General features: G+C 43.3%; 1 pseudogene; it reads left to right on the forward strand.

The window, feature by feature from the left end:
- The first annotated feature begins 37008 nt into the window (after positions 1 to 37008).
- LOC124799862 lies at positions 37009 to 37126 on the forward strand (annotated as a pseudogene).
- The last annotated feature ends 34963 nt before the right edge of the window (positions 37127 to 72089 follow it).

The raw sequence follows: 72089 nt of genomic DNA on the forward strand, positions 1-72089 counted from the left end.
AAGTTGTGCCACAAACTCCTCCCCAAATTCAATTCAATACTTCCTCATTAGTTATGTGATCTACCCATCTAATATTCAGCATTCTTCTGTAGCACCACATTTCGAAAGCTTCTGTTCTCTTCTTGTCTAAACTATTTACCGTCCACGTTTCACTTCCATACATGGCAACACTCCATACAAATACTTTGAGAAACGACTTCCTGACACTTAAATCAATTCTCGATGTTAACAAATTTCTCTTCTTCAGAAACGCTTTCCTTGGCATTGACAGCCTACATTTTATATCCTCTCTACTTCGACCATCATCAGTTATTTTGCTCCCCAAATAGCAAAACTCCAATACTACTTTAAGTGCCTCTCCCCCTAATCTAATTCCCTCAGCATCACCCGACTTAATTCGACTACATTACATTATCCTTGTTTTGCTTTTGTTGATGTTCATCTTATACCCTACTTTCAAGACACTGTCCATTCCGTTCAACTGCTCTTCCAAGTCCTTTGCTGTTTCTGACAGAATTACAATGTCGTCGGCGAACCCCAAAGTTTTTATTTCTTCTCCATGGATTTTAATACCTACTCCGAACTTTTCTTTTGTTTCCTTTACAGCTTGCTCATTATACAGATCGAATAGCATCGGGGAGAGGCTACAACCCTGTCTCACTCCCTTCCCAACTACTGCTTCCCTTTCGTGCCCCTCGACTCTTATAATTGCCATCTGGTTTCTGTACAAATTGTAAATAACCTTTCGCTCCCTGTCTTTTACCCCTGCCACCTTCAGAATTTGAAAGAGAGTATTCCAGTCAACATTGTCAAAAGCTTTCTCTAAGTCTACAAATGCTAGAAACGTAGGTTTGCCTTTCCTTAATCTTTCTTCTAAGATAAGTCGTAGGGTCAGTATTGCCTCACGTGTTCCAACATTTCTACGGAATCCAAACTGATCTTCCCCGAGGTCGGCTTCTACTAGTTTTTCCATTCGTCTGTAAAGAATTTGCATTAGTATTTTGCAGCTATGACTTCTTAAACTGATAGTTCGGTAATTATGAGATCTGTTCACACCTGCTTTCTTTGGGATTGGAATTATTATATTCTTCTTAAAGTCTGAGGGAATTTCGCCCGTCTCATACATCTTGCTCACCAGATGGTAGAGTTTGGTTCTCCCAAGGGTGTCAGTAGTTCGAATGGAATGTTGTCTATTCCCGGGGCCTTGTTTCGACTTAGGTCTTTCAGTGCTCTGTCAACCTCTTCACGCAGTATCATATCTCCCATTTCATATTCATCTACACCCTCTTCCATTTCCATGATATTGTCATCAAGAACATAGCCCCTGTATAGACCCTCTATATGGTCCTTCCACTTTTCTGCTTTCCCTTCTTTGCTTAGAACTGGGTTTCCATCTGAGCTCTTGATATTCATGCAAGTGGTTCTCTTTAATCCAAAGGTCGCTTTAATTTTCCTGTAGGCAATATCTATCTTACCCCTCGTGAGATAAGCCTCTACATCCTTACATTTGTCCTCTAGCCATCCCTGCTTAGCCATTTTGCACTTCCTGTCAATCTCATTTTTGAGACGTTTGTATTCCTTTTTGCCTGCTTCACTTACTGCATTTTTATATTTTCTCCATTCATCAATTAAATTCATTATCTCTTCTGTTACTCAAGGATTTCTACTAGCCCTCGTCTTTTTACCTACTTGATCCTCTGCTGCCTTCACTATTTCATTCCTCAAAGCTACCCATTCTTCTTCTACTGTATTTCTTTCTCCCCATTCCTGAAGAAATTGATTAAATGTATGATGAGTTAAAAGAAATTATTCAGGTAGTGAAGGGAGACGAAAATTTAATAGTCATGGGTGACTGGAATTCGACAGTAGGAAAAGGAAGAGAAGGAAACGTAGTAGGTGAATATGGATTGGGGCTAAGAAATGAAAGAGAAAGGCGCCTGGTAGAATTTTGCACAGAGCATAACTTAATCATAGCTAAAACTTGGTTCAAGAATCATGAAAGAAGGTTGTATACATGGAATAACCCTGGAGATACTAAAAGATTTCAGATCGATTATGTAATTGTAAGACAGAGATTTAGGAACCAGGTTTTCAATTTTAAGACATTTACAGGGGCAGATGTGGTCTCTGACCACGATATATTGGTTATGAACTGTAGATTAAAACTGAAGAGACTGTAAAAAGGTGGGTATTTAAAGAGATGGGACCTTGATAAACTGACTAACCATAGCGCTTAGAGCCATTTTAAAGCCTTATTCAGAAACTATATGCTCTGTATTTTACTAATTTTTATAATGTTATTAACCTGTCTCAAAAGCGTGTAAACAAAAAGTAGATAGTAACTCCAGCCTGAACCTTGAGATTTTGCTAGGTCTTCGATTCATCGTACCATATGCTCCACTTGGTTGTCAGGTATGCAAGGAAGCGGATGTGTGTTAAGGATCCCTGTCTAAACATCTATCATCACTAATATATGTGAACATCCTTATAAACTGTGAAAGAGCATCCAAATCTGAAACTAAATTATCTGGTAAAACATGAGATCATGGCCAAGAGCATTTAAAGAAAAGGGCAAACACAAACCCGTTACCAGAACCCATTTTCGCAATTTTGTACAAAAAGAAGTAAACTCAGAAGTTATCATCAAGCTTCATCAAGCTAAGTACAATGAATTCAGCTACTCGTTCTTCACTGTGTTCTTAATAGATACTTCAGAGTAGAAAACAAGTCCGACAATTTTGCTATGACCAAAAAGTATTACTAGGACAGGTGAATGAAGCGACGTTAGAAATTCATACAAACACCTGGGTGCAACGCTTTGTGAGAATTCGAAATGGAACGATCACATTGGTTGGCTCAGTTGTATGCAAGGCAGGTGGCATACTTCGGCTTGTTTGTAGAGTAGTGGCACTAGGGAAATGCAACCAGTCCACGATAGAAATTGCTTGAATATCACTTGTTTGATCCAGCTTAGAATACTGCACAAGTGTGTCGGGCCTAGACCAAATAAGACAAACAATTGATATTGAACGCATACAGAGAGCGGCAGTACGATTGTTTGATTGACTCGTGGGAGCGCGTCACAGAAAAGCTGAAGAAACTGAACTGGCAGCCGCTTACAAAGATACAAAACCCATCTTTAAATGATGAATCTGTTAGTATACTACAACCCCATACGTAACGCAGAGAGACGCCCTAATGTAGGCAGCTACTCACAGTGGTCCAGTGTGGACTGTACTTATCGTATGGCAACGAAACTAGATCGATACGCTACTGCATTAATGCGGAACAGGTTTACGCTAGAAAAAAAATAGTTCCAATTTTGGCCACCAGGTGAAAATCTGGCTTCATGAATGCAGGGAAGATGTATAGAAATGTTTCCATATGTAATGGATAGGAATGAGATGTCGGTAGAAAATGCCAAACAAGTGAGAAAGGCATAATGCTGATTTTATTCGCCACTCCACAGAATATTGCCTGGCCACACTTCAAACTTCGATCCATGCCAGAAACTGACGATCAAATTCCGAACGTTGCTACGGAAGCTTACAATAAAATTAATACACTGTTGAAAAATGAATTAACACTATACCCAAGTTCGGGCGTACACGTGTTATGAGTGTTCACTGAAACACGGCATCACGTTCGCTTTAGAATGAGTGCATGTTTAGACATTGTGACTGACTGGCTCTTAGGGTTGTCTAACTGTACTGAACACACGGAATTGTGATGTTAATCAATTTTTAGGCAACAAATTACACCTTTCTCTGATAACGTTACCCTTGTAGAAGGACGATGAAGGTGGTGTAGACACAAATGGAATACTATCCAATTGTCTATACTTCGTACTACACCATCTATAAAACCAAAAGTTTAACGATTGACGGAATTGTTTAAGACATAGCCTCATCGTTCACCTATCCTCATTCCTTTGGATTTATAGTTGTCAGGAGATTTAAAAGCATTAACGTGTGCCACATCCAACAACAACTTATACACGTTGCAGAAGCGTTTTAACATGCATGTGGCCAACTATGAGAGCAGCTAGTAGGCCGGCCGCTGTGGCCGAGCGGTTCTAGGCGCTTCAGTCCAGAACCAAGCGGCCACTACGGTCGCAGGTTCGAATCCTGCCTTTGGCCTGGATGTTTGTGATCTCCTTAGGTTAGTTAGGTTAAAGTAGGTCTAAGTCTAGGGGCCTGATCACCTCAGATGTTAAGTCCCGTAGTGCTCAGATCAATTTGAAATATTTTTGATCAGGACTGTTTTTCTCTAGTTCGTGATGCTTTAAGAAGGAAGGAAGAAGGATGTGTAAGGATGAACGGTAAACACAGTGAAACGTTCCTGTAATGGGGCTGTCAGAGGGGAGGATGAACTAGTTTTCGGTTCTATAAATATTTTAATGTATTTTTATTGCATTTTTGATAACACTTCTTCTGTAGGAGAAGGTAAAAAAAATGGCTCTGAGCACTATGGGACTTAACTTCTAAGGTCATCAGTTCACTAGAACTTAGGACTACTTAAACCTAACTAACCTAAAGACACCACACACATCCATGCCTGACGCAGGATTTGAACCTGCGACCGTAGCGGTCACACGGTTCCAGACTGTAGCGCCTAGAACCGCTCGGCCACCCCGGCCGGTGGAGAAGGTAAGATGTTTCATATTTACTAATGCGTTGGTGTTACTTGAGACAGTGTGAAAAGTAAAATATATGATTCTTTTACTCTTCGCTGGAATACTCTAGATATGCATGCTAAAGAAGGAAGCTGTATAAATACAAACAGGTGAAATTTATCATTTCTAGACTGACTGTTGTGTTTCTATAATAACTTCTTAAAGCTTTTAGTAAATGCAATGGAATAGATATTCTAGTGGCAACTTATAAATACGATATCCACTTTCCAGTCACTTTTAGGCTCCCGTACCTCAATCAGTAAAAACGGAATTGTTATAAGATCACCTTATTGTCCATCTGTAAGTCTGTCTGTTTGTCTGTCTGTCTGTCTGACTGCTAAAAATCATCTTTTCGAGGAACGGGCTCACGTATCAAGTTGAAATTTATGTCACTTACTGTAGTCCCTTGGGGGCGTAAAAAATTTAACTTTCTACTTCAAAGCAATCAAAAGATAGACCACTTATGTCACATATTTTGGTAACTTGTCAGTACCGATATCGTTAATAGGCAAAAATCATGGAAATTCTCGATTGTCGGTACGGATAAACTATATACATACATAATTCAGTTTGTACGGAACTTTCGGTGGGCGAGTCGTCCTCGCATTTATCAGCATTTTCATAATATGATAACACTTAAATACACGTAAAATAATGAACTGAAACAATTTAAATGCAAAAAACAACATATGCAAGACTGTTACTTCTAGTCTTTGGTGGAGCCATACAACGTGTAACGTAATCTAGCAGTGTACAGCAACAGCCAACAGAAGTAAACTTTTTGTGACCCTCAATAGATACGTCGTACAGGTCTTCAAACCAAGTGTTTACTGATCTGATACTTATTTGCAATTTAAATTTTCCTTTGTATTAACTTGTCGATTTTTTTTTCTGTCAACAATGATTTCGCTGAAATAACTACCTTCCTGCCTGTCTTCTAGGATTTAATATGTTAATTCACCGTTTGTTAAGGACACTAGCACATTCATTTGCATATTAAAGCTATTATTCTAAGCCTCTGTTCAGAACAAGGCTGCGAAGCTTCAGAAAGCTGTTAAAACAAGCTTCTGCATTCATAGCCAATGTTCGCCACAATAAATTCAATAGCTTTTTTTTAAACCTGTTTGCTGGTATTCTTAAATTGTTCTATTGAACAATGCTCGTTAACTCCGTACCTCGTGTTTACTGTGTTAATCAAGATTCTGATACAAGGTGTTAATAAGCAGCAAGGAAAGAACATATGTTATGTCATATTCGTTACGCTTTAATAGGCCAGACTGCACACGTACACCTTATTGTGGAAAAACCCCGCTACATTATAGTGAAACGCTAATGTAAACTAACGCTCTCCTGATTTCTTTCTGAATTATTCAGAAATTACTGGAGTAATATCCTGGCAGAAGTTGCGAAACGGGTCGCGAATCGAGCCTGGAGCACTGTCCGCGAAAGTCAGACGTCTCGGATTCGAGTCCCAGTCAAACAAGCAGTTTTAATCTACTATGAAGTTTCTATACAGACCACATTTTATTGCAGAATGAAAAATTCATTCTGATTATTGCACTACATTTTCCAGATGTGACTAAAGATTTCTCAATCTCTTGAAGTACAATTGGAAGATATAAATACTGCAACACCCATGAAATAAATATCTCACTCACAGACAACTAGGTGCCAGCAATGGTTGTCGTCGAGTTTGTGTAAGCTAGTAGTCCGTTCTTATCCATTTGTTAGGACCTTTAGCGTGATTTCGATTTTCGTCAATGGGGTAAGCTGATAGCATTAATAACTGTAAGCAGGTGAAGGCATTACAAAATCTTACGTATACTAGCACTTATGACTGGATTATGGAAGCTCTCACAGGAAACCTCGGCATGTTGCCACACAAGTAAACCGATAACATTCAGCAATTACTGATGCACAGCGACGCAGTGGAGTAGAAACGACTCGAGGTCTGGCGTGTCTTTCCCTTCCACTAGAGTTTGTCCTGTGTCTTCTGTTGATCACCTCCATATATCGACTGAACGACTCTAATCTATAAAGAAGCCAGAGCGACCGCTTCGTGTTTCTATTGTTCTCGCCGTGCTCGAAGTGACGGGCCCGTCAATAATTCCCAAACGTTATTTGATATTGTCAGCGATACTAGAATCAGTGACTTACACGATACTAGTCTGGCGCCGACATGCATATTTTCTGGAAGACAAAAAAACAGACCGAAGTAGACTCGCTATTAAATTTAGATAACACTGTCGTTTGTGCAGTGTTGTGAAATTCCATCGGCAAGTAAAAAGCAAAATATATGATTCTTTTACTCTTCGTTGGAATACTCTAGACAGGCACGCTAAAGAAGGAAGCTGTATGAATACAAACAGGTGAGATATCATTCAGAAACGCAGAATTTACTTGGTCCTACAAAAACTGTGAGATATCATTCAGAAACGCAGAATTTACTTGGTCCTACAAAAACTGACGGTGAAAGTTCACGGTTTGCTTGAGTTTACCTTGAGAAATAAGAAAAATCGTGAATCATGCTCCACGGAAGGAGAAGTTGGCATGATATTCTTTAGTTCCCTTTTTCAGTTTAGTGTAGCACTTCTCTCTTTTTAGTTAAATGTACGTAGTGGGGTGGTAGCGGAAGAGTTGTGTTTTCAAGTAATGCTTTTGGGGATCTGTAAATTTTGTGTATTTCTGACCCAGCTAAGAAGCCTGAGAGTGATGTAGGCACTGAAGACTGGCGTTATTTAGCAAGATACCTTACGGGAAATAGCAAAGTAAAGTGTGACTCCACGAAATTTTTTGTAGAGAAACCGGGTAGGAACATTACCTACAAAACACACACATTTTCTGAAAGACAAAACCACTTTGTCCGCAGATAACTTTAATTTATTCAGACAAGGTGAGCCTGTTGTTCATTTATTTTGCGTTACTAGCCATCTTCCATCCTTGGCCAATTTCGAATACATACTGTATTTACATCAACGTCACCTTTCTTGGTGGTGGTGGTGGTGGTTAGTGTTTAACGTCCCGTCGACAACGAGGTCATTAGAGACGGAGCGCAAGCTCGGGTTAGGGAAGGATTGGGAAGGAAATCGGCCGTGCCCTTTCAAAGGAACCATCTCGGCATTCGCCTGAAACGATTTAGGGAAATCACGGAAAACCTAAACCAGGATGGCCGGAGACGGGATTGAACCGTCGTCTTCCCGAATGCGTCACCTTTCGTCAGATGTGTTACATGGAAAAGGAATTTTTTACCGAACAAAAATATTCTTCTTTATTTTTAAGGTGGGAGAGGGACAAGGTGTGCGTCAGATGGGCACAAGGGGTGGAGCGGCTTGGGGGGAGGGGAAGTGGGGGGGGGGGGGTGGACTGCCAAGCCGCAACACTTGTATTCGCTCTTCAGTGAGCAGGAAATAAAATGCACAAGCGTGTTTTTAAAAACATTCAGAAGTTTAAAAATATATAAGGTTTAAAGGGTGAACTATTTAGGAGTTCCTTAGAGTTTTTATTAATAGATGAACGAGTGCACATAAACAAAACTGACCTCACCACCTGGTGTTTGTTGGCATAATGGTGACTTGTGACTATTAGGCAGTAGGTACGGGTAGAAAATTTGTTGATTTCAAAAAGAACTAGTTGATAGTTGTTGAAGTTCACAGTGGGAGAGTCTTTTGGGAAGAAAGTGGACTAGCAAAGATGGGAAGAAGAAACCGAACGGAATGGAAAGGTAGAGAGAAGTTGGGCCCTGGCATGAAGAGTGACGATACAGGTTACGGCGATACAGAGAATGGCATGATAGAGTTTGAATATTTTATTTGATTATTATATTCGTAAGTCGTGACCCCATATCGTTCTGCATAGATAAAATGGTACAGAAAGAAGGTTGTTAAAACTATTTTGTGTTTCCCTGGGCTCATGGACATGCAGCATTTCGTTTAAAATTGTAAATAAATGAATTTAATAACAGTTCGAGTGGAAAAGCTTTTCATTTGTATATTTATTGTAGCCGTGGGCGGCAGTGTCGGAAAACATGAAACATAATGGCGCTGAACGAAAACAAAAACCCGTTTTAGTAGTGATTTTGTGAAAATAACTGTTAAATTTTTCTTTCTTATTTACATATGTGTGAAGTTTAAGTGGCAAGTTGACAACATATTTAGAATTTTGAATGACACGTCCAGTCTTGCTGTGTAAATGAAGCCATTTAGACAATGTAATTCTATAGAATTCTGAACAATCAGTCATTAATTATAAAAAAAATTAATAGCTTTAATAGATTATTTTAACGCAATTAATATTAAAAACTAATTTTTATACAGATCTGTCTAAAGTAATTTCAGTGTACGACACATTCATCTACATCTACATCTACATTGATACTCCGCAAGCCACCCAACGGTGTGTGGCGGAGGGCACTTTACGTGCCACTGTCATTACCTCCCTTTCCTGTTCCAGTCGCGTATGGTTCGCGGGAAGAACGACTGTTTGAAAGCCTCCGTGCGCGCTCTAATCTCTCTAATTTTACATTCGTGATCTCCTCGGGAAGTATAAGTAGGGGGAAGCAATATATTCGATACCTCATCCAGAAACGCACCCTCTCGAAACCTGGCGAGCAAGCTACACCGCGATGCAGAGCGCCTCTCTTGCAGAGTCTGCCACTTGAGTTTATTAAACATCTCCGTAACGCTATCACGGTTACCAAATAACCCAGTGACGAAACGCGCCGCTCTTCTTTGGATCTTCTCTATCTCCTCCGTCAACCCGATCTGGTACGGATCCCACACTGATGAGCAATACTCAAGTATAGGTCGAACGAGTGTTTTGTAAGCCACCTCCTTTGTTGATGGACTACATTTTCTAAGCACTCTCCCAATGAATCTCAACCTGGTACCCGCCTTACCAACAATTAGTTTTATATGATCATTCCACTTCAAATCGTTCCGCACGCATACTCCCAGATATTTTACAGAAGTAACTGCTACCAGTGTTTGTTCCGCTATCATATAATCATACAATAAAGGATCCTTCTTTCTATGTATTCGCAATACATTACATTTGTCTATGTTAAGGGTCAGTTGCCACTCCCTGCACCAAGTGCCTATCCGCTGCAGATCTTCCTGTATTTCGCTACAATTTTCTAATGCAGCAACTTCTCTGTATACTACAGCATCATCCGCGAAAAGCCGCATGGAACTTCCGACACTATCTACTAAGTCATTTATATATATTGTGAAAAGCAATGGTCCCATAACACTCCCCTGTGGCACGCCAGAGGTTACTTTAACGTCTGTAGACGTCTCTCCATTGATAACAACATGCTGTGTTCTGTTTGCTAAAAACTCTTCAATCCAGCCACACAGCTGGTCTGATATTCCGTAGGCTCTTACTTTGTTTATCAGGCGACAGTGCGGAACTGTATCGAACGCCTTCCGGAAGTCAAGAAAAATAGCATCTACCTGGGAGCCTGTATCTAATATTTTCTGGGTCTCATGAACAAATAAGGCGAGTTGGGTCTCACACGATCGCTGTTTCCGGAATCCATGTTGATTCCTACATAGTAGATTCTGGGTTTCCAGAAATGACATGATACGCGAGCAAAAAACATGTTCTAAAATTCTACAAGAGATCGACGTAAGAGATATAGGTCTATAGTTTTGCGCATCTGCTCGACGACCCTTCTTGAAGACTGGGACTATCTGTGCTCTTTTCCAATCATTTGGAACCCTCCGTTCCTCTAGAGACTTGCGGTACACGGCTGTTAGAAGGGGGGCAAGTTCTTTCGCGTACTCTGTGTAGAATCGAATTGGTATCCCGTCAGGTCCAGTGGACTTTCCTCTATTGAGTGATTCCAGTTGCTTTTCTATTCCTTGGACACTTATTTCGATGTCAGCCATTTTTTCGTTTGTGCGAGGATTTAGAGAAGGAACTGCAGTGCGGTCTTCCTCTGTGAAACAGCTTTGGAAAAAGGTGTTTAGTATTTCAGCTTTACGCGTGTCATCCTCTGTTTCAATGCCATCATCATCCCGTAGTGTCTGGATATGCTGTTTCGAGCCACTTACTGATTTAACGTAAGACCAGAACTTCCTAGGATTTTCTGTCAAGTCGGTACATAGAATTTTACTTTCGAATTCAATGAACGCTTCACGCATAGCCCTCTTTACGCTAACTTTGACATCGTTTAGCTTCTGTTTGTCTGAGAGGTTTTGGCTGCGTTTAAACTTGGAGTGGAGCTCTCTTTGCTTTCGCAGTAGTTTCCTAACATTGTTGTTGTACCACGGTGGGTTTTTCCCGTCCCTCACAGTTTTACTCGGCACGTACCTGTCTAAAACGCATTTTACGATTGCCTTGAACTTTTTCCATAAACACTCAACATTGTCAGTGTCGGAACAGAAATTTTCGTTTTGATCTGTTAGGTAGTCTGAAATCTGCCTTCTATTACTCTTGCTAAACAGATAAACCTTCCTCCCTTTTTTTATATTCCTATTAACTTCCATATTCAGGAATGCTGCAACGGCCTTATGATCACTGATTCCCTGTTCTGTACATACAGATTCGAAAAGTTCGGGTCTGTTTGTTATCAGTAGGTCCAATATGTTATCTCCACGAGTCGGTTCTCTGTTTAATTGCTCGAGGTAATTTTCGGATAGTGCACTCAGTATAACGTCACTCGATGCTCTGTCCCTACCACCCGTCCTAAACATCTGAGTGTCCCAGTCTATATCTGGTAAATTGAAATCTCCACCTAAGACTATAACATGCTGAGAAAATTTATGTGAAATGTATTCCAAATTTTCTCTCAGTTGTTCTGCCACTAATGCTGCTGAGTCGGGAGGTCGGTAAAAGGAGCCAATTATTAACCTAGTTCGGTTGTTTAGTGTAACCTCCACCCATAATAATTCGCAGGAACTATCCACTTCTACTTCACTACAGGATAAACTACTACTAACAGCGATGAACACTCCACCACCGGTTGCATGCAATCTATCCTTTCTAAACACCGTCTGTACCTTTGTAAAAATTTCGGCAGAATTTATCTCTGGCTTAAGCCAGCTTTCTGTACCTATAACGATTTCAGCTTCGGTGCTTTCTATCAGCGCTTGAAGTTCCGGTACTTTACCAACGCAGCTTCGACAGTTGACAATTACAATACCGATTGCTGCTTGGTCCCCGCATGTCCTGACTTTGCCCCGCACCCGTTGAGGCTGTTGCCCTTTCTGTACTTGCCCAAGGCCATCTAACCTAAAAACCGCCCAGCCCACGCCACACAACCCCTGCTACCCGTGTAGCCGCTTGTTGCGTGTAGTGGACTCCTGACCTATCCAGCGGAACCCGAAACCCCACCACCCTATGGCGCAAGTCGAGGAATCTGCAGCCCACACGGTCGCAGAACCGTCTCAGCCTCTGATTCAGACCCTCCACTCGGCTCTGTACCAAAGGTCCGCAGTCAGTCCTGTCGACGATGCTGCAGATGCTGAGCTCTGCTTTCATCCCGCTAGCGAGACTGGCAGTCTTCACCAAATCAGATAGCCGCCGGAAGCCAGAGAGGATTTCCTCCGATCCATAGCGACACACATCATTGGTGCCGACATGAGCGACCACCTGCAGATGGGTGCACCCTGTACCCTTCATGGCATCCGGAAGGACCCTTTCCACATCTGGAATGACTCCCCCCGGTATGCACACGGAGTGCACATTGGTTTTCTTCCCCTCTCTTGCTGCCATTTCCCTAAGGGGCCCCATTACGCGCCTGACGTTGGAGCTCCCAACTACCAGTAAGCCCACCCTCTGCGACTGCCCGGATCTTGCAGACTGAGGGGCAACCTCTGGAACAGGACAAGCAGCCATGTCAGGCCGAAGATCAGTATCAGCCTGAGACAGAGCCTGAAACCGGTTCGTCAGACAAACTGGAGAGGCTTTCCGTTCAGCCCTCCGGAATGTCTTTCGCCCCCTGCCACACCTTGAAACGACCTCCCACTCTACCACAGGTGAGGGATCAGCCTCAATGCGGGCAGTATCCCGGGCAACCACAGTCGTAGTCCGATCAGGGGATGCGTGGGACGAGCTGGCCGTCCCCGACAAACCCCCATCCCGACCCCCACAGTGATGCCCATTGGCAACAGCCTCAAGCTGTGTGACCGAAGCCAACACTGCTTGAAGCTGGGAGCGAAGGGATGCCAACTCAGCCTGCATCCGAACACAGCAGTTGCAGTCCCTATCCATGCTAAAAACTGTTTTGCTAAGAACGTCTGAACTAATCTACAGAGAGCGCAAACAAATCGACAAAATTTAAACGGTTATTAAAATACAAGATTGCCTAGTAAATGCAGTAATGCTGCTACTTGCGCACTGCTGACACTGCTCGGCGGCGGAAGGAGACTAAGCGAAATTACACTATTCAGGTACTAAAACACGATGCTACACTCTCAAATACTATAATACGCCCGAAATTTATGAATTAAACAATGCAAGAACCAAAAACACGCAAAGAAATTAAGAATTAAACTATGTAACAAATGAGTGAGCTAGGAGTATACGACTTGCTGCTCAGCTGCTTATCCAACGGCAGCAGGGAGCACACTGACTGCGACCAACCGACACTGGCCGTTCAAAACAAAACAGTAGACAAACGACTACGCGAAATTACACTATTCAGGTACTAAAACGCGATGCTACAACTCTCAAATACTATAATACGCTCGAAATTTATGAATTAAACAATGCAAGTACCAAAAACACGCAAAGAAATTAAGAATTAAACTATGTAACAAATGAGTGAGCTAGGAGTATACGACTTGCTGCTGCAGCTGCTTATCCAACGGCGGCAGGGAGCATATATAATCCCTAACTACAAAATACACAAAGCAGTTACATAATTAATAAATGTAAGACCACCTACAATGTATTATAAACTTTAATGATCCTGATCGCAATGTAATGTAATAACAACTAGATGACAACCTGTTTCGGTTAATTAATTGACTAACAGCACTCTTCAATTGTCCAGTTGAGGGCTTTCCCTGCACTTCACACGAAGCTGGGTAATTTGGTGCGGCAACATTGAAACGTCCCCTTAGAAATATTATTGAATTACTGTGCTGATAAACCTCTTACATTATTTGATTTTCAAACAGCTGAACAAAACTGAACGTGTTCAGACATTTCTCTCTTTACTTATTCGGATCATCACTAAACTGACACACAATATTTTTAGCACAACGCAATCTGACTTTTAATAATCCCTACAGAAGAATGGCCCTGACTAACAATAACCTATACCTTTCATGAATCATTGACCTCATAAAAATCTTCGTTACTCAAAGTACTGCAACACAGCGAGCGTCAACACTGCCAGCTAAATAAAAGATTCTAACTACTGATAGGCATAGTTAGCAAATGAAAGATTTTGATAGAGAACAAACGATGTATTTACCTTAACAGTGTGCAAAAGTCATAATATATATCAGTTCATGACATCCAGTCTTACAAATTTACTGTCTCTGATGAACACACGTCCAGATCATCCGCTCTCAAAACTCCGCTTTCTCTCTCCCCACATCTACCACTGCTGGCGGCTCACCTCCAACTGCGCAACGCTACGCGCTGTTAACAGCCAACTGCCCAACACTACAATAGCCAACAACAATGCAAACCAGCCACAGACGGCACACAGCACAGCCAGTGATTTTCATACAGAGTGCTGCGTGGCGTTACCAATAAAAAAAAAAACCTTAACAGCCTACTTACAACATGTTTCCACTACTGTAGCTAAGTGTTTCGAGTAACCAGTTACTGAAGTGCGGTGTGGCCTTACCCAAGACTAACCACCGTTCTAAATCAGGACCCCATGCCGTACAGCGAGGATTTATTTTCTCAGGTACTGCGGTAAGACACTGGACTCTTATTTGTGAAGACTACTGTTCAAATAGCCGGTGTTAATCCATGACTCCGGTTTTGTGAGTTCCCTAGATAGCATAAGGGGAATGTTACAATGATTCCTCTGAAATGACACGGTAAGTTTCCTTCCCTGTCCGAGTTTGTTCTCTGTCTTTACTAACTCCGTCGTCAACAGAACGTTAATCCCTTATTTTTCCAAGCAGTTCCGTATATATTAACGTCTGATGCTTGAATAGTTCCCTAGCACGTCATCAAAGAGATGTAAAATTCTTCTAAACGTACAGTAACAAGCATTTTTTTAAAATGCTTTCGGGACGTGCCCGTAGTTCCATCTCACTAGTGGAATGTCAATTATTGACGACACGAAAGTAAGGACAGCACAACACTCAGTCCCCCAAGAGCAGAAAATCTCTTACCCGGCCGGAAATGGCCGGCTGCTGAGACCGAGCGGTTCTAGGTGCTTCATTCCGGAACCCCGCGGCTGCTACGGTCGCAGGTTCGAGTCCTGCCTCGGGCATGGATGTGTGTGATGTCCTTAGGTTAGTTAAGTTTAAGTAGTTCTGAGTCTAGGGGACTAATGACCTCAGATTTAAGCCCCAGAGTGCTTAGAGTCATTTGAAACGTCCGGGAATGAGACCAGGCCCCGGGTGTCTGCGCTAACTGAGATGGATGACATAATGATAGATAGGTAGATTTGTGATAGATAGACTGCCAGACAGACAGACAGGCAGGCAGGCAGACAGACAGACAAACAGGAGGGTCCACAGCACACAATGCTGCGAAAAGTGCTCACAAAATGCTTAGAAGTCTAGTCACAAAATAATTAGTAATAAGACGTGCTTCACAATGTGTGCCCATAGCAATTCTCTCTGTTTTCTGGTTTCTATGGAAGAAAAAAATTCAAATGGCTCTGAGCGCTATGGGACTTAACTTCTGACGTCATCAGTCCCCTAGAACTTAGAACTACTTAAACCTAACTAACCTAAGGACATCACACACATCCATGCCCGAGGCAGGATTCGAACCTGCGAACGTAGCGGTCGCGTTGTTCCAGACTGTAGCGCCTAGAACCGCTCGGCCACTCCGGCCGGTCTATGGAAGAAATTTGATGTGTGACTGTCTCTCTCATAAAAATAAATTCTTAACCGGTTGAGACTGCTTACACTACCAGAGACTGCTTACACTACGCTTGTCCGCCCTATTCTGGAGTATTGCTGTGCGGTGTGGGATCCGCATCAGATGAAACTGACGGACGACATCGAAAAAGTACAAAGAAGGGCAGCTAATTTTGTATTACCGCGAAATAGGGGAGATAGTGTCACAGACATGATACGTGAATTGGAGAGGCAATCATTAAAACAAAGGCGATTTTCGTTGTGACGGGACCTTCTCATGAAATTTATATGACCAGTTTTCTCCTCTGATTGCGAAAACATTCTGTTGGCACCCACCTGCATAGGGAGAAATGATCATCAAGATAAAATAAGAGAATTCAGGCCTCGCACAGAAAAATTTAAGGGCTCGTTTGTCCCGCGTGCGGTTCGAGAGTGGAACGGTAGACAGACAGCATGAAGGTGGTTCACTGAACCCTCTGCCAGGCACTTTATTGTGAACAGCAGAGTAATCACGTAGATGTAGACGTAAATGTAGATGTTTTAGGTGCCCAGCACGGAATGACACCAGTTTTATTTATGCGTTTATTTTATTTCGCAAGATTCGCAATTCCTGGACTCTTCCTTTCGATTTATTAGACACTCATGGTGATTGTCTTCACAATCGGGATATTTTTTGAGTCACCAGTCTTCTGAATGGTTAGATGTGGCCAACCACGAATTCATCTCCTGTGCTAACCTTTTCATCTCAGAGTAGCACTTGCACCCTATGTTCAGAGTAGCAGTTACAACCTATGTTCTTAACTACTTGCTGAATGTATTCCAATCTGTGTCTTCCTCTACAATTTTTACCGTCTACAGCTAATCGTTTCACCCCGCAGTAGCAACTCTTACGACCTTTAACCAAGACGTCCTCTTTCACCTACACATTCTCCATATCCTATACCTAGCCAAGAAATCCGCCAAGAGATCTACCTCATGTTTCCAGCTTTACCATAACACTTCTTTCAATTGGTATAATAAGTATCAGTATTTGATTGCAAGAAATTCGTTAATATCTCATTTGATTACTAGCTTCATTCTATTATGATCCGATAGGTTTGTTATGTTTGCGCTATTAAGATTAACTCCACCCACGGGCTCTGATAGCTCCATCGGCGCCGACCGATCGACGCGTCACACTCTGTCAGTGGCGTCATTGAATGTGGTAAGGAGGGGAGCGGGGTTGGCACACAGCTCTCTCGATCATTGTCGGTTTTCGTAACCTAGAGCCCCTACTGTTCGGTCAAGTAGCTCCTCAACTGGCATCACGAAGTTGAGTGCACCCAATTCCCGTTTTCAAGAGGAAGTCCTGGCAGTACCCGAATCGATCCCGGGTATTCCGCATGGCAGCCAGCCGCACTGGCTACTCAGCTACGACGGCAAACTTGTGTTAATAAAATGGTATAAAAATATAAGACGTTTACTCCGGAATGGCAGTGTCAGGAAATATCGAACACAGTGAAATTGAAAGTCAAACTTGTACATGTTTAAAAGTAGGCTTCCGCGGCCATTGTAACGGTTAATAAAATTTATCTCGGTATCTGACTGCATTGTCAGTGTGTGAAACTACCGACGTTTCGGTCACTGTTGCAAGCGACTTTCTTCAGGGTAAACAAAAACGCACTGTTGGTCACTTGCAACAGTGACCGAAATGTCGGTAGTTTTACATGTTAACAATGCGGTAAGAAACGAGAAAAAAAGTTTATTTAATTGTACATTATTTGTACGCCCTAACGTAAGTGAGGAAGACAGCGATCTGTAGAATCTTTATACACAAGTATAACAATTCAGCCTGCGTGTGCCTGTTCTCGCGAAACTCGAAACATTGCTAGTCGATTGCTTTGAAACTTTGACACAGTCCAGGTGAATACGAACCTGCTTTTATATACCTATTTTTTACCGGTCCAGCACAAATTTTCGTTGTCGTCATTCCCTTAAAATATGACGGTTATTAGAATCCACAACTACGAATACATTTCTTATATTCCTGCATTTAATTCCAAACCTATCATCAGTGTCTCTTGGAGTGAGGGAAGAGAATGAAAATTTAAAAAGATGTAACTCTTGCAAATACCACACGTATTATACCCTCAAAGTAATGGAAAAGCGATATGCCCGTATACTGATGACGGCAGTATCACGTACACAATATATAAAAGGGCAGTGTGTTGGCAGAGCTCTCATTTGTTCCAATGGCTCTGAGCACTATGGGACTTAACATCTATGATCATCAGTCCCCTAGAACTTAGAACTACTTAAACCTAACTAACCTAAGGACATCACACAACACCCAGCCATCACGAGGCAGAGAAAATCCCTGACCCCGCCGGGAATCGAACCCGGTTCTCATTTGTACTTAGGTGATTGTTGTGAAAAGGTTTCCGACGGGATCGTGGTCGCACGACGGGAATTAACAGACTTTGAAAGCGGAATGGTGGTTGGAGCTGGACGCAGGGGACATTCTGTTTCGGAAATCGTTAGGGAATTCAATATTCCGAGATCCGCAGTGTTAAAAGGGTTGCGAGGGTATCAAATTTCAGGCATTACTTCTCACCACACAATGCAGTTGCCGACGGCCTTCACAAACGACCGAGAGCTACGTTGTTTAAATAGAGTTGTGAGTGCTAAGAGACAACCAACACTGCGTGAAACAACCACGGAAATCAATGTGTGATGCAAACGAACATATCCGTTAGGACAGTGCGGCGAAATTTGCCGTTAACGAACTATGGTAGCAGTCGACCGACGCGAGTGCCTTTGCTAACAGCTCGACATAGGCTGCTGCGCCTATCCTGAGCTCGTGAGCATATCGGTTGGATCCTAGACGGCTGGAAAACCGTGGCCTGTTTAGATGAGTCACGATTTCAGTTAGTAAGAGCTGATGGTACGCTTAGAGTGTAACGCAGTCACGAAGCCATGGACTAATTTTTCAACAAGGAATGTGCAAGCTGGTGGTGGCTCCGTAATTGTGCTGACTGTGTTTAGATGGTATGAACTGGGTTTTCTGGTCCAACTATACCAGTCATTGACTGGAAATTGGTTATGTTCGGCTACTAGGAGAGTGTTTGAGCCATTCATGAACTTCATTTTTTGGCTGACATAGCGCCGTGTTACCGGGCCGCAACAGTTAGCAATTCGTTTGGAGAACACTCTGGACAATTCGAGCGAATGGTTTGGCCACCCAGGTCGCCCAACATGAATCCCATCGAGTATTAATACGGCATAATCCAGACGTCAGTTCGCGCACAAAATCCTGCGCCGGCCAGTTATGGATGTTTATGTAGGCAGGATGGTGCAAAATATTTCTGCATGGGACTTCCAACGACTTGTTGAGAACACTACTCCGGGCGAAAGGAGGTCCGACACGATACTACGAGGCATCCAATGACTTTCGTCACGCCAGTGTATAAGAAATGAATGACACTTACTGTGAACGCCAGTTGCAATTTTACAAAAAATATAACGCCCCTCATCCTCTGGCTTGATAGGAAATATTCGTGTAGATACCTTAAACGGACGTGAGTAGATGGATGAAAATAAATAAATAAAGAAATCCGGTTTCGAACACGAGACGTAGAGGATGCGAAGCTAGCCACGGTACCAACAGTTGGACTTCGCGTATCGCGCGCTGAAAAAGTATCTAAATTTCGTTTAAAACATCCACAGTCGTTTCCTCAAATGGTTCAAATGGCTCTAAGCACTTACTAAGGACTTACCACCTGAGGTCATCAGTCCCGTAGACTTAGAACTATATAAACCTAACTAACCTAAGGACATCACATACAACCATGCTCGAGGCAGGATTCGAACCTGCGACAGTAGCAGCAGCGCGCTTCCGGACTGAAGCGCCTAGAACCGCTCGGTCACAGCGGCCAGCTCGTTCTCTCAGAAACAAGTATCTACGGACAAGCTGAGACAATTGATTACTTGTATTGTAATGTACGAGTATGTTAACCGAGGACCTAGAAACGACGGAGAGGCTCCGTCCCCGCCGCAGCCGCAGGGGTCCACAACTCCACGACGACTACCGCAGTCCACTTCATCCCTCCGCGGCCCCACACCGAACCCAGTTTTATTGTGCAGTTCGGCCCCCGGTGGACCCCCCCAGGGAACGTTTCACACCAGACGAGTGTAACCCCTACGTTTGCGTGGTAGAGTAATGGTGGTGTACGCGTACGTGGAGAACTTGTTTCCGCAGCAGTCGTCGACATAGTGTAACTGAGGCGGAATAAGGGGCACTAGCCCGCATTCGCCAAGGCAGATGGAAAACCGCCTAAAATCCATCCACAGACTGGTCGGTTCACCGGACCTCGACACAATGCCGCAGGGCGGATTCGTGCCGGGGACCAGGCGCTCCTTCCCGCCCGGAAAGCCGTGCGTTAGACCGCACGGCCAACCGGGCGGGCATTGATTACTTACTTTCACTCCTCTTCCACAGGGCGAATTTTCTGGGAAATCTGGTTACGGCACTTGCCATGTTCTCGTTAGAAACGCTACTAATCGGTCCAGTTTCTCCTCAGTTGGCCTCATGAGGCTGAGTGCACCCTGTACCAGTTCTCCTACTAAGGGAGAATCCTTGGCAGTAGCAGAAATCGAACCCGGGTGCCCCCACGTGGCAGTCAGCTGCGGTGACGTCTCTGCTTCGGAGGAGTACACTTTCACTAGTAGAACACAATTACTAAACAAATTTTCGCTCCTTATGAGACTCTACAAAATGGTTCAAATGTGTTTAAGCATTATGGACTTAATATCTGAGGTCATCAGTCCCCCTGACTTGGAACTACTCAAACCTAACTAACCTAAGGACATCACATACAACCATGCTCGAGGCAGGATTCGAACCTGAGACCGTAGCAGCAGCTCGTTTCCGGACTGAAGAGACTAGAACAGCTCCGCTACAGAGGCCGGCTGAGAATCAACAACTGATATCTTTTTTGCATCGGTACTCCTGAGTAACTGTGATTTTTCAAATCTTGATCAATAGTATCCTCGGCAATTTTGATATTAAGCAAGTCCACCTTGGCTGTTGCTTAAATGATAAGTATTTATTACGATTCTCACGACTGGCCAATTTCAGCCTTAGAGGCCATTCTCAAGTGATTAAAGTACCTGTAATTTATCAGGTATATTACGACTTGCGAAATGTAATAAATTAAATGCATGTCAATTAAGTAACAGGCAAGGTGGAAGCATGACCCTGTCCTTCAAAAAATTCACGGCTGCGATACCCTATACGAAGAAAATGATCGTTACTCTAGTTGTATTACAAGCAGTATTACAGACAATGTCATGAATCTGCTGTTTCCGTCGTACACCTCCCGCAGGAATAATGAGAATGAGACTAATAAAGATTACGGAGTGCAAGGAGGTATACATATAGCGAAAATTGCAGCGAAATGCAGTAAGATCCGCAGCGGATAGACACTTTCTGCAGGGAGTGGCAACTGACCCTTAACATAGACAAATGTAATGTATTGCGAATACATAGAAAGAAGGGTCCATTATTGTATGATTATACGATAGCGGAACAAACACTGGTAGCAGTTACTTCTGTAAAATATCTGGGAATATGCGTGCGGATCGATTTAAAGTGGAATGATCATATAAAATTAATTGTTGGTAAGGCGGGTGCCAGGTTGAGATTCATTGGGAGAGTCCTTAGAAAATGTAGTCCATCAACAAAGGAGGTGCCTTACAAAACACTCGTTCGACCTATACTTGAGTATTGCTCATCAGTGTGGGATTCGTACCATATCGGGTTGACAGAGGAGATAGAGAAGATCCAAAGAAGAGCGGCGCGTTTCGTCACAGGGTTATTTGGTAATCGTGATAGCGTTATGGAGATGTTTAGCAAACTCAAGTAGCAGACTCTGCAAGAGAAGCTCTCTGCATCGCGGTGTAGCTTGCTGTCCAGGCTTCGAGATGGTGCGTTTCTGGATGAGGTATCGAATATATCGCTTGCCCCCTACTTATACCTCCCGAGGAGATCACGAATGTAAAATTAGATTCGAGCGCGCACGCAGGCTTTCGACAGTCGTTCTTCCCGCGAACCATACGCCACTGGAACAGGAAAGGGAGGTATTGACAGTGGCACGTAAAGTGCCCTTCGCCACACACCGTTGGGTGGCTTGCGGAGTATAAATGTAGATGTAGATGGCCACTTTCCCGCACGCATGGCACACGGAGTCTGTAATTTTAAAACAAAGCACACTCCGACGCACCTGACAAGCGAGTGGCTTTTACACGGGCAGTAGTCCACAGGCCCTGCGGGGCTCCGATTGCATAGCAGTAAAATCTAAGTACCCTGACGCCGGCGCGGAGAAGTTTAGTGCGGCTTGTTCCTGAGCAGAGCGGCGGAACAGCTGAGCAGGCGAGCAGCTGGCCGGCGCGGCCGCACGGCTCCGGGGCAACCACCTCGCGCCCAAACAGGTTGCCGCCAGCCAGACGCCCGGCTAGCTACGCAGAGCCGGCGGCCAGTCACCAGCCACAGGCACCCGCTACTCTCTGACAGCCAGGGGCGGCGTGCCGGCTGCCACACGACTCCGGACTGAAGCGAAACGCTCCCTCCCTCACCCTCCCTTTCATACGTAACGTGGAGTTACATCCCGTCCTAGTCTGCAATGGAATCCACTCATTCTTTACGCCAGGTGTGGATACAGGTATCAGAGAGTCTGTTACTCCCCGTCTGTCTCTTCAACCCAGTCGCTATTTTTATATTGAACCGATCCAATGGTTTTTTAATGTACGCACTGAAGCGACAAAGAAAGCGGTATAGTCATGCGTATTCAAATACAGAGGCATGTAAACAAGCAGACTACGGCGCTGCGAAGATCCTCACTTGATGACTGCACACCTCAAAGCATTGTGCCTCGGCTGCGCCCGTCAACACCGACACTGGACTGGAAACATGTTGCCTGGAAGGACGAGTCTAGTTTCAAATACACTACTCGGCATTAAAATTGCTACACCACGAAGATGACGTGCTACAAACGCGAAATTTAACCGACAGGAAGAAGATGCTGTGATATGCAAATGAGTAGCTTTTCAGAGCATTCACGCAAGGCTGGCGCCGGTGGCGACACCTACAACGTGCTGACATGAGGAAAGTTTCCAACCGATTTCTCATACACAAACAGCAGTTGACCGGCGTTGCCTGGTCGGATGAATCCAGGTTATGTTTACAGCATCATGACGGTCGCATGCCTGTTTGGCGACATCGCGGTGAATGCACATTGGAAGCGTATATTCGTCATCGTCTTACTGGCGTATCACCCGGCGTGATGGTACGGGGTGCCATTGGTTACACGTCTCGGTGACCTCTTGTTCGCATTGATGGCACTTTGAACAGTGGACGTTACATTTCAGATGTGTTACGACCCGTGTCTCTACCCTTCATTCGATTCCTACAGGATAACACATGACCGCATGTTGCAGGTCCTGTACGGGCCTTTCTGGATACAGAAAATATTCGACTGCTGCCCTGGCCAGCACATTCTCCAGATCTCTCACCAATTGAAAACGTCTGGTCAATGGTGGCCGAGCAACTGGCTCGTCACAATACGCCAGTCACTACTCTTGATGAACTGTGGTATCGTGTTGAAGGTGCATGGGCAGCTGTACCTGTACACGCCATCCAAGCTCTGTTTGACTCAATGCCCAGACGTATCGAGGCCGTTATTACGGCCAGAGGTGGTTGTACTGGGTACTGATTTCTCAGGATCTATGCACCCAAATTGCGTGAAAATGTAATCACATGTCCGTTGTAGTATAATATATTTGTCCAATGAATACCCGTTTATCATCTGCATTTCTTCTTGGTGTAGCAATTTTAATGTCCAGTAGTGTACTATCGAGCGGAAGGACGTGTACGGGTATGAAGACAACCTCATGAATCCCTGACCCTGGATGTCAGCAGGGGACTCTTCTAGTTGGTGGAGGTCCAGTAATGGTGTGGGGTTTGTGCAGTTGGAGTGATATGGGACCCCTGGTGCGTCTAGATACGACTCTGACATGTGACACGTACGTAAGCATCGTGTCTGATCATCTGCATCCATTCATGCCCATTGTGCGTTCCTACGGATTTGGTCAGTTCCAGCAAGACAATGCGTCATCCCACACGTCCATAATTGCTACGGGGTGGCTCCAGGAATCCTCTTCTGAGTTTGAACATTTCTGCTGTCCAGCAAACTTCCCTGGCATGGACAGCAAGCTACACCGCGATGCAGAGCGCTTCTCTTGCAGAGTCTGCCACTTGAGTTTGCTAAACATCTCCGTAACGCTATCACGATTACCAAATAACCCTGTGACGAAACGCGCCGCTCTTCTTTGGATCTTCTCTATCTTGAGAATATCTGGGATGCCTTGCAAGGTGCTGTTCAGAAGAGATGGTGGTGGTGGTTTGGGGAAGGAGACCAGACAGCGTGGTCATCGGTCTCATCGGATTAGGGAAGGATTGGGAAGGAAGTCGGCCGTGCCCTTTCAGAAGAACCATCCCGGCATTTGCCTGGAGTGATTTAGGGAAATCACGGAAAACCTAAATCAGGATGGCCGGACGCGGGATTGAACCGTCGTCCTCCCGAATGCGAGTCCAGTGTCTAACCACTGCGCCACCCCGCTCGGTCAGAAGAGATCTCTACCCCCTTGTACTCTTACGGAGTTATGGACAGCCCTGCAGGACTCACGGTGTCAGTTTCCTCCAGCACTACTTCGGACGTTATTCGAGTCCATGCCACGCCGTGTTACGGCACTTCTTTGTGATCGTGGGTTCCCTACACGATATTAGGCAAGCGTACGAGCTTCGTTGGCTCTTCGGTGTATGTCGTCCGTACTTCGAACGCCATGTGTTATTTCTTTCTAAGGTAACAGAATTCCATCTCATAGACTACTTCACGGTCCCCAATTTGGATCTTAAGGGTATCGCAAATCTTACTTCTGCTATTTATTGCTTTAGCTTTTTTTTTTGGTTTACTTCCAGTTCACAGTCGTGGTCGTGCGGTAGCGTTCTCGCTTCCCGCGCCCGGGTTCCCGGGAATCGTTTCCCGGCGGGGTCAGGGATTTTCTCTGCCTCGTGATGACTGGGTGTCGTGTGCTGTCCTTAGGTTAGTTAGGTTTAAGTAGTTCTAAGTTCTAGGGGACTGATCACCGTAGATGTTAAGTCCCACAGTGCTCAGAGCCATTTGAACCAGTTCACAGTGGTTGTTCATTCCATTCAACAGGTCCAGCAGCTGTTGTCCACTTTGCTTACTTTTACTAAGGTTACCAATGTCATTAGCAAATCTTATCATTAATATCCTTTCACGGTGAAATTTAATACTAATCCTGAAGCTTTCTTAATTTCTGTAATTGCTTATTTGATGTGTAGTTTGAATGGTAGACCCGTTCTAACCCAAGCATTACGTTCTTGGTCCCCCATTTCCGCTTGGTTCTTATACTTACAGAATATTCCCCGTTTTTTCCTGCAGCTTACACCTATTTTCCTGAGAGTTTCGGGCATATAGCACGATTCTACATTGTCAAACGATTTTTCTACTTTGACAGATCCTGTGAATCTCCCTCGAGTTTTCTTCAGTCTTAAGAGCAGCGTCAGAACTGCCTCTCTGGTGCTTTTACTTTCCTGAAGCCAAAATGATCGTCATTTAACAGATCGTCCAAAATATTTGATCAGATGAACATCCTTAACTTAGGAACAAATTAATACAATAAAAAATGCGCTTCAGTTGCCAGTAATTCCTTGTTTACTGCACGAACGGTTGCGAATCTACAGCTTCTTCTTCAGGTGCCACCAAACAATTTTGGAACATAAGTACGTGGCGGGCGGGCCAGTCAGTCATAGGGAGTGACATAAATGTCAGACAAACGCATGGGAGCGTAGGACCAGCAGCCGCAGCGGCCCCGTCGACAACTCGACGAGGAAGGGGCTAATTATTTGGTGCCACCGGAAGATAAATCATTAGCCTTCGAAAGCAGTAGTTCGATAAATAACGAATCACTGGCAACTGAAGCAGATTTCTTTATTCTATTAACAGATTGTCAATTTTCTCTTCCATTCTTCTGTATATTTCTCCTACCAACAACTTGGATGTTTGACCACTTAAACTGATTGTGCCATAGTTGTCGCATTTATCTCTTAATTTATACAACAAAAAATCTAAGTGTCTGTTTCAGTTAGCACTACGACTATGAATACAGGCCCGCGAACATTCCAGTGCGAGAGTGTAAATCAGAGGAATGCTATTTAGTTCAGTTATTTCCGCCTACGTTTGGTTCAAAATGGTTAAAATGGCTCTGAGCACTATGGGACTTAACATCTGAGGTCATCAGTCCCCTAGAACTTAGAACTACTTAAACCTAACTAACCTAAGGACATCACACACATCCATGCCCGAGGCAGGATTCGAGCCTGCGACCGTAGTGGTCGCGTTGTTCCAGACTGAAGCGCCTAGAACCGCTCGGCCACCACGGCCGGCGCTTATGTTGGGGAAGTAAGAATTTCTGTTATCTTTTCCGCTTAGTGGAAGGTCTTTCATTCCTGTCGCCCATCACTCAACTTTTTGTAGTTTTACAGCCTTATTTGTTAACTCACGAACCGTATCAGATTAGTTAGTGGCAGCAGGTACAATCAGCTTCTGAACGTCCGTCTTTTTCTGGCTGGAACGAACATTAGCTGGCAGATCGTAAGCCCTTGCGCAGTTCTTCCCGCAAGAATGTGAAAAGTAGCTCTTGTTTCCGGAAGTAAATGAGGTGGCATAGACACTTCAATATTTATTAAACGGTTAAAACATGAACACATTTATTTACGCAGTTTACAGTGCGTACAAATGAATAAAACAAATATATAACTTTGTTATCCTTGTATGAAAGTGTTCCACACTGTTACAAATAGATTGTAGGACGGCCGCTGCGCTAAATTTTTTGTTGCGTGGATGAAACTTTCGGGTATATTTAGAGGTCTTATTTTATTTTGAAATAAAATACAGCTGAAGGCGTCGTTTCTGCTGCTGCATAAAGAAGTAACTGTCGCTACTTGCTGCAAGTATAAAGAAGAATAAGAAAGGCGAGTAATGCGCACTGGAGTCGATTACCTTGTCGATTACTTGCCGGCGCTCCGTGTAGGAGCAGTTCACCGATAAAAAGAGATGAGGGTGCAGATAGCTGCGACACCTGTAACGAGGAGAATGTAGGAGGGGTCTCGGTTATCTTGTAGGACAGCGCGCAGCTACGTGAACGTCAGTTAACTGTCTGCGAGGCGATAAGAAGCCGCTAGCTTTATGAAGACAGCGCCTGATATGTAACGTAGAGGTCCCGGCGTGCAGCACGGCGATTGCTGCCTTGCTGCGGGGGAGATCAGATTTCTCCTTTCGATTCTCTTTAGGAGATAACGCACGGGTGGCTCAGCTCCCAGCAGCAAGTCCCATTTACATAGTATAACATTTGTCCACTTCATCCGTCAAGTGCTGCATCACATTGCGCTCGTCCTCTCTTTTTTCTACCCTGGACCCATCCATCAGAACAGAAAAGCCAGAACCAAATTGACTACTGCTGGTTTTTCAATACCTACTCCACCCCTTCACACACACACACACACACACACACACACACACACACACACACACAGAGAGAGAGAGAGAGAGAGAGAGAGAGAGAGAGAGAGAGAGAGAGATCGCAACGCAAATGCATGATGCATGTTATGGAATTATGACCTTTCTGAAGACTAAGTCTCCTCTGCAGTCTGTAGGAATCAACATCAGTTCTGCAAGCAGCGATAGAGTGATCACTATGATCGTTGACGAGACCTTGTAGGCAATAGATATCGGCTCCCAGGTGGATTCCATGTTTTTCACTTCTAGAAAACGTTCGATAGTTCCGCACTGTTGCCTAACCAAAGAGAACACACTCGGATGACATTCATTCTTCAGGCATAAAAGTAACTTCGGGAGTACCCTAATGAAGTGTTACAGGATCAAGGAATTCACTACGTGTATAAGTGACCTAGCTGATAACGTCGGAAGATCCATGGAGCAGTTTGAAGACGATGCTGTTGTTTATAGTAAAGTCATAACAGTAGATAATTGTTTTAAAAGCAGAGCAATGATAACACTTAGAGCAGGTATTGGCTGTTTCCCCTCAATCGTAAGTGGGAGTTAGGTGGCGTGGGTGCAAGAGGAGGCATGCCCCCTCCTAGAACCTGAGGATATAGACCATTGGAGAATTTTCACGTATTTTCAGCAATTATTGTCTCTGATGCTACTAAAGTGACGACTTAACATCGCCGAAAGCGATGGGAAACCTTGTGATAAGAATCACAACATACCTTGTCTCTTTTTCTTTTTTTTTCTTTTTTTTCCTTGCTGTTCACGGGAAATGATGCTGATTCACTGGAGCGGCGGGGGTTTTGCGCGCTCTTGTGCAGTCAAAATGGACGGGAACCTCTACAGAAGAGTGGCGAAATAGTGTAATCAGTCTTACAATTTTAAGGAAAGGACGGCAATCGGTCGCAAAACCCGTCTTTTACCGTAGCAGATCAAACTTCGACTGTTACGTATTCATCATCGGTGATAAAAAATACAAAGACATGTTGAATCAACAACCAATGCAATATACTCTGAAGATCCAAAGAAACTGGTACACCGGCCTAATATCGTGTAGCGTCCTTTACCGGCACGCAGAAGTGCCTCAACACGACATGGCTTGGACTCGACTAATGTCTGAAGTAGTGCTGGAGGGAATTGACACCATGAATCTTGTCGGGCTGTCCATAAATCGGTAATAGTAGGAGGGGGTGGAGATTTATGAACAGTACGTTGCAATGCATCCCAGATAAGCTCAATAATGTTCATGCCTGGTAGCGGAAATGTTTAAACTCAGAAGAGCGTTCCTGGAGCCACTCTGTAGCAGTTCCAGACGTGTGGGATGTAGCATTGTCCTGCTGAAATTTCCCAAGTCCGTCGGAGTGCAAAATAGACATGAATGGATGCAGGTGTTGATATAGAGCGTTCCTGGAGCCACTCTGTAGCAGTTCCAGACGTGTGGGATGTAGCATTGTCCTGCTGAAATTGCCCAAGTCCGTCGGAGTGCAAAATAGACATGAATGGATGCAGGTGTTGATACGGGATGCTTACGTGCGTGTCACCTGCCAGAGTCGTATCTAGACGTTTCAGGGGTCCCAATCACTCCAGCTGCATACGCTCCACCCCACTGAAGACCGTCCACCAGCTTGAACAGTCCCCTGCTGGCATGTAGGGTCTATGGATTCATGAGGTTGTCTCCATACCCGTACACGTCCATCAGCTCGACACAGTTTGAAACGAAACTCGTCCGACCAGGCAACATGTTTCCAATCATCAACAGTCCAATGTCGTAGATGGCGGTCCCAGGCGAGGCGTAAAGCTTTGTGTCGTGCAGTCATCAAGGGTACACGAGTGGGCCTTCGGATCCGAAAGCTCATATCGATGATGTTTCGTTGAAAGGTTCGCACGCTGACACTTGTTGATGGCCCAGCATTGAAATCTGCAGCAATTTGCGGAAGGGTTGCATTTCCGTCAAGCTGAACGCTTTTCTTCAGTCGTCGTTGGTCCCGTTCTTGCAGGATCTTTTTCCAGTCGCAGCGATGTCGGAGATTTGATGTTTTACCTCAGTCCTGTTATTTACGGTACACTAGTGTAATGGTCTTACGGGAAAATCCCCACGTCATCGCTGCCTCGGAGACGCCGTATCCCATCGCTCGTGCGCTGGCTGTAACACCACGTTTAGACTCACTTAAATCTTGATAACGCGCTATTTCAGCAGCAGTAACCGATCTAAGAAGTGCGCCAGGCACTTTGTCTTATATAGGCGTTTCTGAGAGCAGCGCCGTATTCTGCCTGTTTTCATATCTCTGTATTTGAGTACGCATGCCTATACCAGTTTCTTTAGAGCTTCGGTAAATGCCGAAAACCATAGGTACAGGAATCCATAAGTCAGTACGTAGCAATAACAGACCAGTTGCCAACAGATGTTTCGGTGTATGAACACTAACACATGTTAACGAGTATCTGACTGACAGAGTACTAAGGCATTTGCTCACATCATCGCAAATGGAATGAACATGTATCGTCGAGGGCCTATGGTGGAGTGCACCTATACATCGAAAACTTTTTTATTGTAATATTTTATTTAATAATTTTTGTAATAATAACATAACTGATAAGTAGATGTTATAAAAGTGTACGTCTAGGATTAACAAATTTGTAGATAATTCATAATCCACTTTACATGCATACAAAGACATAAGAACATGGAGTGTCCTGCATAGAAATCAGTGTATGCAAATACGTGATCCATTTACACGTAATATTAAGACTGATGGATTATAATTACTTCACAAAAATTCATGCAATAATATATTTAGAGTATGTGAAGATGCTTAGAACCATTTAAGAATCTGGAATATATATAGTGAGGTAAAATAATGTATAACCGTACCGTATGGGACATGAGATGCCCTCTCTGTCCTTACAAAGCAGTGTGGTGCTAATCAAAGAAGCGCTGTGTAGCAAAACAAATACTGTGTGCTAAATTTACAGTTACTCTTTGTCACGGTATGGCCCCTGATTAGAGGCATGAATACGATAGGGATACCGGTCATGAAACCTGACAACGGCCGGTAGAGTGGCGTTCTGGCCACATGCGATCCCGTATCCGCATCCGGTGGCGCCTATGTTCTGAGGATGACACGGCGGCCGGTCGGTACTGCTGGGCCTTTTAGGACTGTTCGGACGATGTTCCTTTTTTTCTTTTTAATATGATAATGTACATTTGTTCAAAGATTTTCTTCAGAATATTTTATTCACAGCTAAGTTCATTGAGGGTGCCTTAAGGCCTCTATGTCACTACATTATGGGCTCCACTGTTTTATATGTCAGATTTTACTCACTACGTTTGTTTATACCTACTGACAGTTGCGTAAAAACTTAAATATACTTTTAATGACGCAAATTAGCACCCAATTCCAGAGTTTTAAATAGATGTAAGCATCTTCACATACTTTAAAACTATTGTTGTTGTTGTTGTGGTCTTCAGTCCAGAGACTGGTTTGATGCAGCTCTCCATGCTATTACTGTGTACTTATTCTAATCCATTAGTCTCGATATGAAACTCATCACGCTGTTGTTGTACTCTGATTTCTATAGAGGACGCCGCATGTTCTTATGTCTTCACTCACATGTAAATGGCTGTATGTTTTTTTATGGATCACACATTTCCTATTAATTTTTAAACTCTAGATACACACTCTTATAAGATCCACTTATCAGCTATGATTTTATTACAAAAATTATTTTTACAAATATTAAAACAAAAAAAAGTTTCCGATGTACAGTTACACTGATGAACCAAAACATTATGACCACCTCCTTAATAGCTTGTTTGTCCGTCTTTGGAACGAAATACGTTCCCGATTATGCGTATCAGGGATCCGACAGTTCGTTCGTAGCTTTGCGTAACTATGTGGCGTTAGATGCCTATGCACAGGTCATGTAATAACGGGCCGACGATTTGCATACGCGGAGATGGCACCCGATAGCGACCTAGATGGGTTCCGTAGGATTTACATCAGGCGAACAATAGAGGTGTAAGACTCCTAAGTACAGCTTATAAGATCTTCACAAGTATATTAAATGAAAGGATACGGACGTGTGCAGAAGGCATACTAGAGGAATATCAGTGTGGCTTTCGACCAGGCAGAGGAACAACTGATCAAATATTTGTGATAAGGAAAATGATGGAAAAGTTCTATGAATATGATATAGATCTGCATTTCTTATTCATCGATTTCAAACAAGTTTTTGACAGCATAAATCGGCAAAAACTATACAGAGTACTGAAATAAGTTGATATATGTGCTAAGTTAATAAGACTAATCAGAATGACAATGACAGAGAGAAGAGCAAAAGTAAAGGTCCTTAGCAGAACAGGTGAAAGCTTTGACTTTAATAAAGGTGTGAAGAAAGGGGATAGTCTCTCCACTGTCCTATTCAACATAGCCCTGCATAGTGCAGTAAATAAAATCAACAAAAGAGGCACCATATTTATGAAAACTAGCTAGATATGTGCAAACGCTGATGACATTGCTATAGTAGGAAGAAATACCAATACACTCCTAGAAACATACAGGGCAATGGAAACAGAAGCCTTAAAATTGGTCTCATAGTAAATGAAAACAAAACAAAATATATGGTAATGTCACAATCTGAGGCCAGAAGAACCCCTAAAAACCTAAACATCAATGGGAAATGCTTCAATGGAGTGTCCTTTTTTAACTACTTGGGTGCCCTAATAACAAATGATAACAGTATTGGAAAGGCTATAAGGGAAAGAATACAAGCAGGAAACAGAGCTTACTTTGCAAATATGCAGCTTTTCAAAAATAGCCTTGTTAAAAGAAAAACTAAACTGCTAATATATAATTCCCTAGTCCGCCCAGTTATCACATACGGCTCAGAGTTATGGACGTTGACAGAATACGATAAAAATGCTCTAAGAAGCATTAAGCGGAAAATACTACACAAAATCTATGGGCCAATAAGGGAGGAAGAAGGCTGGAGAATACGCTACAATGCCGAATTACAAGAGTTAATACAAGGCAGGGACATAGTAAAATTTGTGAAATCACAGCGAATACGATGGCTAGGACACTTGGAGAGAATGGCAGAGGATAGAATTCCAAATAAAATGATGGAAGGTATGATCCATTCGGTTAGGCGAAAAGGGAGACCTAGAAGAAGCTGGATCGATGAGGTAATAATGGATATCAGCAATATGGGAGTCCGGGGGTGTAAAAGAGCAGCAAATAACCGAGAAGCGTGGAGTAACATTGTTGAAGAAGCCAAGGCTCACCAAGGGCTGTAGAGCTACTGAAGAAGAATTTGGTCGGAGAGACATCAACGCGAGTTCACTATAATGTTCCTCAAACCATTGTAGTTCGGTCCTAGCTCCGGGACACGGACAGTTGTACCGTTGCGCAGGAGGTCTCTAAAAGCATAATACTGCTCTCACCAGCCTGCGTCAGTAGCGCGTTGCACGTTTCGAGCCGCCTTTCGGCTCATAACTGCGTTTGTGGAGACAACTTTCAACCTAGTGTGGCGAAAGTGTGATTCACCCGAAGCACCGATGCGTTTCCATTGATCGACGGTTGAATCCCGATGGTACCGAGTCCTTGAAATCGTACTTGACGATGTCGTTGGGCCAACATGCGAACACGATGGGGCGGTCTGCTGTGGAACTCCACGTTCGACAATGTAAAATGAACGCTGTGCTCCGAAACACTTGCGCGTGCTCAATCATTGTCCTCTTTCGGGACAGATGCCACAGAGCACGATCTATCCTATTTTACGAAGCAGACAAGCTCCGAACCCCAATTTCTGTGAAGAGTTGTGGACGTCAAACCAATTAGCGCCTAGTGGCAGTTTTACTGTCCTTTTACTCTTCTCGTACATGCTCACGACAGTAGCACGTGAACATTCGACCAGTTTCACCATTTAAGAGATACTTACTCACAGGCTCTGTGTAATAACAATCTGCCCTCTGTCAAAGTCAGTGGATTTTCCCATTTGCTGCCTATATCTTCGATAGAGTGATCCTCCATCCGAGTCTGCTCCGATTACATGCTTCTGCTAGCGCGTCACGTGCCGGGAACGCCCCCAGGCTTCCTCCAACGTTGCGTTGTGTGTTAACTTATCAGTGTGTACTCCGCAGACCCTCGACAATGTATGTCCATGCCGCTTGCGGTGATGCAAGCAACAAGTGACATACGTACCATTGTGTCGGGGTGTAAACACTAATACATGGCCGGCCGCGGTGGTCTAGCGGTTCTAGGCGCTCAGTCAGGAACCGCGCGACTGCTACGGCCGCAGGTTCGAATCCTGCCTCGGGCATGGATGTGTGTGATGTCCTTAGGTTAGTTAGGTTTAAGTAGTTCTAAGTTCTAGGCGACTGATGACCACAGATGTTAAGTCCCATAGTGCTCAGAGCCATTTGAACTAATACATGACAAGGGCCTGCAAATATAGATTTGCTCCAACTAACCACCGATTTTGCAACTGATTGCCGTCCTTTCCTAGTACTGAAATTCTCAACGGTCGCTGCACACACAGGGATCCAACAATCTTTTCTGTCGCTCTTCTCGTAAGAGACATTATGAACTGCAGGAATGAACCGATCCAACATGCTGAGGTGCAGAACCCTAGCACAGCAAGAACGTTCAGCAGTCTACACGTGCCCCTCATTCGTCCCTAAGTCCTAGAAGAACGCCCCATGATCGGATGCACAACAGCAGTTTACCATTTTCCTGTCGAAAAAAAAAGACTGCTGTTGGCTGACACACACTAAATAACATAGTCATGGAATATTGTTGATGTGTACATCTTTCCTTAGTCTATCGGTCAAATTGTATCACTGGAAGTAGAAAATGCTATATGGGAGAAAAGATGTCCTTCTCCATAGGTATTTAGAGTTAGTTATTTCTATAGTCCTAGTCCTATACTCCCCTGAGCCAAAACTGTACTTAATCAACCCCAGAAATGTAGAGTTACAGAAACGCTTTGTTCACCGTTAGTTGTCTCAGTCATCATTAAAAAGTGTAACCCATGAATGCATTGTAATAAATCCGCTAAGAGATGAAGCGTTGTAAGCAAACAAAGAGTTGTAGAGGCCATTAGACTTCACAAAGACTGGAACTTCCTGGCAGATTAAAACGTTTGCTGGACCGAGACTTGAACCCTTTCACGAGCAACTGCTCTACCAACTGAGCTGCCCATCTTCGACTCACGACTCGCCCTCGCAGCTTCAATTCTGCCAGTGCCTCGTCATAAAGACTCCTTAAAAGTTTATTCTCTGTTTCTCCACTCTGAAGATTATTAACAGTACATTATTTGTTGATCGTGTTTATTTGTATCGAGGAGAATTTTCTTTTCTATTTTATAGGACTATTCACTATTTTCAATTTCAACCCGACATTATCGAAATGCGATTTTTTTGTGAAGCTTTTTCAGCCTTGTATTTCATAACGTGTTAGTTACCTTAGATTTAATTGTATGAGGACGTAATTATAGTTTATTGAATAAAAATATGGCATCATCATCATTTCAATAATATAAGATGCATTATTCATAAACCACTGAAATTTACTTGTTGTATAGGTTCCAGTCTACATTCAAAATACTAAGTGTGGCAGATAGATCGATAGCTCACGCCCCGTTCCTAGATTCCATAGATTTTACTCCATGACCTCACACCACTAGTGGTGCCTATGCCAAGCGCCGACGTCTCTTAGCGCGAAGACCGCGGAGGTGGTCAGTGTGGACTAGGGCATGTACGGCTTTTCCAACGACAACAGCGGACTCGCAGGGTGGGTCGATGGGTCGGTAATGGAATATGGCGGATCACACCAGCGACCCGCAATACGTCGCATGAACAGCGCCTGTTAGCCGAAGAGCGGATAGGAGGTCGTTTGGAGAGCAGCCTGCAGGGAGCATCATCGGCGAGAGGACGATGCCAAACTGCTTTTTTTTTTTTTTGGAAGAATCCGCAAAAAAAAAAAAAAGTACTCCATCAACGAAGGAGGTAACTTACATACCCTCGTTAGACCGAACTGGAATACTTAAATACTGCGCATCATTCTGAGACGCGTGCCGTATAGCCCTGATAGACGAAAGATGTAACCGCAGATGTATAACATAACATAACGCAGATGTAACCGCGTTCCCTGCTATGTGGCTTGGGTAAACGAGCAACTAAAATCTTTCCACACTGCCGTGCGGTCTAGGGCGCCTTGCTACGATTCGCGCGGCTCCTGCGTCGGAGGTGTGAGTCCTCCCTCGGGCATGGGTGTGTGTGTTGTCCTTAGCGTAAGTTAGTTTAAGTTAGATTAAGTAGTGTGTAAGCCTCGAGACCGATAACCTCAGCAGTTAGGTTCCATAGAACTTACCACAAATTTCCAGTTTCCTTCCACACTGCTCTGACAAGCCTAAAGTATTGAATTGTTCTCCTACTACAGGCGTGATCTGACCTTGTCCTCAAAGTCACAGTGGTCTCTACTTAAATAAAAGTTGACCACAGAAAGAGTTAAATACGTGTATTTCCATTAAGAACCACAAACATATTAACAGTGAACTCACCGATCTAACTGTACAAAAAGGCAATGAAATAGGTGGAAAAATTTCCTGTACACCATAACGTTAGTGCTTGAGTGGCAGACAATAGTTCAACCAAGCAAAAAACAACCGGCATGACAAGACACAAAATCCATACATATTATGAAAGTATGTATGTATATACTATGTATGTTCCACAGCTCCTTCTAAACAACTGGTTCAATATCAACCAAACTTGGTACACATACCACTTACCGTCTAGAAAGAGCCACAGACGAGAGTAAGAACCGATAACACTTAACTGAGGTGGCGGTGACAATGCTAAGAGGAAAGGTCGAGGAGTATTTGGATAGACAGAGTCTGTCAAGGAGCAGATGGAGAGAGAGAGAGAGAGAGAGAGAGAGAGAGAGAGAGAGTGGGGGCAGGGGGAGGAGCAGACGGAATGAAAGAGGGGGAAGACAGAGGGGAAGGAGCAGATGGACCACACAGAGGGACAGAAGGATACTGGAAGAGAGTGGGGGGTGGGGGTGGAAGAGGTTGATGAGAGTGGGGGAGGAGGAGATGGCCAAAAGAGGAGGACGAGAAGGGCTTAGGTGAGGAAGAGATGAAAGGGGATGAAAAAATGGAATTTGAGGGGAGGATGAAGTGGAATGAAGGGGAAGGAGCATATGGACAGATCGGGGTGGGGAGGAGAAGGTGGAATGAAAGAGGGGGGGCTTGGGGCAGATGAAATGAGACAGGATGGTACGAGCAGATGTACTACAGAGAGCCTCAGAAGGTGATGAGGAGGGAGTGGTGCGTGGAGGAGGTCGATATAAGGTGGGGAGGGGGGGAGGGGATATGGACAGGGTCAGGGGGAGGAGGAGACTGACAGAGAGAGAGATGGATAGATAGATAGATAGATAGATAGATAGAGAGAGAGAGAGAGAGAGAGGCTGTTTTGTTTTTTACCGGCACTTCTATTAACATATATGTTTAGTTCTGTCACATCTAAATCAGCTATGAGATAATTTACGTGTTTGAGGCATAGTGTAATTTTTTTCGCTTCGTAAAATCAAAATATTTATCGTACACTTGCAGTTGATACATTAGATTTGAAAAAATAAGCTTTACAAATCAACTGTATCAAAGATGAATAATTAACAAGAGCCTTGTTATACATCATGGCAACGGCCTTGCCGCAGTGGCTACACCGGTTTCCGTGAGATCACCGAAGTTAAGCGCTGTCGGGCGCGGTCGGCACTTGGATGGGTGACCATCCAGGCCGCCATGAGCTGTTGCCATTTTTCGGGGTGCACTCAGCTTCGTGATGCCAATTGAGGAGCTACTCGACCGAATAGTAGCGGCTTCGGTCAAGAATACCATCGTAACGAGCGGAAGAGAGGTGTGCTGACCCCACGCCCCTCCTATCCGCAACCTCCAGTGAGGATGACACGGCGGTCGGATGGTCCCGGTAGGCCACTCGTGACCTGAAGACGGAGTGCTTGTTATACATCTGAAATGTACTGTATATCGAGCTATATTAGTATTCAAATAGTTGTTAATGCTTTATACATGTTTCCGTTTCTGCTGTTAAAACAGTGTCACATATATAAAACATAGATTTTTTTACAATTTCGTTGCTTTAGTATTTGGTCATTTAGAGATGAAAAAGATGGATTGGAATATTGAAAAGATTTTCGTTTACTTACAGCGTTTTCTCGTAATTTTTTTCACCCATATTACATGTGTTAGTTGTCTACCTGCTTGCTTCACATTTACCATTATCAGTACTAATATTTTCCATATGATGTAAACTCATAAATATCGTTCATCCAGATTGTTGGTTTTATTTCTGTTGCTTTTCATTTGTCTGAAACGAGTAATTCTACATTGTTAGGAACTGTAAGTCTTATGCACTTACAGTACACGAGTGTTAAGAACCAAAACAGCATTCAGCTTTGAACTATCAACTCATGAAAAATGGTCGAGAATTAAGTCTATAATTCAAGTTGGTGGCAAGGCCAAGTTGCATTTCGAGGCTCTCTCACTGGGTGTGTCGTCGTACACGAATTTAACCCTTCTGATAACCCCTTCTCGACAGAGTACGTGAATAAATGCGCTACCTCTAAACGTACGTATATGGATAACGTCAACTACTGCCTGTCACACCGTGGACGGAAACACGCGCTGCGACCCGTCACCGTCGCGTCGCAACTGGCGCTTTGCAGTAGCCGCATTAGCCGACATTATCGCACAGCGCAGCCGTGAAGTGCTGACTGTGATATCTGCGGCAATGATTCCGGCTGGCAATCAATCAAAACACGCCTCCGCACCGCCGCCGACCGGAGGCAGCTCCGACAAATTCCGACGTCAGGCCGCAGTGACAAATTACACTCCCTCCTTATGACTCACTGTGCCTGCTACATGCTGTTGCTCTCAAGCATACGGCGTGTTTTCATGTTACGAACGAATGAAAGGATTAGTGGCCTAGTAAGCATATGGTTTCTTTCTTGTATCATTCTACAAATTTTATTCTTCACTTAATCGATTAGGCTTTAAGAGCTTTCCAGGTCTTCCTTCTCCGCTTCTACCTGTTGATATATAAAATAAAATACTTGGAAAACGGTGAAGAATTACACTCAAGGTCCAAAAAACGTCTCACCACGAAGGGGTTTGGCAAATTGGCCTGATATGGAACTTCATTCTGTAGGTAGGCTGTTTAGGTTTTTATGTTGGTAACGCCACGTAGCGCTCTGTATGAAAATCACTGACTTTGCTGTGTGCAGTCTGTGGTTGGTTTGCATTGCTGGAATTTTTGCTATTGTAGTGTTGGGCAGTTGGATGTGAACAGCGCGTAGCGTTGCGCAGTTGGAGGTGAGCCGCCAGCAGTGGTGGATGTGGGGAGAGAGATGGCAGAATTTTGAGAGCGAATGATCTGGACGTGTGTCCATCAGAAAGAGTAAATTTGTAATACTGGATATCATGAACTGATATATATATATATATATATATATATATATATATATATATATATATATATATATATATATATATGATGACCTTTGAATATTATTAAGGTAAATACATTGGTTGTTCTCTATCAAAATCTTTCATTTGCTAACTATGCCTATCAGTAATTAGTGCCTTCAGTAGTTAGAATCTTTTACTTAGCTGGCAGTTTTGGCGCTCGCTGTATTGCAGCAGTTCGAGTAACGAAGATTTTTGTGAGGTAAGTGATTCACGAAAGGTATAGCTTATTGTTAGTCAGGGCCAATCTTTGGTAGGGATTATTGAAAGTCAGATTGCGTTTCGCTAAAAGTATTGTGTGTCAGTTTAGTGTTGATCAGAATAAGTAAAGAGAGAAATGTCTGAGTACGTTCAGTTCTGCTCAGCTGTTTGACAATCAAATAACGTAGAGGTTTATCAGCACAGTAATTCACAAACTTTTCTAAGGGGATGTTTCAACACAAGTATTGACGGCAAATGAAAAATTATAAACTACGGTGACCGATGCATGATGGGTGACACTGCAGCGCAATTCCACCGTTCAGTTGACAAGGATGGTAAACAGGGGACACGTCGATACCAGGGCATAAAGTTTTTGTGGGTTTCATTCCGCGTTCTTATTTAGACAGGAACCGTGCTTACTAGATAGGCGCGTGAATAATATACACAGATGTCAACATTTGAGATAGAGGACGTGTAGTTGGACTCAGAGAAGCTGGCTGGATAATCGGAGAATGCCTCGACATTTAAATAAGAGCGATGCCACTATTCGACGACGTTGCTAGGAATGGGTGAACCGTCGCTGGAAACAGTATCAGGAAGGAAGTAGTGGACCTAGGGAACGTGAGGACCGAGCAGTCATCAAAGAGGCACTCACAGTCCCGGATTCATCATCATCATCGCTCCGACTCTAGTTGATATCTGTACAACATGCCCATTTGTAGTGATATCGGCCTGGATTCTCAGTGACTGGAGTAGAATTGCCTTCACTGATGTGTCCCGCTTTGAATTGAGTCCTGAAGACCAGCGAAGACGTGTCTGAAGATGCCCCAGACAAAGGTGGGATACCAGTCCGACTGTGGCCAGCTATAAGGCTGGACAACCAGGAGTGCTAGGCTGGGGTGCCATTTCACTTCACAGTAAGACCACTATGGTTGTCATATGTGGCACCCTTACAGCTCAGCGCTACGTCGACGATATTCAATGTTCAATTTTGTTGTCCTTCAATCGAAGCAATCCTGGGCTGACATTTCAGCAAGATAATGCACGGCCGCATGTGGCGAAAGTTTCTACTGCCTGTCTTCGTGCCAGCAAGGTCACAGGATCTGTCCTCAGTTCAGAACGTATGGATCCATTAGGTCACGACCCTCTAACCAACTCGGGATCTTGCCCATCTAACGCTTTAATTGGGCAGAATTTGACAAGGTGTCCCTTAGGAGGAGTCAAACAACTATTTGCATAAGGCCCTGAGGTGGCTCAATGCGTTACTGACATGCTCTTTCGCTGAAATAACCACCTCTGGCCGTAATAACGGCCTTGATACGCCTGGGCATTGAGTCAATGGCGTGTACAGATACAGCTGCCCATCCAGCTTCAACATGATACCACAGTTCATCAAGAGTAGTGACTGGCGTATCGTGACGAGCCAGTTGCTCGGCCACCATTGTCCAGACGTTTTCAATTGGTGAGAGATCTGGAGAATGTGCTGGCCAGGGCAGCAGTCGAACATTTTCTGTATCCAGAAAGGCCCGTACAGGACCTGCAACATGCGGTCGTGCATTATCCTGCTGAAATGTAGGGTTTAAATAAATCATACATTTTTTTCTAAAATTGTAATAATTTGTCTTTTAATGTACGTCGCCTCTACCGATTTCCGCCGCATACATTCGAATTCTTCCTTCGTGGTGAGTCTTTTCAGGGAATGTATTTAGCATTTGCTAATCTGTGCCATGGATTTTGTAAATCAGGAGCTCCGATTAACTACAATACTAGTAATTGCTAGATGCCTTGGCGTACAAAGAGAGTCTATTATTCACGTAAACAGCGTAGTTACGACTATACGATGTAGTTCTTAGAAAAATTTAAGCGGTCGTCTGCAACGTATGCCCACCGCAGATCGCTCGAGTGCGTCTTGGTTTCTGTAGATTCGATAGACCTCAACACTGCCCCTATCTGTGCAAACAGCCACTGAACCTGTGAACGTGCTTCATCCCACGAAAAAATAGCGAATGCCAAACAGCGCTGACACCACTATTCTACCAAATTGACAGAGTTGTGCCGCATTGATAAATGCTAAATGAAATGTCGCGGTGTTCAGTTTACTTCCGACAAGGGCCGAGGAAAAGCGTGTGACAGAAAATCCGCACTCGGCCAGCGCACGGTGCACGTATGAAAAACAGATAAATGTCGTGTGGCTAGGGCCTCCCGTCGGGTAGGCCGTTCGCCTGGTGCAGTCTTTCGATTTGACGCTACTTCAGCGACTTGCGCGTCGATGGGGATGAAATGATGATGATAGGGACAACGTAACACCCAGTCCCTGAGCGGAGAAAATCTCCGACCCAGCCGGGAATCGAACCGGGGCCCGTAGAATTGACATTCTGTTGCGCTGACCACTCAGCTACCGGGGGCGGACGTGCACGTATGAAGTTTGGTACCCGTGGCCGGCCCTGCTTTAGAGTGTGTGATGTATGTCGTACGCGTAGCTCCGCGACTGGAGGTTCTGTCGTAGTCGAGAGATCAGGCTCTACCTGACTGGAGCCGAGTGAAGACTGCAGACATGTTTGGAGCATCTCGCCTTCTTCGCCGCAGCCCGCGGTTGGAGTTTCGCTTACGTAAGTGTGGCTGGCCACAGAGCATTGCCGCGGCGCGCCGCGCAGTCTGAGGCGGCCAGCTCCACACCGCAAGGCCGAACAGCAGCCGGTTACGCCGGGCCGGCTCAGCTGGCGAGCGGGACGGAGTTCTGTCTCCCAGCTGACCTGCAGTACACGAGGCGAGAGCGGCTCTCGTGCTCCTGGCAGCGCCTTCATATTGGAGGAGGGTTGGGGGGTGGTGGTGATGGAGGCGGTAAAGTGCAAGCCACGACACTGTCAGGTTGCGGGATCGAATCCCACATGCCTGAATTTTGCAGTCTCCCTTTCCAACCGCCTTCGCCTCTCAATGATTTGAATATATGCCAAGAACGACAACTGGTTCGATTCCCTGGCTGGATTAGTGGGATATGTTAAGGGCGTACAAGTAGCGTCAAGTGCAAAGAACTTGCAAACAGGCGACATCATACGATGCGGATTCCTTAATTTTCGGGACTGGTGCTGTCATCTGGAAAGTAGGACTAGCAGATTTAGCACCGCTAGGTGGCGAGAGCTGCATATCTGATGAGTCAGTGTGCGGAGTGGCACTCCGCTGAGAAAGCGTGTTGTGTGTCCACAGTGATTTCCGTAGTACTCTGTGTTTGGTGTGTGGCGATTTTGCTATGGATCGGCGAACAGAACAGCGCGTGTGTATCAGATTCTGTGCGGATCTCGGGAAAAGTGCTACGGAGACCCTTGCAATGATTCAACAAGTGTTTGAGGGGGCAGAGCATGAGCCGTACGCGTGTGTTTGAGTGGAACAGCCCAGGCTCTCCAAGACCCAAAAAAGCGAGACAGGTGAAGAGCAAAATGAACAGCTTCAGCATCGTTTTCTTTGGTACCGAGGGAATTGCGCACAAAGAACTCGTTCGACGCAACCAAACAGTGAACTGCGCGTACTACTGTGACGTTTTGCGATGGCTCCGTGAAAACGTGCGGCGACGACAGCCCGAGCTTTGGCGTCAATATAACTGGCTGCTGCTTCACAACAACGCGCCCTGTCACACGTCTTTGCTCACCGGTACCTTTATGGCAAAAAAACAACATGGCGGCTGCACCCCACCCACCGTACTCGTCAGATTTGGCACCTTGCACCTTCTCGCTATTCCCAAAACTGAAACTCAAGTTGAAAGGCCGTCGTTTCGACACTCCAGAGAGGATTCAAGAAGCATCTCTGGCGGTGATGAACACACTCAAAGAACAAGACTTCTAGAAAACGTTTGACCAGTGGCAGAAGCGCTGGGACCGGTGTGTACATGCGGATGGGAACTACTTCGAGGGTGATGGTCACCATTAGTCCAAAGGCAAAGTTTTCAACAGATGGCAGCACCAGTCCCGAAAATTTTGGGTAGCACTTCGTATCCCTCTTGAGAGTCTCCAAGCCATTCATGTCCTACGAATTCACTTCCAGCTTCCTGAGCACGATTCCAGGACTGTTTAGAAATTTTAATTGTTACTGATTTTTCCCTCTATTACATACTGTGCCAAGGCGGCTCGGTTTGCTGGCCAAACTACCTCTGGCACGGGTATCGATAGTCACCTCCCTTATGAATTATCTTTGGTTTTCCTGGTTGATGTGTGGAGTCTCGACAAGGAGGCAGAGTGGTGAAAGGCGCGTGACGGATGGAGGAGGGCTGGGGCAGCAGTGTCTGGCGTCGGGGTTTGACTGGGCCGATCTGGGTTTGACAACGCGTGTACCCAGCCTTATCGCTGAGCGACTTGTCGAATGTTGGTCAGCCGCTAAAGGTGACGAAGGAGCCTCCTCCTGTTATTTGAAAAGGATTTAAAAGGGTAACTGACGGTGGGGAGAGTGCACCTTAACGTACTTTATATTTTCTGGGCCTTTGATTTTGTTGTTTAAAGGAAAATTGGCGCAATATTATTGTGTCTTGTTCAGGGAATAATATGTATTTGTTTACTCTGCAGATAGCCTTGGCTTGAGAGTGGCCAGTAGTTATCAGTGCGTCTTCTGTAAAGCCACGTGATTCTGTTAATTGGTAAACCGCTTGTGTGCACCCGCTTGGGATGCGATGTTATGAATTGAAGTGGTAACAACGGTGAGTGGTACTGTACCCGATGGCAATGTCATAGTACTGTATCAGGTACTGGGTATGAATTTGAAATATGATTGTGATTCAGTAAGGTGTACTTATTCTAACGTAAGTTGATGTGTTTTAGTCATAACTGAATTACGTAGGCCTATTACTGAGTGAAATTCTCTGCTTTGCTTAAGCTCACCTTAACTAGTGTTTCCTAAAGTAAGCAATACTTATTCATGCCTCAGGGGGTTTAACTGCAACTGCTCTGTTTGTGCCTGCACCTTGTCAGTTACACTCGTATGTACTCGCTTATCATCTTACCTAGACTGAGGCGTAAGTATTTATTGTGTTCGACAAATCCATTCTAATTACCTCTGTCAATCTTCGTGAGTTTCCTCTGAGCTGATTAAAAGCCCTGTTTATTTTATCTGAGGTTACAAATTGTATTTATCTTGCTAAAACGAGTCTCATCATTTGTTAGTATATATTCTGTTATTGTTTGAGACTACTGCCTCGCGTGTGATTTATGTTCACAGTTGATTGCGAAACACGCGAGTCTACCTTGGTGTTTGCAGCTGTGACTTCTGCCCGTACCTTGGCGGCATCCTGCCCAACGCACGAGGTCTATGCGGGAGCGCTTTGTCGTCTGTCATAACTAGCAAAATATGAGTAATTGTTCCTTGGAGCTAAAACTGGGTTGAGCGACTGACGCCAGGGTTGTACACTGTGGAGTTCAGCGGGATTAACTCATGAACTCTTGTAAATTGTAAGCAAGCTGTTGATCATCTTACTGTTCGTAGAAGAAGAGTGTTCAAATTCTGTACTAATTGTTCTTCATGAAATGAGATGTGCTCCGTATTTGGTAGATGTTTCCCTTTACTGAACGACTCAAATTGCATTCTTACTGTCCATAAACTCAGATGCTTTGTGTTTATTGAACACTGCTTCCTTTTGCTTAAATTGGTAAATGTCAGTAGTTTGTCACTTTATATGTCACTATAATTCTGATGGTTTTCATGTTGTTATTAAGCTGGAATTTAATTTATCAGTGTGTTATCTTAAATAAATGGCTCTGAGCACTATGGGACTTAGCTTCTAAGGTCATCAGTCCCCTAGAACTTAGAACTACTTAAACCTAGCTAACCTAACGATATCACACACATCCATGCCCGAGGCAGGATTCGAACCTGCGACCGTAGCGGTCGCGCGGTTCCAGACTGTAGCGCGTAGAACCACTCGGCCACCCCGGCCGGCTATCTTAAATAAATGTTAATTTGGTGTAAACTATTAGCTATCTGATAGGTCTCCCTTCCACGTGTTGATTTTTGACCCTTTATGCTAAAACTAATAGGCGAGTGCATTTCATGTGTGATTCTATCTACCACACGGGTATACATAAACTGCCTTAAGCTTGTTGAAATGAAAATAATGGAGCAAATGAGGATGCCATGGATTAAATGCAATGACGTAGAACGACGTCTGGGAACTCCGTTCAGGAATTCGAGAGGTATGTACAGCCTGACTTTTTTTTGCTTTTTTTGCGTACGGGAACGTCACCGGCAGAAACTACAAATTAATTACACACGAAAATCTCTCTTCCCTTTTCTTCTGAACTGTGTAAGACAGTAACCTTATTGCCTCAGTGATGTGGCTGTGGCGAGACCAACCTCGAAACAGTCTATAGTTCCTCTGAGTTTGCGAACACTAACACAGTTTTTAACAGTACCGAAGGCGCACTCGTTTGAGTATCGTTGGACGCATGTTGGCGACGATTGTATCAACGCTTCAGAGATTTCTACGTTTCCGTTTGTTCCAGAAATGGGTAGTTCAATGGAACACAAGTTACGTTGTGAACAAAAGTCTCAGTATACTGTACTGGCCTTTTTTATTTTGAGTCATCAGCTTTCTGACTGGTTTGATGCTGCCCGCCACGAATTCCTCTCCTGTGCCAACTTCCTCATCTCAGAGTAGCACTTCCAACCTACGCTCTTAATTACTTGCTGGATGTATCAAAATCTCTGACCTCCTCTACAATTTTTACAGTCCACATCTCCCTCTAGTACCATGGAAGTTATTCCGTGATGCCTTAACAGATGTCCTACCATCCTCTCTTCATGTTTTCTGTGTTTTCCAAAGATTTCTTTCCTCTCTGATTCTGCAGAGAACCTCCTCATTCCTTACGTTATCAGTCGACGTTCTTCTGTAGCACCACATCTAAAATACTTCTATTGTCTTCTGTTCCGAATTTCCCCATAGTCCATGTTTCACTACCATACAATGCTGTGCTCGAAACGTACATTCTCAGAAATTTCTTCCGCAAATTAATGCCTATGTTCGATACTGGTAGACTTCTCCTGACTACGTACGCCCTTTTTGCCTGTGGTAGTCAGTTTTTTATGTCCTCCTTTCTCCGTCTGCTACGGGTTTTTTGCTGCCTAGGTAGCAGAATCTCTTAACTTCATCTTCCTCGTGATCACTAATCCCGATGTTAGGTTTCTCCCTATTCTCATTTCTGCTGTTTCTCATTACTTTCGTCTTTCTTCTATTTACTCTCAAGCCATGTTCTGCACTCATTAGATTGTTCATTCCATTCAACAGACCTTGTAAAACTTCGCTTTCACTCAGGATAGCAATGTGATCAGACAATCTTATCATTTATATCCTTTAACTTTGAATTTTAAAACCATCCTTGAACCTTTCTTGCCGGCCGGAGTGGCCGAGCGGTTCTAGGCGCTACAGTCTGGAGCCGCGCGACCGCTACGGTCGCAGGTTCGAAGCCTGCCTCGGGCATGGTTGTGTGTGATGTCCTTAGGTTAGTAGGTTTAAGTAGTTCTAAGTTCTAGGGGACTGATAACCTGAGCAGTTAAGTCCCATAGTGCTCAGAGTCATTTGAACCATTTTGAACCTTACTTTTACATCCGTCATTGCTTCTTCAATGTGCAGATTGAACATCAGGGGCGAAAGACTACATCCCTGTCCTACATCCTTTTTTACCGAGCCCTTCGTTCTGGCTCTCAACTTTTATTGTTCTCTTTTGGCTTTTGTACACATTGTATATTATCCGTCTTTCCCTGTAACTTATCCCCCGTTTTTCTCAGAATTTCTAGCATTTTGCACCATTTTACATTGTCGAGCGCTTTTTCCCATATAGACAAATTCTATGAATGAATGTGTCTTGATTTTTCTTTAGCCTTGCTTCCCTTATCAATCTCAACGTAAGAACTATCTCTCTGGTGCCTTGCCGGCCGAGGTGGCCGAGCGGTTCTAGGCGCTACAGTCTGGAACCGCGCGACCGCTACGGTCGCAGGTTCGAATCCTGCCTCGGGCATGGATGAGTCTGATGTCCTTATGTTAATTAGGTTTAAGTAGTTCTAAGTTCTAGGGGACTGAAGACCTCAGAAGTTAAGTCCCATAGTGCTCAGAGCCATTTGAACCATCTGGTGCCTTTACTTCTCCTAAAGCCAAATTGATCGTCCTCTAATACATCCTCAGTTTATTTCCGTTCTTCCGTTCTTCTGTATATAAATCTTGCCCAACAACTTGGATGTATGAGCTTTTAAACTGATTTTTACAATCTTGGAAATTGTGTAGTTGACGTAGTGGTATATCGCCAGGCTCATACATTCTACGCACCAATGCGAATAGTCGTTTTATTGCCACTTCCCCCAATGATTTTAGAAATTCCGATGGAATGTTGTCGATCTTTTTTGCCTTATTCGATCTTAAATCTTCCAAAGGTGCACCCACTAGTTACATAGATTAGCACTGAGCTAAGGGGAGTTCCCCCACATACTTCAGAACATTCCAGTACGGATTAGCACACGCTAAGTAATTTTCCACGCACTCTGCGTGTTTGCTGTTTTCTAGATCCCTGATGCTTCGTTATGTAACTCCACAACTCAGTACTCAAAAAACGATTCGAGCTGACTGTACTAAGCTCTAAGTGTTGTTTGTTAAGAACCAAATATACCACAATGTCACGCACACGCGACAGTCGCCTAAGGGATGTAGTGCGCTCAAGATTGTCAAAATGTCCTTTCAACAATCGAGGTAATCAGGAGAGCTGTACGTAAATGTGTGTGGCATAAATGGCTGTAAAACTGAAAGCGTTGTTCACTTTTCTGGCATATGGAAGTTGGTTCGACTCGTGTGTGTGTGTGTGTGTGTGTGTGTGTGTGTGTGTGTGTGTATGCGTGCGTGTGCGTGTTGCCATGTAATTATTGTCATTCTTTAGCCTGAGTATAGTCTGATTTTTTTACCGAAACCGGTAGCGTTTTAAGGATATGATACATGGCTGTTGTGCAAAACCATGATTTTTAAAAATATTTGAAAGCTATAAATCATCGAATACTCCAAGTAATACTATTTCCGTTCCTGTACAAGAAAGAAAATTTGTAAAATATTTCTAACCTTCAGTTCTGAACACATTTTTTGGGAGGATCCCCTGGTTGTAAGGCAACTATGGAAACTGTCAACGTCCTCCCAAATATTCCCAATCGGGAATCGCCCCAGCCCCACTTTCAGCGAACTGAGATTTTATTATAGTGAAATGAGCGCTGCAGTGGCCCGAATACAGGTAGAATAGGAACGAATATTTGAAAGATGTACAAAAGAAAAAAGTTAGACCTGGCTTCTTGCTCCCAATGCGCACATATTTCTACACTATCTGTAACCGGATTCACACGTACCAAACCTACGGTTCCTCTGACTGTTCAAAAAGTCTACATAAATCCAAAATTTGGCAGTGATAATGATTTTAAGCTCATCTCTATAAATAGAAACCATAATCCTGGGAAACTTATTTACCCTTCTATATTTAAGATCAGAAACTAGTGTTACTGAACTGTCTGGTTCGTATTGCTATAGAATAACCTGCTTTGTTTACTGAGATTACTAACTGTACGGTTTGAACATTAATAAGACCGACAAACTGCAGGGACAGATTCCTGCGTAGAAATGGAGGAAGAAAGGTCCTCTGAACATGTGTCCGGAAATGCATCGTTGCCACGTTAGAAGGCTCTGATGAATGAAAGTTCCACTGACCCGTTCCAGCTAATCGGGATGGTAGCGGTTGTCATGTAGGATACACATGACCGTGTTTTGGCAAGTACCATGTAAGCGGGCCATTTGCCTGGAGCTTGTACTAGGGCTGCTCTCAATGCCCTGTAGAACCAGGTTCTCCATATCTAGTATACGCACAGTCCGTAACCTCCTTGCACGTTTGCCTGTCTAAAAACTCGTGGTCACACAAACGTCCAAAAAGTGCTTGACATATTGTGTGATGTGGTTGGTGTCTGTGAGGGTACTTGTTTTGGTGTAGCAGTGCTGCCTCTCATCTGTTTCGATTTCCTTGGCCGTACGCAAACAACATCTCGGTTTGTTCCCGACATGAACATCGGGTCATTCTGCTTCATAGAGTACGCTGCGTCAATCACAAAACCGGCAACGTACAAGGAATACATGGTACGTGGTCAGAGGAACTTTCATTCGTCAGCGCCATCTATCATGGTAACGATGCCTTTCTGGACACATGTTCGTAGGACGTCTTGGGACCCTTTTTCCTCCATTTCCAGTCAGTTTGTCAATTTCGTTAGTGTTCACCCTCTAGTTATGAAGACCTAATATCGTGTTCGCGTAATTTTGTACAGTGGATGTGACTAGCTATTATGAAACATTCTACCAGATCATGAAAGGCAAATGCACCAGATCTACTGATTTTCTTTGATTCCATAACATCGCATATTGGACTGGTCAGTGTAAAATCTCGTCCGCCACTCGCGCTGGAAAGCTATCGCATCCAGTGTTTTACCAAAATACAGGTAGCAAAAATTACTTAAATTGTAGTGGTAAAAGCAGCAGATGAGGAAACCGGGTAGTTGAAGCCTCGCAACTTCTACGTTAGCGATTTTTTTTCCTAACGTGAAACTCGTTGTATTTCTTTTTAATTCATCAATTTTTCGACTGGTTTATAATTGTCTCCCATCTTTTCCTATAGTTCGCTAATCTTTGCAACTACGTGTCCGCCTCTGCAGCTGAGTGGTCGGGGTAGGTAGCTGCCATCTTGAGTAATCGTGTTCGATTCCCGATGCTGCCAAGGATTTTTCCTCATTGCGGGGACTTGTATAAGGTATACTTAGCCTCGTGATACCAATTGAGGAGCCGCTCGGAGTGGCCGAGCGGTTAAAGGCGCTACAGTCTGGAACCGCATGGCCGCTACGGTCGCAGGTTCGAATCCTGCCTCGGGCATGGATGTGTGTGATGTCCTTAGGTTAGTTAGGTTTAAGTAGTTCTAAGTTCTAGGGGACTGATGACCACAGCAGTTGAGTCCCATAGTGCTCAGAGCCATTTGAACCATTTGAACCAATTGAGGAACTACCTGACTGAGTAGTAGCGGTTCCACAGTCTTTAAAATCGGCAAAACGGCAGGGGAGCGGTATGTTGACCATATGTCCCTCCATTCCTGTCCGCATCACAGAGAAGGACACGGCGGTCGGTCGACACAATTCATTCTTCAGGCCCTGGACGAGGAGCTCGTTTTTGCAACTGTCAGTACTACATCTATCCTCTGTCATCTGTTTCTGCATATTTCAATTTTTGTCTGTTCTTCTATTTTTCCCATTTCATTCCTGGAACATCAGCAGGTACCCCATTGATTTGCCTTCCTGGTAAGGACATTTATAAACTTCGATCTTGATCTCTTCGTTTATTTGGTACTTTATCTTTGCATATAATTTTGAAGATTCTTCTATAATTCCACATTTCAAACGCTTTAGATATCTTCTTCTCTGGATTTCCGATGGTCACTTCACTTCAATATTATGCTTGAAACGCGTCGGCTATCAGTACCGACTTGGTGCGCAACCGTGACGCTCGCCAGTCTTCTGTTTCCTTCCAGAGTATAGAAGTTCTGATAGGTTGTACTGCCAGGCGGTGCTTAGCCGCGTATTCAGGCATTTTGGACTGCAGGAACCAATCAGAGCGCTCGTCGCGAAAATTTCAATTTGAGAGAACATGTCGAAATTGCATCCCACTCTGGGCTCAGATTTCATATTGTGGGGACACACTGGTGGTAGTTTTCAAATGGAAGATGCAGATCTGCGGTTTCAGCATGTGATCCATTCAGAACCATGTGGCCAAGTAGGTGGAGATATCCAGTGAGACTCTCTCTCTCTCTCTCTCTCTCATATATATATATATATATATATATATATATATATATATATAATCACCTCCCCTACATCTTTCAGCTAAAATTTCAATGGAAATAGCGCTTTCATTGTAATATTTTTGGTTTTGTTAAATAACTAAGCCACTGAAGAATATTTTTCGATATTTGACATGAACTTCAATCACATACGTGACGTCGTCTATCCAATACATAATCTTTTTGGGCATTAGAATATCTTTCTGCCACAATTTGCGTTGTTTTCCTTGTATTAAAAGATTTTCTTTGTCTGAGCGTGGCTTTACATGTTTGCACTAGTAACGGGTTTCCTGATGGTACCTGGTCCCTTTTTAACCGTCTTACTTCAATACGAAATGCTCTTTCCTTACCTTGCCACGCAGTCTTACGTTGTATTTTGCAACATTTACAGCTATCAAGTAATCTGACGTGAAGCAACTTGCTGATGCACGCAAATCGGAGCAGCAACATTATCAGACCTATCTCTTCACAGTAACTTCTTGATTATTTGTTCGGATTTGAAAGTTCTTGTCTTGAATGCCTACTTTCCGAACGTAGAGAAGGCAGTGCATTGCCTTACACAAGTTAGACAAAGAGAGAGAGGCCACATGGTTCTGAATTGACCTCAAGCGAGTCCTGCTTTTAATTATTTCGTTATAATTTCAACAAATACGCCATAAGAGAATTTATTCTGAACCAACATTATTCAAGAGCAATTCGGTCTACAAGTTTCGTCTAGAAGATGACCCTCATGTATGCAGATGTGTATGCAGATTCATGAATGCAACGTTATCCCTGATTAAAATTTATTACTCTGTTTCCTGCAGAACCTTTCAATAAATTTCCTATTTCGCTTGTGAAGGCAGCACTGTTATCATTAAAATTTCCGAATCACTTTGCGTTGTGAAGAAACCATGGCTGAAAAATGGCTGAGATCGGGGTAACACTTGTTTCAAAAATTTTAATTCAAATTCTAGCATAATTTCTCTGGACAACAGTAGGTATTCACTCTGGGATTCAGATGCATATTTTCAGGAAGGTTCCCTCACCTATGCCAGGCCTACTTTCCATATCTCCTTTGCTTCAGTCATACTGTGTATTTTTGCTTCCGGGATAGCAATGTTTTCCTCAACTACTGCGTGCTTCTCAGTTTCGATGTTCCATTCAAACACTCTTTTCCCAGCCGCTGATCCAGAGATCGGCCCCGGAGGGCTTAGCGACGGGTGGGGGGGTGGGGGTGGGGGGGGGGGAGAATTACTTTCTTCGTACCACATAAGAAAAACGATTTTAATAATAATAAACATTTTAAATAAAATAAATTAGGTAAGGCGTTTCAATATAAAAATAGAATATATTTATTTATATCTGTGTTTACTACCTCAGTAAGTTTCAAGAAATTGTCATTCAGCGAAGTACAGCATTTGAGAATCATTCATTCCAGATTTTGAGAAATTCATGTGCCATGTAATTAACTCAAAAACAAAAATAGCCGCAAATTCTCACACCTTCGGCAACATGATACTTTGGGCGACATAACATAGTAGTGTGTATTCATTGTTATCAGTATTTCAGTATGCACTGTAACTGTCAACACAGGTCTGCAAACCATGGCTTTGCGAACATGTTGTAAAGTTGTGCACTTTGCAAAACGAAAAAATCGTAATATCCTACTACTACACTATCAACGAGGCACAAATGGAATCGGTCAACTCAAACAAATATTTCAGTGTAACACCTTGTAAGAATATTAAGCAGAACAATTCTATGGGCTCAGGCGCAGGCAAAACAGTTGACAGACTTCGATTTATTGGTATACAACCGGTACACAAATGAGATTGCCTAAAAATTCCTCGTATGACCCATCCTACAGTATTACTAAAGTTTGTGGTGCCTGCAGCAAATAGGACTAATAGGGATATTGAACGTATACGCAGAAGGGCAACACGAATGGTCACAGGTTTGTCTGGCCTTTGGGAGAGTGTCACGCATATGCTGAGGAAATTGAACTGGCAGACGACTGAGGATAGGCACAAGCCTGAAAACCAAATTTAAAGAACCAGCTTTATATGGGGACTCAAAGAATATACTACAACCCACTGTGTATCGCTCCAGTAAAGTTCGTGAGAACCAAATTAAACTAAAGCCCGCTCAGAGGCATTTGGTCATTCCTGCAGCGGTTCATACCTGAATGGAACGGGAAGAATTCCTACTACGTGGTGCAATGGGAAGTACCCTCTGGCATGCACTACATAGTGGTTTGCAGAACAGATGTAGATAAATGGGTAGAATGCTGTCTCTTTCAGTCGTTTCCGCACACGTTCGTGAAAACAATTTTTCTGTGTTTTTCATTCAGCAAATGTAGTATTTTTCAACTGCGGACCCACGTACCATGCCATGTAAGGTCACTCTATGATTATACACTGTCAAGTCTCATTAAAGTGACCTCCTTCCAAAACCCTGAATAACAAACTTTTGCAATGAGGATTGCGGCGAGACGTGCTGCAAGCGAGTCACTGAGGTTCTGAAAGTTACCGACAAGGGTGTGGAGCCATTCCGAGTTCGGCTCCGTAACCGATGTGCTAATTTCTTCGGTTGATGGCCCATGGCACGAGGAGGTCTATCGAAATAGTTCCACAGATTCTCGATTTGGTTTAAAAAATGGTTCAAATGGCTCTGAGCACTACGGGACTTAACATCTGAGGTCATCAGTCCCCTAGAACTTAGAACTACTTAAACCTAAATAACCTAAGGACATCACACACATCCATGCCCGAGGCAGGATTCGAACCTGCGACCGTAGCGGTCGCGCGGCTCCGGACTGAAGCGCCTAGAATCGCTCGGCCACAACGGCCGGCGATTTGGTTTAAATCCGGGGAATATGATAGTCAGGGGAGTATGGTAAACTCGTCTTGGTGATCGTACAGAGAGAGCTGCGTTGCACGTTGCCCTACTGGTAGATTCCATCGAGGAAAAACAAACTGCACGTAGGGACGGACATGCTCCCCAAGGAGAGGTGCATACTTGTGTTGATCCATTGTGCGTTACAGAATGACGAGAATACCCAAGGAATGGCATGAAAACATTCCCCAGACCACATCGCACCTGTGGCCTGGACCCTATCGACGATTGTAGCTGGGTTTGCGCTCAGACGTTACACGCCTACATGCCAATGGTCATCTGTCCGATGGAGCATAAAACGTTCTTCATCTGAAAATATCACTTGTCGTATTGAGGTATTGGCGTGCAAAATCCAGCCTTCGTCGCCGGTGATCAGCAGTCAGCGTGGGTGCCCGAACCAGGCGCCTGCTGCGGAGACCCATACGCAGCAACCATATTTCGCTGAACTATGGTTGAGGAGACACTGTAGGTGGCCCATTGGATCGTCTGGGTGGTAGTTACTCAACAGTTCAAACTTCCTGGAAGATCGGCTCACTTCGCACTGGGACTGGAACTTGCGTCCTCTTCCGTTTGGCAGACAAGCGCTCTTACGACTGGGTTACCTAAGTACGACTCACGACCTGTCCTCGCAGCTTTACTTCCGCCATTACCTACTCTCCTACCTCCCAAACTTCACAGGACTTCTGCGAAACTTGCAAGGCTAGCTCTCCAGGAAGAAATTGTATTGCGGAGACGTGTTTAGCCGCAGCCTGGGGAATGTTTCCAGAATGAAATTTTCGCTTTACAGCACAGCTTGAGCTAATATGAAGCTTTCTGGCGCAGATCTAGTCTCAGTCCGGCACTCAGTTTCAATCTGTCAAGAAGTTACGTATCAGCTCACACTCCAATTGTAGAGTGAAAATTTAGTTCTGCAAACATCCCCCACGCTGTGGCTATGTCTCCTCAACGTGCTTTCTTTCAGGAGTGCTAGTATTGCAAGTTTTACGGTTTCACGGGAGAACTTCTACGAAGCTTGGAAGGTAGGAATCGAGCTACTGGCGGAAGTAAGGCTGTTAAGGTTGCTCGGTCGGTGGAGCACTTGCAGCGAAAAGCAAAGAACCCGAGTTCGAGTCTCGGTGTGGGACGCATTTTAACCTGCAAGGAAGTTTCCGCTGTAGAGTAAAAATTTCATTCTACTCAAAAGTTGCACGTCTGTCAGCCTGTACACTATTCCGCAGCCATCGTTCACCGCAGTCAACTATACTAAGGCGACAAAAGTCATGGAATATCTCCTAGTATCGTGTTGGACTTCCTTCCGCCCGGGATAGTAAAACAATTCGACTTGGCATCGACTCAACATGTCCTTGGAAGTCCCTGCAGAAATACTGAGCCATACTTCCTCTGTAGGCGTCCATATTTGCGAAAGTGTTGCTGGTGCGGGATTTTGTCCATGAACTGACCTCTCGATTATGTATCATAAATCTTCGATGAGTTTATTGTCGGCGATCCAAATAGCTAAACCATTCGATCAAATAGTTCAGAATATTCTTCAAACCAACAGCGAACTAATACGGGCCGGTGACCTAGCGCATTGTTATTCATAAAAATTCCGTGAATAGCTGCAAATGGTCTACAAGCGCTTCAGATATTTTCTAAGCACCCTGTATAAACGCTTTAACCAACATGTTTTAGAGAGGCGATGTCATTACGTCCAAGAACCAGTCCGCCCCCTCCTAGTTGGAACCACACATACGTCTCTATCCTTAAGCCATGTTCTGTGTACACCAGGACGATCATTCAAGTCAAGGATTCTTTCCTTAAAACCGGCCAGGTAATGTGCTCTGCCAATCTCAATAAAGTAAGTTTTTCCGTTTCGCTTTTATTTCTCTCCCTAAACCCTCTCACACTTCTTGCATTGCTTCTTCGACGCAAATGTTGAACAACAAAAGTAATAAGGTGTAACCCTTACTTACACGTTTCTTAATGCGAACCAGCCTTTTAACCTTTCAGTTACACGACTTCCACTTGCATTTTTCTTCAGTCTCTGTACCTTAGCCCCAATCTTCTAATGATTATGAACATTATTGATTGGTGACTCCATAGAGTGTCCTGTGCACCACGACCATATAATGGGTATACTTGGAAGGAGAGACAGCATTGGTCGTATTTTTTGTTTTATTAAACGCAAAATCGATTTTCGGTCACTTAGTGACCATCTTTAGTGCTGTAATATATAATTTAAATTGGTAGGCACTGGTGACAAGCTTACAGCGATCACATAAACATGTGATCGCTGTAAGATTGTGTCACCAGTGCCTACCAATATAAATTATATATTACAGCACTAAAGATGGTCACTAAGTGACCGAAAATCGATTTTGGGTTTAATAAAACAAAAGATTATGAACATATCATTCGTCACTACATTGTGGAAGGCTTCTTCTTAGGTCTACAATTCCTAGAAACGTATCGTGATATTTCCTTAGTCTGCCTTCCATTAACAAGCACAGTGGCCGAATTTCTTCCCTAGTTCCTGTTCCTGAAACCAAACCCATTTTCAATTTTTGTTTCTACACTTGTGCGTATTATTCTGGTCAACTATTTACGCGCATGACTTGTGACGCTTAAAAAATATTGAATACTCTTTCGGGATAACAATCATTTTTTAAGAAGAAAAGAGCTTACAAGCTTGCCAGAAGAGAGGTGCATGCGAGGAACGCCTCACCTTTTGCAAACAAAGACGACTTTCTCAGCACGTACAAATCTTTCAGGAAGCAGGAGCGCACTCCAAAGCGTTCTGGTTTTCAATTATGCGACGGTCCACAAATGCACAGTGACGTCCATTATGCTTTAATAATGAAGGAAGGCGCCTAGACCTTCGCTGGAAAGAGATACTGCCTTATTGTGAAAAGATAATATCTGCCCGTTCTCTGCGCCTATTATTCAGGCTGCTAATGAACAGTGCCAAAGCATTCGATAAGATTTTCAGTCCAGAAAATTAATTCCATCTACAGAAAAATGCTGAGCCCATTCTGCGATAGAAGACGAAGACAGTCGCAAAAAGCTATCTCTGTTGTGGGGTACTACGTAGAGAACAAAGCAGACGCCAAAGAAAACGCTATAAAAGCGGGAAAAGAACGTCTGCATGGTCGAAAATAAACAATAGCTGTATTAATTGCTTTCTACTTTAATTACAATAGAATTAGTAGCCATAAGTTTACACCTTCTGGCACAAAATGCAGGAATCGGTATGCAGCACATCCGCAAGTATATTATCATCATCAAAACATACATAACTGGCCGCTAAAATTATAAGACCAAGAAGGATAACAACGAAATTATGTTTAAGGCGCGTGTACAGCTTAATAGAAAGAATATATGGTTCTTTGTTGGTGATTTGGGAATACAACGTGCCGAGTTCAGTACACAGAGCAGCGACCTCTGCAGCAACAATGGCCCTAAAACAGCAACTTAGCTAGGCACCAACTGAGCTTGGTAGGTCATTCCACGTAGTTTCAACTCCAAGCCGGAGTGGCTGGTCAGTTGTAGTGTGCCAGTCTCTAGGGAATCCATGACTAGTGTTATCAGTGGGGGAGACACCAGGAAATATCCTGCCCAGGGAAAAAAATCGAACGCCTCGCATATCGATGTAAAGGGGGGAACACATGCTGCCTTGCGTCATCTTACCAAAATGTAACGTCAGGGAGACCTCGAAGAAATGGAACAGAAAATGTACGTCAGGGAGACCTAGAAGAAAGGGAACAGCCTTAACACGTCGGAAAATACGACGCCTGATCTCCAGCTACAAGTTATTCTTATCAGTGGTGATAAGCTGTATACTTAGTGGCGTCCTATGCCATCAGATCAGGCGTTCGGTCTCTTAGGAGCCTCCACACAATACCATAACTGCCAGTCTTGAGTAGAGGCTGTCAGTAATCAGTGGAAAATATGGTGGAGGATCCGGGGAAAAAATTTCAAAATTAGAATCCTGATTAGGCCTTTAAAAGCAATACTTCAGACACTTTCCGACCGTAAATAAAGAAGATTTTCCAAGAATAAAACCAATTGTACATGAAAAACTCACGTTAAGGGCGGAAGTCGTGAAACTAATATCGTGAAAACTCTAATTCCATTATATATTTGCGTATTCACTCAGGACTTAAGAAATAACTCATTCAGCTTTGCAACTGGTGAAAAACATTTACTTATCCCACATCTAGTATCTATATTTTCTATGCTTTGTAAGAAATCATAGAGTGGGAATTTTTCTTTGATGTAATTAGACGAGCCGATAAAGTAATGTCTGATATCTTCATAAAATTTCATAACAACGAATTTTTCAAACCTGGTATGATGAATGTAGTTTCTAGTGTCTACACAAATGACAATATCTTCATTCTTTTTCTGATATTTATTTTTTGAAATTTCAACTCCAGCAGGCAGGCAGAAGTAGATACTGCAGAAAGTTTGATAGATCTCACAGTGAAATTTGTTAATAAGATATTTAAGATGCTACGAAGTCTATCGATTACAGTTTCTTCGTTCTGAAGGAGTACATTTGCTTTGGTAAATAACGAAAGAGTATCATGCGAAAAAAGGAGATATAGGTGAGCAACTGGATCATTTGCAATAAGGTTTACTCTAGTTAGGTGAGAGTTGTTTACATCTTTTGAAGCTTCCTCTTGAAAAATTTCACCAGATGTTCCTATTGTTAAATTAGTCTTTATATTCACTGAAGCAAAGAGAGGCATTTTGTGCAAACGTACTTCAGTATTTTATGGAGTTTAGTGCCATATATATTTTGACACAGTTTAAAGTAGTGTCTTTTTGAACGTTTTTCAGGAAAGTAGAAAAGTTCTATGAGAGATTCTTCAGCAACAAAGTATTTGAGGCTTTGCGCACCTGTTTGTGCAGCTAAATGATGCAAGTGACAGGAACAAGTTGGTATCCTTTTGCGTCGTTGAATGTTCTTAAAAAAAAAAAAAAAAAAAAACAGCAACTGCTTTCTTATTTATCACTATTGTATTCCCATTATTACATACGGATGAAATTATATTTTTCCGGGGAATTCGTTTTCTTAGGAGCTTTTCACTCAAAAGATTAAAAACGTCAACTGCTTAGAAAAATCGTAACAGCTTACAGATGAATGCCTTGAACCATGTGACGCCCCTTGCTTCGAAAGCAGTTTTATTCCTATTCTTTAAGCTGACACGTCCAGAACAAAAATTTTCCATCAGTCACCATGACCTACCATAGTAATCTATAGGTGACGAAATCATTCACAGATACATTTACTACCTACTCAGAATGGAAAACGTTACAATATTTTACGAGTAATGGCGTATGACTGTCGAAATTTACACAGTACCTTTAGCGATTTTTTCAACATCAAATAATAAAATGTCTATTTCCGTAATTTTTAGTAACTTCTCATAACTCTGTAATTACGGTGAAACAATTACGGGCAATCCATAATAGTTGGCAGTCATGCAAAACATCCAATGTGGCGCTGCATGCGCAACTGTGCCTCGTATAAAAAAGGCGATAAGGTGCCATTTCTGTGTCCAGTGTTTATTGTGTGCACCTGCTTCTGCTGACACGTAAATGAAGCCACAACAGTGGTCGCCGTGCTAAAAGTCTTTAGTGCTCCAAACGTTGTCCCTACGTCCGTGTGAATGTGTCTCTTGTACAAACAAACTCATTTCCCTACTCAAGATCACGCCTGAGCGATCAGCATGTCTGCCCTCTCTAATAGTAGTCACGTGGGACCGTTGAGAACCGCCATGGCGTTGAGTGTATCCTGAATCCGTAGATTCCCTATTGGTTTGGCAGTCGTGGCATCGCAACAAAAGCGAGCAATATTGTCGCAGAATGATGAGCCTCAGCGTCGATCGACCAGGACGCATGCTGGTAGACCCGTGCCGTTCTAGGCGGTACAGTCTGGAACCGCGCGACTGCTACGGTCGCGGGTTCGAATCCTGCCTCGGGCATGGATGTGTGTGATGTCCTTAGGTTAGTCAGGTGTACGTTGCTCTAAGTTCTAGGGGACTGATGACCTCAGATGTAGTCCCATGGTGCTTAGAGCCATTTGAACCTTTTTTTTTTTTTTTTTGCTGTTAGGCGTTACGCCCTCTTATACGAGGCACACATAAAACGATCATATCACTAACAAACAATATTCGGAGGCCTTAGGTAGCCTTCTCGTAATCACTCTGAGTAGTTGGTTTTAAATGCTCATCATTTGAATATTTAATTATGTAGATACTTGATACTGATTTGAGCTTTGTTGCGTGCCACTTAATGTTCAAAAAAATGTTCAAATGTGTGTGAAATCTTATGGGACTTAACTGCTAAGGTCATCAGTCCGTAAGCTTACACACAACTTAACCTAAATTACCCTAAGGACAAACACACACACCCACGCCCGAGGGAGGACTCGTATCTCCGCCGGGACCAGCCGCACAGTCCATGACTGCAGCGCCTCAGAACGGTCGGCTAATCCCGCGCGGCGCCACTTAATGGCCAGCATGGATTGTCAGGGCATATGCCTTGTGGCTTCGAAACAGATCACTTTTAAAAGTGGAAGGCGATAAATACAGCGGTTTAGTCAGTTTAACTGATTCACCTGTTGGTTCTTCGTGAAGTGTAGTACATTGATCGGCGAAAAGTTTGTGACCACCGTCCTACTACCGATATAAGCCCGTCCAGGCGATAACAGCACAACCTAGAGAGGAATGTCTGCTACTCAGACACATTCCCGGTGCATGTATCATCAATGAGCGTGCTGCCGATGTGTAGATGTAGGAAGGTGCGCGATATATCTCAGTTTGACGGAGAGCGGATTGTGATGGCTCGGAGGCTCGGCACGATTATTTCGGAAACTGCACGAGTTGTCGGGTGTTCGAGTAGTTGTAAATTATAGATTGCAGCGATCAGTTGTCTTTTTTAAATTTTATTGTGCAGATCTAGATTTCGGCTAGAAGCTAGCCATTCTGAAATTCTGAATGCACTATTATCTTCGCTCAATGGATGTAATGCCTGTTGGTCGGGCTTCATCCACAGCTCCTTGAATTCAATGAACTGTGGATGAAACCCGACTAACAGGCATAACATGCATTGAGCGAAGATAATAGTGCATTGAGAATGCCTAGCTTCTAGCCGAAATCTAGATCTGCACAATGAAATTAAAAAAAAAAAGACTGATCGCTGCAATCTATAATTTACAAATCAATATAACAGTCACGGAGTGCAACAGCTTTCTGATTGGGAGGTAACAGAATGTTCGAGGAGTGCTATGGTGAGTGTGTCAACACATGGCGAAACAAAGGTGAAATCACGTCCAGACGTGGTGAGGCTAGGCGGTCACCTCTCATTATACCATATGTCGGATCTCGTAGGCTGGGCAGACTGGTAAAACAGTACAGGCAGTGAACTGTGGCGGAATTAACATCAGAGTTTAATGAAGGTCAGAATAAAAGTGAGTCTCAAAACATAGTGCACCAAACGCTTCTAGCGATGGGCCTCCACACCCAACGATCCGTCCATGTGCCAATGGTAACACCATGGCATTGGCAACCAGAACAGAATTGGGCACATGACCATCGGCACAGGACTTTGGCGTAGTGGCAGAGCGTTGCATAGTCTGATGAATCCCGATACCTCCGTCATCGTGCCATGGGAGGTCGCAAATGCGTCAGCTTCCAGGAGAACAGCTCTATGATACCTGTACTGTGGAACAGAGACAAACTGGCAGCGGCTCTTACACTGCGGAGCATTCATGTGGGAATCCATGGGTCCAGTCAAGCTCCTGCAAGGCATCATGAAGGTCAAGGAGTATCATACACCAGCTGCAGACCACATACACTCTTCATGACGATCACGTCCCCTGACGGTAGTGGCATTTTTCAGCAAGATAACGCCCCATATCACAAGGGTAGAAGAGAGAGAGAGAGAGAGAGAGAGAGAGAGAGAGAGAGAGAGAGAGAGAGTGGTTCAAGGAACACAGTGGCGAGTTCCAGTTGATTTGCTGGTCCCTGAACTCACCAGATCTGAACCCGATCAAACACATCTGCGATATTATTCAATGTGGCATCAGAGTTCATCGCCCATTTCCAGGAATTTATGGGAGTTAGGTAGCTTATGTGTGCAGATGTGCTGCCAACTCCCGTTAGCGACCTACTAAGGCCTCATTACTTCAATGCCACGACGCTTCACCGCTGATATCAGTGCCAGAGATGGCCAAACCGATTGTTAGGGGGTTGTCATAATGTTTTTTTCTGATCAGCATATATTGTATTAAGTAAACGACGCGTCTTTTTAGCTTTGTTTCATCAGCGTTCTTAGTAATGTACGTTTTGGGTTATAAGCCGATATTCTAGTACGCAACTGATCCTAATGATGAGAACCAAGCAAAGATGAACGTGTGAACTCAGTTACATACGGCTTTACAAAATTCATTAGAACAGCTTATGTATATGCTGTCCTAATGACTAAACATAGCATGGAGTAGAACTATGCACAGGAATGGATTATTTGTCATTCTCTGCTCATCAACAAAGGCACCAAGGTTCTTCTCCCATGCAGAGGTTAGAATATTGTCCAGAAGGGGCGAATAACTAAGCTGAATTTGCCCTTTTGTTGATAAACGTGGGGATACACACATCTGTTTATTCATTTCTGATATTCCACGCTGAGTGAGACGGGAGTTAAAACTGGACTACATAAGATTAAAGAAAGCAGATCCATCCTTCGCCGAACGCTGCTTGAATGAAAACCACAAATACATAATGTATGTAGAACTCCTACGCAGACTTGGAAAGGGTGCGAAGCTTGCTCAGTTAGAAATATTAGAAACAGATGTATGTATCCTTACATTCATTATTGATCAAGGAAACACAATTCAATTACCCACTCCTTTCAGACAATGTTACAACCTCTGCATAACAGAACAACCTTCCTTCCTTCATTTATGAGTAGATAATGAGAAAAATGCCATTCTTGTGCATAGCTCCATTCCAGTGCATGGTTAGCCATACTTACTGTATATCCTGTCATTTCGAATTTTTGTAAACTGACCTGAGCTGTGTCAAATTTGTCAACACAGATAATTTTTATAGTATAAATCAAGAATCGATAGATTAAGAATTTGACATGTTTATCCTTGGCTAGTTCTCATCTCGGGAATCAGTTGTCTGCTAGAAAATGCGCTTAGAACTTGAAACCGGGGGCGTACAGCAATAATAGGCTAAAAATTTGTTTCGCCTAGCTAATACACCTGTTTGGATTTCGAAAGAAAAGTAAAGAATAAACTGTTGAAACAGTTGTTTTTCACCTTCGTGAAATGTTAGCAGCTGACGTCCCTATCTCCTCCTGCACTGCAGAATCTACAAGATGTGTTTGTAGGACAGGATTCGCAGAGCCGGTGGAGGCCAATACTAGTTCCCAGTAGCGAGAGGAGCACGTGTTTCCGACTAATCTTTGACAGAGTGATGTCCTCTGTGGAGATTTCCGCAGTTGTCTATTTTGCTACAACGACACTGCCGGGCAGCGCTTATAAGAAACCTAGTGGAAATGCTATCGCGTTCGTTTAATCGAAACCGGCCCTGTAAGCTGAACTTGTTCGCCGGTGGAACAAGCGTCCCGTTATCGGGAAATTCTGACGACAGGCCGAGGCATTCCCACAGCTTTGATTCACAAACCAGTTTGCTCCCGCGGCAGCAGAGCGACCGTCAAGAAAACAGTGCAACGTAACGTCTTATCCAAGGCGAAAGGTGTGCGCAACAGCCAGGATACATTGCTCTATGCTCTAAGCCGCCTCCAGCTTCTGACGCAACGAAGCCAGCCAGCGTGACTAGTCGGCTGCACCTGCAGCAACGGCGACTTTTTGCAGGGAAGTTCCGCGTTTATGAGACGTAAACTGATAAAAAAGGGTATGAAATGGTGAAACTTCCTGAGAGATTAAAACAGTGTGCTAGTAGCACCTAGAAAGTCTCCTTCTGTGTGCAATGCTGCTCCCGACATTTTTCTTTCTTTTTTTTTTTTTTTTTTTTTTTTAATAAAGTTGAACATGCTTGTAACTAAAGTACTGAAAGTATTGAAACATAAAAATTTTATAATCCAAAATCTTCTAAAAAAGAAAATGAAAAAACAGAGCCCTTCTCACAAAGTAAATATTTCCGTGCAGCATCGTCATCCTTGTGTGATGCAATATACTCAAAAAACTTTATCAATTCTTAGATTAAAGAATATGAATCACTTGAGGCTAAACAATACTACAGCAACTTCAGTAACTGAAGAACGTGAAGAATTTGAGAACCAGTTTTTCATGTGTCATCCGATGGTGGGCGAGAGATGTTATATAATGACACACACACACACACACACACACTTTAATACATAATGAAGTGTGTGTGCTTATTGCATGGAAAAGTACTACATATCGTCAAAATTGCTATTTCCCTTAAAGCCAAGTCCTTGTATGAACGTTTCCCCCTTGGAAGAATTGAATAAACAATGGCCGTTAAGAAACGTTAGTACCTGGCAATTTAAAGCGTCCTTCCAGAACTGCTGCAAAAGACAGTTATGTTGGCGGAAAGAAGTAGTGTCACTTTGATCATTCACCGGTTTCCCTTGGGAGCCGAAGTTTTAAATAGCATCCAAAGCGGAGAACAGTTCCCACTTTTTGGACCACAATTCAGAAGTCAACACGTGAATTAGTGCTCCGCGAAAAACTGTTAGTAACATGCCGTTTTTTTAATTTTATTATGATTTCAGCATCATTAGTTATGATTTAAAATGGAGGTAACCACTGAATAAAACATTTTTTCTGATTTTTTATATTTTATTAATCTTCAAATTACCAGTATTCTTAGTGTTCCGTCAGAGGAAAAGTTTGGGAAACTCTGGTCTAGAGTGTTATGTTTAAACAGATCCAGAAATTGCCGTGGTAAGACACTGGACTCGTATTCAAATCCTCATCCGGACATCCAGATTTGTGTTTTCCATGATTTTACTGAATCACTTAAGTCGAATGAGGAGATGATTCTCTTCAAAGGAATTCAGTCTATTTTCTTCCCGCCCTTTGGGACTCCACGCTTGTGCTCCATCTCTAATGACCTCGTCGCCGACAACCAATTCAAGCCTAATCATCCGTTTCGTTCTTCGTAATATCTAAGCAGTTCTTCATCTACTCTACTTCACAATGCTCATTTGCGCATTGTATCTCGCATTGCATTCTTGCTTAGAGATTTAAATAATGTTCTCAGTCAGTGAATGTTTATCGTGACTTTTTGTGAACTTGCAGAAGACATCTTGTTCCTAAACATTTTTACTGTTGGTAGTGTGCAGTTCATTTCGTGACTGTGACTGCCGTCCATTTGCCTCCAACAGTGTATTGCGTGTTCAGGAATATCAGCTGCATCGAACCTGAAACTTGCTTCGTTGTTTTGCTTTAATCCTGTGTTGGTACATGGGACAAAGTTCCGTGCCTATTACAAAGTGAATGATTCCTCGTTCCGGTTTCAGGTGCTTCATCATCATCCGTTCCATGACAAAATAACAACTCATTCTCTATTACAACGCCAGCGACTCGTCTCCCACCACATGACTTCAGAGTCTCTAACGGGTGCAGCGTGCTTGGTGAAATGGTTCTGTAGACAATCTTTCTTTAAACTATTATGATGTTATACCAGCTTCTAAAACTACTTCTGCTAAGAGTATTCCTAAATTCACAAAGTACAGAGCTCAGATGTTTTGTCTGACGAGAATCGACAGATTCTATCTTTTACACGTACTGTCAAAACCTGTTAGGCAGTGGGCAGGATAAAGTCCTATTGAAAATTGCATCCTGAAGTTCATTTGCACTAATTTATAGAACCGTTGCAGCCTAAAATCAAAATAGCCACACCAGAAACCGAGCAAAACTCCTTCCACACACATGATCAAACTTATAAACACCACATGAGGCCAATATTTTAGTACTTACGGACTTCGAGGCCGTGCAGACAATAATGTTGATTCACATCCTTGGGCGGCTAGTGAGCGTGTAATTTGTAATATCGATGTTGCAATAGACGGGGCTCCGCTGAACTTCATTGCTACCCTCCTTTTAAAACCGAGAACAGCCTGTGGTAGAAAACGTCGCGTTTTATTCCTGACCCCAGTATTTCAAACAGCTCAATGTTTGCGTGACGGTCGAGAGTCAAACAAACGCATCGATCCACGAAGAGGAAACTGAGTTTTCCCGAGCGCCCCTCGAGAGTTCTTCTTCTGCCTTACTGTGTAACGAAAGCTCTGTCTCAATCAACAGTAGTTTTTAATTCTTCACTTATTTTGCATGATTGTCATATAACTGCGACTATTCTGTTTGGTGCTATTCTCTTTCTTTCTTTCTTGAAAGTTTTGAATTTCTGAAGAACATCTATTATTCTGTACTGTGCCCAGCCCCCTTTCCTTTTAATACTCTAAATTCTTCTTTGAAACCTATTCGTTACGAAGTGTCATGCATAAGTAACTAATTAAAATGTTTTGTTTACTTTTTAAAAGTAGCAGAATCGAAGTTTTTGCTTGCCTTATTTCCTAAACAACTTCTTCATTGGTTAAAATGCCGACACAGGTAATCTGTCAGTGTCTTTAGACAATGTAAAACGTTCTAGTCCAATGTATCTCATCGCACCACAAAGTGCTGTACCGGATCTTCTTAATTTCTGTGCGAAGTTGCCTCACTGAATTATTACTTGTCCAGGTGTTTCGTAAGACGTAAGTGTACCTGCTGCTATCATTAAAGATTCCACTCTAACAGACATTTTATATGACAAAACTGAACCCACTGTTCATGATGTGAAGGACAGACAAACATCTTTGGGCTAAGGCACGAAATTGTATCGTGTAGTACTACAGTAACATTCAGCCGAGTTCAGTTCAATACTCTGAGCTGATTGGTAAATTGCGTGGGTTATGAAACCACTGTCTTCCAATGCAAAAGTTATTCATTTGCATAATAATCATTTCTCAATTATTGTTCAACGGAAGACAGCAAATACCTTAGGGACTACCTTCAGAAATATGTGATTGACATGATGAATATTTGACTGACAGAAAGCAGTACATTATACTGGATGGCAATGCTCTGTAGAAATGAAATTATCATCGGTCCCGTATCTAGGAAGGATAGGAGGATCTTCAACGCTTTCGATGTACGAGGGTCGTTCAATAAGTAATGGCCCACATTTTTTTCTCAGATCATATTTATTGTTAAGAGACAGAATTTTGTGACAATGTACATCAACATGTCTTGTCCATGTCCTGCTTTTCTACGCAGTATCCATGACGTTCTATGGCCGTTTGCCAACGTTGTAGAAGAGCATGTATTCCCTGTTGGTAAAGGCTCTTGTCCTGTAGGAGTAGCCATGATTTCACTGCATGACTGACACTCTTGTCATCTTCATAGTATGTTCCCCGTAGAGAATCTTTAAGCGGCCCAAGGAGATGGAAGTCCGAGGGTGCCAGGTATGGGCTGTAGATTGGATGAGGCAACGATGTCTAGTGGCTGTGACAGGATATCCTGAGCGTGGCTTATCATGGAGCTCTGCATTTCCAGAGGCTGTAACTTTCTTTACCCATCGTCCAACTGTGCTCCTATCAACTGCAACATCGCCATACAATGCAAACGAACGTCTATGGATGTTTACCACGGTCTCTTTCTGCACACACAAGAATTCAATAACAGTACGGTGCTTGTAACGTCAATCGCATGTAGACGCCATTTTACCGCTGTACTATCGCCCTGCCATCTGCCAGAACGGTTCGAAACTTCACCAGTGCACAGAACAAACCTCAAACGTGAAGCACCAACAAGGACGCTTGTCTATGTATATTAATAGCTTTTTAAAAGAATGTGGGGCTTTACTTGCTCAACAACCCTCTTATGTATACGATTTGTCGGCGTCAGCAGTGGTATACGATTTTAGTTGCAAGAGGATCCAAAAGCTTCATAAATTTCTTGAATGGTACTAGCTTGCAGTACTGAATGTTAGTGTAGGGATTAATCTGTCCTTTTATTTCATATTGTTAACTACGATGTAATTTCAGCTGTGTAACTGTTCGAATACGTACTAGATATAAGTTAATTAAGATAGAAACCCTACAGCAACCATTGGTTGTTTAGCGGACAGAATACGAAGAAAAATTACAGAGTATAACCTGTTAAATAAAGTTATTTGGGCTCCAGTGCGCGTACTTATGTGCGTCACAAAATTTTGGTAGCAGAGTGTAATTGTCATGATATACAAGAGAACTTCCATGAAGTTTCGCAGGTGGGAATCTAAGCTGAGAGGCCGAATCGTAAGTCATGCTTGGATAACTCGGTATAGAAGAGGAGTATTGCTTAGGTTCTAATACCAGTACAGCATACAGTTTTAATCTAACAGGAAGTTTCCGATCGGTGCACCTTCTACTGTTGGATGAAAATTCATTCTGGCTAGTTGTTTCTTGTTTTTCCTGGCATCTGTACCTACGAGTGAGGTGATTCGAACTGCCTGATTTAAAGAATAGCTCCGTATTTCACTCGTTATCATATATTTGCCTTTGTCCAACATCTGCTTGAATAAAAATTACCCAGTAAGACGTACGTTAGGAGGATAGAAGCGCGACTTGGCGAGGACACGAGACGTCGTCCGAGGCGGTGATTGTTGTGAGTAGGTGCGGTAGAGACAGTAGGGGGCAAGGCTGTGCGCTCCGTTGCCTTGAGTCAGGCAGTCTTATGATACAGCGTGTAGGAATGCATCGTTGTGGAAGGTATCACAGTACCGCTTGCAAATGCATTCAGAATTCCTTGCATTTTCTGCGTCTTCAAGATAATTTTCTGAAGCCTCGGGAACAGACGTACGGAGTTACCCTCAAAACGTAGTCGACCATGAAGAAGTCACGTTCATTAAGAAATACGATCCAGGAAACAGATAAACTATAAATTATCGATCCCTCAGGTATGGCTATTACATCTGTTTTCTCAATGAGAGCTAATGACAACAGTTATCTCGCTGCATGACGAAAGTACCGAAGTAATTTGGAGTAATTTTAGTTACTGGGCATTACTCCACATTTAGGGACTATTAAATAGCGGATGGACGCCAGAGACATGCATTTCTGTGATAGGGGTCTCCCTCGCGCAACGGTACTTGATCAGTGAGGAGTTGTTCAAAACTAGGTTCGTTCCTTCTGATCTAAAATTGTGTTTGTCTCAGTTTTTGAATGAACGCCCTAACGGCTGTAGAAAATAGAATCAACATCGTCTCTAGTTTTCGTTCTGGGCCCTTATCTCTTTACGAGATATAACAACAGTACTTAATCTCTCTCTGGTCAGACAAGAACGGCCAGTCTATTCAGAATCCCCGTATATGCTGTGTATCTTTTGTATCCCACTTGCGATGTAACGACCTGAGTGCGTTTATCAAATGTCTGCGGAGTAACTATACTTAGGAGTCATCAAATTTTAACACCACATTCGGGAGGTTATGCAGTTCCACCCTCTTGATCGAAAAAACGGACTGGACGCGTCTAACTTAAAAGTACGAAGAAATTTGAAATTACAAGGGAGGAATGCTTAAGATACTGTCGAACCAAAAGTTGGACCATAACACAGTCGGTAGCTAAATCGGGCAGCGGCTAAATCGTAATTGAGTAACGACGCAAAGTTTACAATTCAACTTACGAGCGCCATCTGTGACCTACGTCAAATTCATTACAAACTGTAAGGAATATTTTGCATTATGCTACTGGTAATTGAAACGCAGATCAATGAAGTTGGGGGAAACAGACAAACTACTTACTGCACAATAGATCTAACAAGGTTTGTGAACAGACGCAATACAGTGGCAGGCGCTACCGAACGTACATCCATTTTATACTATAAGTTTTCTCTCGTAGATAAGCCTTACTCAGTCTTGTCACCAAAACATTGCCTTTTCTAAATCTTAGGTAACGTATCATGTACAGTACAGGTGAGTAATGTTTAATATAGCGGGAGAGCAAAGCTGATTCCTTTTACAACGCCGTAGACGAAGCAAAACTCATGAACAACAGATGCCAATAAAATACGTGCAAAATTTGTCCTCTGTAAACTTACCTACTTCATTGTGAGCTAATGTTCGCTTAACTTTAAGCGTCAGCACTTTCATGTTGCAAAATTTCTTTTTAAGGAATTTTGTGAAAAGACAGAGTACCTGAAGGAATTTGCTTCAAAATGCAAGAGTACCAGCAGTGTGAGGTCACGAACTTGACAAATAAAAAATTTGGTCGGAGATAAAATCATAATGAAATTTATTACAAAACGCAATGATACAGAGGTATGACTTGGCGAAGATTGCTCGAATACGCGTCCCAATCGTGGAAGACCTTTCGTGAGGAAACAGCATCATGAGAGCTCTTTCGGCGCTCGCTTCACGGGCTCATACCACGCGCTGTTACTTCCTACTACGCAAGGCAACACTGTTGCTTTGATAACCCTTACAAAAGCGATTGCGATTTGTTTAATTAGTTTCATATTTCTGAAGCACAAAATGTGTCAGAAGTAATTTCAGTTTGTTAAATAAGAACAGATGTTTAAAAATTTTATAAAAAATTCTTTTGTGAATAAAAGTAGCAAGTCATCGAACAGTAGAGGTGTTGCGTCCTAAACGTAAACAACGAATTCTGTTTGGAATTAGAGAAAACACATAAACAAACGTACTCGGCACAATGTATTCAGGCCGCCACGATGTAGCCGTGTGTGTGGTGTGTGTGTGTGTGTGTGTGTGTGTGTGTGTGTGTGTGTATTCCAGCTCGAAAAAGAACTCGACGGAAAGCCAGGAAAGTCATCAGTCTTGTTTTACGTGCCTGTCGACAGCTTCACATCTCTCCTGTTCGGCGAGTTATTTACATTCTACCTGGACTTTCCATTTCCATAACAAAGTTGTACGAAACGCTTACATTAAACATTTTGTCTTCCAGGTGTATCTCTTCCTTTTATGACATTCCGCTGCTGATGTGCCTCAACTAGTTCGTGCAGTATGTTTTTCAAGTCCAAGGTACCTTGAGCGTCTGTATCATAAAATACCTTTCAAACCCATCTGTTCATGTCCTTTCGCCGAGTCTAATGGTTCATCCCAGCCATTTAAAAGAACGGTTACAAACAAATGATAATAAACGTTAGAAGATTTATAATCGCAATTTTTGTTTTGAATTTGGGAAGCTAATCTAGGCAGACCAGTTGATACGTCAGTGGAATCTAGTTTCTAAGGTACAGGGTCGAAATCCTCGAGCGGACCTTCTGACTTAGTTCATATTTTCCATGTTGTTGGCGGAGAGTTTCCTTAAACTCATTAACTTTGTCTACTCCAGTCAATCTTTGCAAAATTTTTATTTTACTGGCTATATCGGTGTTGACTTTTCAGCCACTAATCAGTATAAAAAAATTGTTTCCTGCCTACGTCAGAGTAACGATAAACAAAGGATGAACGTATGAGATCCCTGTTAAGGAAATCTGTTAGAAGCCTTACGTGTATGTTCTTTCCTAACGTACGCCTATTAGACGACTGGTTGGAGTTTGGTAGAAGTGAATAGATCCTCAAGGCTGCTACAAAAATCCTCTACTACGAGCGTAGTAGGAACGAAAGTATCCTCTAGACTCCTACTAGAGTATTCTAAGAGAGTCCGCATGGAAATGTTCGTCCTATTCTGACGTGGACTGTAAACATTATGAGTAACTTGTAATGACTGAAAAGTCGGGTTTGGTATGGTGAGTATAATAAAAATTCTGTGAACATTAACTTGTTTAAACTGTATAGTCTGATTTAGATTTTTTTGTTTCTCTCAATTCTTCAATGTAAATGAAGGTAAGGTTTTAAAATCTTGAATGCTTGATGCTCCGCGGCTTTCGGATATTTATCAAAGTACATCTTCTGTACACCATGAGCTACACTAGAAATGTTTGTCAAAACCTGATTTCAGGTTTATAGCCCGTGATCAGTAGCACGGGAAACAGAGGAACAAACTACTGTACGTACGTCAATTTCTATCAAATGACATCTCTGTATATATAGCAGCAGTCTGTCTACTTACATTGTGATTCTCTACAGCACTTACATGCATTTCAGTTACTATGATACGATTTGAAATCCTTCATGTGGTATACAGGTTGTCATGTATGTTACTGCTGTCAAATTTTAGTGAGTGACAGTTCTTGTTAACGTTTGACGTCATATAGTGTAAACATGGAACTGATACGTCAAAGAGTCTATATCACCACTCTCCACAAAACAGAAAAACGCAGATTTTTAAA

Source organism: Schistocerca piceifrons, chromosome 5 (assembly GCF_021461385.2).
Source record: "Schistocerca piceifrons isolate TAMUIC-IGC-003096 chromosome 5, iqSchPice1.1, whole genome shotgun sequence".
Classification (NCBI taxonomy): domain Eukaryota; kingdom Metazoa; phylum Arthropoda; class Insecta; order Orthoptera; family Acrididae; genus Schistocerca; species Schistocerca piceifrons.